The sequence below is a fragment of the Hordeum vulgare genome, chromosome 5H, assembly GCF_904849725.1.
Source record: "Hordeum vulgare subsp. vulgare chromosome 5H, MorexV3_pseudomolecules_assembly, whole genome shotgun sequence".
NCBI lineage: Eukaryota > Viridiplantae > Streptophyta > Magnoliopsida > Poales > Poaceae > Hordeum > Hordeum vulgare.
In genome coordinates this window covers 460,260,157-460,332,081 of record NC_058522.1, presented here as the reverse complement: position 1 = coordinate 460,332,081, position 71,925 = coordinate 460,260,157, and the positions used below count along the sequence as shown (strand labels likewise).

The window sequence follows — 71,925 nt, the reverse complement described above, 5'->3', positions numbered from 1 at the left end:
GGGTTAGGTGTGTTTCCATGGGCTTGCGTCAAGAGGAAGATCTCATACAACCCATGGAGGATGACATCAAGTGGTGGAGGATGGTGGCAATGGACTAGTGAAGATATGCTGAAGAGCGGCTCACCCATAGTGTGTATGGGGGAGCAATCAACTAGTCTTCATCAAGCCAACGCAATCAAGAAAGGTGGTCCATCTTGAGGAAGCAAAGATCATCATCATCTAGATCAAGAGGACGAGGTGCAAGGTATAGGTTTGCCCTTGATAGGTTTTCTGTTTTAGGATAGATTGTCGTACTGTCAAGGGGGGCTCTCAAGTGAGTAGCTTGATCGTATCGTTCGTTGAGACCTCAAACCATTTGCATCCTTGCATCATACATCTTGGTTCTTGTTTGGTGTTTCTCTTTGTGAGTTTTAGAGCTTATGGTCATCTTCATGACACGCTCAAGTTCATCGAAAACGGAGTCCATATGCATCTTCTATGATGTTTTCGATGTTGGGAGTTTTTTCCGGTCTTATTCGAAGAAGGGTTCTCACCATTTTCTTATGGGACTTTTATCACTTGCTTCTTATTGATATTTCTATCAAGATTGTGTTAGACCATGTCGTTAGCTTTCCAACAAACTTGGTTTCGTTGAATTCGGAGTCCGTATGCGAAAGTTACAGCAGTTTCAGTATCCAGCGGTAGTACCGCTCCTGTAGCGGTAGTACCGCCCCCGGAGAGGTAGTAATTTTTTACTACCGCCCCCGGAGCGGCAGTACCGCCCCCGGAGCGTTAGTATTTTTTTACTACCGCTCCAGGAGCGGTAGTACCGCTCCGTCGGACTGTTTTTCGCATCCATTTTGGCCTCAACATGGTTGGTGAACCTACCGAGCGGTAGTACCGCTCCCATGAGCGGTAGTACCGCTCCCATTAGCGGTAGTACCACTCTCTGCGGGCTGTGAGGCTTAACGGTTGCATTTTTCCCCACCTATAAAAGGGGGTCTTCTTCCCCATTGAACCTTATCTCTTTAGCTCGTGTTCTTCCCCCATTGTTGACCTTCTTCGAGCTTGCTAACTCTCAATGCCTCCAATGATTCTTGCTAGTTCTTGAGGGAAAAGAGAGAGGAGATCTAGATCCACATTTCCACCAATCACTTTCTCCTCTAAGTGAGGGGAACCCCTTGGGTCTAGATCTTGGAGTTCTTCGTGTTCTTCTTCGTTCTTCCTCTCATTTTCCTCCCTAGCATTAGTTGCTTTGGTGGGATTTGGGAGAGAAGGACTTGGGCACTCCGTGTGCCCTTGCCATTGCATTAGTTGCATCGTTTGAGTTCTCCACGGTGATACGTAGAAGTGAAGTTTGAGAAGTTTATTACCTTTGGTACTTAGTACCCTAGATATTGTTCTTCGTGGATGCTTTGGCGTCCTATAAGCTTGGTGGTGTCTCGGAGCTCAATCATTGTGGTGTAAAGCTCCGGGCAAGCGTCGGGGTCTCCAATTAGGTTGTGGAGATTGCCCCGAGCAATTTGTACGGGTATCGGTGACTGCCCCCAAGGTTTGCCATTTGTACGGGTTCGGTGACCGCCCTCAAGGGTCCCTTAGTGGAATCACGACATCTTGCATTGTGCGAGAGCGTGAGGAGATTACGGTGGCCTTAGTGGCATCTTGGGGAGCATTGTGCCTCCACACCGCTCCAACGGAGATTAGCATCCGCAAGGGTGTGAACTTCGGGATACATCATCGTCTCCGCGTGCCTTGGTTATCACTTACCCGAACCCTTTAATTATGCACTTTACTTTGTGATAGCCATATTGTTTATTGTCATATATCTTGCTATCACTTAGTTGTCTATCTTGCTTAGCATAAGTTGTTGGTGCACATAGGTGAGCCTAGTTGTTGTAGGTTTTGTGCTTGACAAATTAAACGTTAGTTTTATTCCGCATTTGTTCAAGCCTAAACCGTAATTATTTTAAAGCGCCTATTCACCCCCCTCTAGGCGACATCCACGTCCTTTCAATTGGTACCAGAGCTAGGTCTCTCTTTATTAGGTTTAACCACCTAGAGAGTAAGGATGTCGACTAGGGGTTTAGGATTCACTGACACTCTTAGTTTCGATGGCACAAATTTTGATGTTTGGGTAATTCGCATGCTTAATCACTTTCGGGTCTTGGACCCAAATTTAGAGCGAATTGTAGATATGGGTTTTTCTCCTCCAAAGGATTCTCAAAGTATGTCTTTAGAGGATGAGAAAAACTCTTATCTCAATTCTCAAGCTTCTAATGTTCTTTTTGATGCTTTGAGCAATGTAGTTATATTTCAACTCATGCCATTCTGGGATGCTCATGAGTTGTGGACAAAGCTTCAAGATAAATATGGTATGTCCAAGATTTGTGGGAATGATGGTTCTCCCTCCACCTCCGGTCGTGTGGTCTTCTCAGCTTCATCTATTTCACCTACATGTGGATTGCCACAAGGTAATGATATGGTGAGTGGTGGTGATCATTGCAACGATGATAGTGGTTTATTGTTGATGATCCTTCATCACTATATTATTGCAATGCTTCATCTTTGGGCATTAACACTTCGAGCACTCTAAATGTTTTACATGCTTGTGTTGATAGTCCTTGCATATCATGTAAAAACTGCTTGACTAAATCTCATGATGATATGCTTCCTATATCTTGTTGCCATGATAAAAATGTATATATTTCCTCGAGTTGTTGTGCTAACAATGTAGAGGAAATTCATCACTCCATGGAACAAGATGTGGCCTTGAATGATGCTTCAAGGGATCCTACATCATCATCTATTGTGACTCACTTTTGCCTTATGGCTAAGGCTTCAAAGGTATCTCCTACTTTGAATCCCAATATATCTCATGATGATGATGTTGATGATAATGGGGATGAGAATAATGATGAAGAGAGTGATAATATTGCATCCTTAAAAATTAAGGGTGAAATGATTTTTAAATCTCTTTATAAGAATAAACTTGCTTGTTCCAACTTCTTGGAAATCATGTCTATTGCTACTGAGGGCAAGAAATACATTGAGGAGTTGGAAGCTCATCTCGAGGAGCATGAGGCCACCATTGAGACAATGGAAGGTCATGAGCGTGAATACGCTAACGAGATCGCGGAGCTATCTCAAGATCTTGAAAATTAACAAACCACCAAGGAATCTCTTGAGGAAACCTTTGTTATAGAATTATCTGGATTAAAGGAATCCCATGATAGAGCTCTCGAGGTGGCAAATGATTTTAGAACTAAAAACAATAAGCTTGAAGTTGCACATGCTAAACTCGTTGAGGACTATGAGCACCTCGAAAATGGCTCAAAGGCTGTTAAGAGTTCGCTCATCGAACTCACGAGTCTCATGCTCAACTTGAAGCTTCATATGCTAAAGAGCTTGCCAAGTTGCCTTCTCCTCTTATTGTTAATAATAATGCTTGTGCTACTAATTCTACTTCTTGTGAAGCATCCATTTTAAAGGAGAATGTTGAGCTAAGGGCTCAACTCGAGTTGCTATCTAGCAATTATGGGAAATTGAAAGAAAGTCATGTAATGCTCACAAGCTCTCATGATGATCTTCTAGTATCCCATAATGTGCTAAAATTAGCTCATGAGGCTATTACTACCAAGGTAACATCGAGTGAGCCTCATGTGGACATTAGCACTACTTCTAGTCAAAAAGCTATATTGCCATGCGCTAGTCCTCGTAATTCATCTACTCACAATGTTGCTACATCTTGTGATGAATTACTTTCCATGCCTTGTTGCTCTAACAATGAAGCTTATACTTCCTCTAGTACTTGTGTTGATACTAACCATGCAGAGGAAATCAAAGAGCTCAAGGCCCAAGTCACTTCCTTGAAGAAAGACTTGGAAAAGAGTCATGAAGGAATTTCCACACTCAACAATGTCTTGTGTGGGCAAAAATCCCCAAATGACAAATATGGACTTGGATTCAACTCCAACAAGAAGAATAGGTCCAAAAGCTTCAAGAAGAAGGGCCAAGAACAAGTCAAGAATTCGGCCAAGATTATTTGCTTCAAGTGCAAAATTAAAGGGCACCATGTTAGATCTTTCCCACTAAAGAAGAAGCCCCAAAGTCACAAGCAACAAGGGAAGAGGCCACAAGTGCACTCAGATACTCAACTACAAGTTGAGGAAAGGCCCCTTCCCAAGAAGACCCAAGCCAACACTCCTCATGTTGAGAAATCAATAGGGAAGAAATTAAAGGGTAGATGTTGCTACTTATGTCGTGAGAAGGGTCACTTCGCTTATTCTTGCACGAGAGGTAATTTATCCAACCCAATCATTATTGATGATATCTATTCACTTGGAAAGGATAAGGTTGGCAATGTGTTTTCCAAGTTTGTTGGTACTGAAAGTGGTGTCAAGAAAAGTACCATTTGGGTTGCCAAGCCTATTGTGACTAACCTCTTAGGACCCAACATGGTTGGGGACCAATAAGCTCAAACTTTATCAATAGGTGTTTGTAGAGGACATTAGAGACTTGGATACATAATGAAGAATTAAGGGGTCTTCATCATTCATATTTGCTTAAGCCAAGTCATTTGGATTATCGAGTTTCTATCTTATATCCATTGTGCCTCCTTACGGTAACTTGTACTTAAACTGTTTACATTGTTAGTTGCTTGCCCCTTTGCATGTTGTGTTTTTGTACCTTGCATGTGTTTGTACATGTTGTGCTTCCAACTTGCTTATGTTGAGTAATCGAGTATGTGTATGATGGTTTGCATATCATGTACATGTGAGTCTTGTATTGAGCCTTTTTGCATCTTGTTTGTATCTTTGTTGGCTCTTGTGAGAGATTAATGGATTATCCCATTGTGGGGGAGTGATGTGCTTTGCACACCTCACAATCCTATAAATGTGTATACATGGGGAATACCACTTAGGATTGATATTTTAAGATTATCTAGTTTCTATGTGGTATATCTTACTCATGAGAAATTCAAATTCTATATGGTCCATTAATTATCTCTTGTTGGTTTTAATTTGCCACTTGTTAATATTGTTGGGTTATCACATTATGGGGGATTAATATTCTATGTGCATATTACAAGCCTAGAGAATGTGTACATTTGAGGTATTGCCACTTAGTGTTGATATTGTAAATTATCTTGTTCCTAGGTGGCATGTTTGCTCTACAAGTGTCATTTGCTTGCTTTTATGGGTAAAGATGATCTTGGATATATTTGCGATCTACCAATGAGTATCATATCCAAAATACTTCTTTTCCTTGACAATTGGTATTCCCATCATGTGGTAGGAATTGCTAATCGTCTTTACATTGGATTTTGTGTTTCGTTTGTCTTCCTTGCCTCTTGTGGATCTATTTTAACATGTCTAATGTTTTTATAGATATAGAGAAAGTGATGATCCCATCTTGTGCATTTTGTATTTAAATGCAAATTCTATATAATGCACATCCCTTGGGGGAGCTATCCTATTTTCTTTAGAACACTCTCTTTATTCGCCCATCATAAAATCTTTTGATCCCCATCAAGTGTGTGTTGATGGGAGGCAAGTCTTGCTCTTTATGATGCTTTGTGCCATCATAAAAATTTGTCGAGGGTTTGGTTTGTTGGAACCTAGCTCTCTTTTGGAAACTAGATACCTCGTGTTTGTTTTCCTTCAATTGGTATCTTGTTTCCTTTTATTTGGCATGTGTAAATGGATATCTCATTCCTTGAGGTATATTTTAATTGATATCCTTCAAGTGATAGTTTTTTGTTTGGTATCTTCTTGTCACTTGATACCTTGTCTTTTTGTGTATTATCAACTTTGTGTTGAGTTGATTCTTAAAAGCCTTGAGCATGCATATTTACTATATATAGCTTCTTTTGCTTGCTTTCTTTCTTTGACCCAATATATAGGCGAAACTCCACCTTGTCATAAATTGGCTAAAGTGTGCATTAAATTTAAATTCATATATATGTGCACATAAGTATGTGTAGTTTGTCCTATGTATTGTTGGTTTTCTAACTCTTTGGTCTCAATGAGCCTGGGCACCATTTTGTTTGTTTTTTTGTTCGAGGAACAATTGGAGATGCGTTGGATGCTCGGCTCACCTATAAGGAAGGTGTTGAGACCATGTGGTTATTGGAGCCAAGTTAGGATGATCAACGAACAACTATCTACTACATCAATCCAATGTTGTCTCGGTAAAAAGTATCTACTTCATGCATTCATTTCTTGCAAAGGACCAAACCTGCCTTTTCTTTTCCAGGTTGTATCATGGCATGAACCTCTTGATTCGTTCTTGTAGTACTTGTTTCCTTTCTCAAAGCATCCGAACGATGATGTCTTATTGCTAGTTGGGATGTCTTTGATGTTCGTATGTTGGAAGTTCATATTGTACAATAAGAAAATATTAGGCCATGTGCTATGCTTCCAAGCAAAGATCTTATTGATATATTTATGACTTCCTTTTGGATATCTTGTTTGTTCCTTCTTGTAACCATTTCGTGTGTACATCCTTTTTTGTGTATATATATCATCATGATTGTCTTCTACTTAGAATCTTTTACAGATGAGAGAAGTTACATCTCTAATTGATATCCTCTTTTCTTTCACGTCCACCGTTGCATTTCCTTTTTCAGTTTTTGGTGGCTTCGTGAAAGGATTTTTCTTGGGTGTGTATCTTATTTTCCTACATCTTGATGCACTCTTTGGCCGTGAAGATTATTTTTCCTCATGCTTGTCTTGATGAGGGTTTTGCCATTTCGATTGGTATCCCTCCTCTTGACAAGGTTCTTATTTCCTATCTTCACCATGGGTTGTCACAAGCGTTGGTTCTTATTTTGTTTATTAGTAAGCTTGTGAACCGATTTTCTAGTATGTGTGTGTGGGAATGATATGTCTTGCACTTTGTGTCTCATTTCATCAAGACTATGTTGATGAGTAATGCTCATCCTTATCTTAGTCTTCTCAAGTGCTTTGCCATGACTCACACACATTATTTTGGTTGAGCCTATTCTTAAGTTGCTTCTTTTACATGTTGCTCAACCATTTGTTTTGTGCAAGTGATATGCTTATTGTCTCATTTATCTTCTTGCACTCGTTCTGTGTTTTTATTAATTTTGGGGGAGCAACGATCCTATTTTGTGCACTTGTATCAAATACGAAAATATCTTATTAGTGCACAAATCATGGGGAGCTTCTCTAGTTTTGATAAAACACTCTATTTTGTGCCAACAGAGTGTATGTGTGCGCTTGGTAATTGATATTATGATAAAGGAGTAAGCATTTACATCTTGCACGCATGCATTATTGCTTTGTATGTGTGCGCTTGGTTATGCTTATTTGCTTATATAAACTCTCTTGAAGTGGTTGTCATCAATTACCAAAATGGGGGAGATTGCTAGAGCATATATCTCCATATGTGGTTTTGGTAATTGATGACAATTCCTATGGACTAATGGTTGCCTTAAGTTATATTTATAGGATTTGTCCATAGGCACTTCTTGAAGTCCATCCATTGGGTTCAAGGAGTTTATATGATGACCAAGGTGGTATTCAAGGTATTATCCAAAGAATGTTCATAGAGACACAAGGTTGATCAAGATCGTGAGACAAAGAGTAAATCAAGATGATCAACACACAAAGCGTACAAGATGTACCGAGAAGGATCAAGTGATCCCATGGTATGGTAAGCATTGTCCATTACGTATTTGTGTACTAGCCATGGTCTTCATGATAGTTCTATGTGGGGTTAGGTGTGTTTCCATGGGCTTGCTTCAAGAGGAAGATCTCATACAACCCATGGAGGATGACGTCAAGTCGTGGAGGATGGTGGCAATGGACTTGTGAAGATATGCTGAAGAGCGGCTCACCCATAGTGTGTATGGGGGACCAATCAACTAGTCTTCATCAAGCCAACGCAATCAAGAAAGGTGGTCCATCTTGAGAAAGCCAAGATCATCATCATCTAGCTCAAGAGGACGAGGTGCAAGGTATAGGTTTGCCCTTGATAGGTTTTCTGTTTTAGGATAGATTGTTGTACTGTCAAGGGGGGCTCTCAAGTGAGTAGCTTGATCGTATCGTTCGTTGAGAGCTCAAACCATTTGCATCCTTGCATCATACTTCTTGGTTCTTTTTTGGTGTTTCCTTTGTGAGTTTTAGAGCTTATGGTCACCTTCATGACACGCTCGAGTTCATCGAAAACGGAGTCCATATGCATCTTCTATGATGTTTTTAATGTTGGGAGTTTTTACCGGTCTTATTCAAAGAAGGGTTCTCACCATTTTCTTATGGGACTTTTCTCACTTGCTTATTATTGATATTTCTATCATGATTGTGTTAGCCCATGTTGTTAGCTTTCCAACAAACTTGGTTTCATTGAATTCGGAGTCCGTATGCGAAAGTTACAACAGTTTCAGTATCCAGCGGTAGTACCGCTCCTGGTGCGAGCGGTAGTACCGCTCCTGTAGCGGTAGTACCGTCCCCAGAGCGGTAGTAATTTTTTACTACCGCCCCCTAGCGGTAGTACCGCCCCTGGAGAGGTAGTACCGCCCCCGGAGCGGTAGTAATTTTTTACTACCGCTCCAGGAGCGGTAGTACCGCTTCGTAGGACTGTTTTTCGCATCCGTTTTGGCCTCAGCATGGTTGGTGAACCTACCGAGCGGTAGTACCGCTGTGTGCGGGCTGTGAGGCTTAACGGTTGGATTTTCCCCCACCTATAAAAGGGGTTCTTCTTCCCTATTGAACCTTATCTCTTTAGCTTGTGTTCTTCCCCCATTGTTGACCTTCTTCGAGCTTGCTAACTCTCAATCCCTCCAATGATTCTTGCTAGTTCTTGAGGGAAAAGAGAGAGGAGATCTAGATCCACATTTCCACCAATCACTTTCTCCTCTAAGTGAGGGGAACCCCTTGGGTCTAGATCTTGGAGTTCTTCGTGTTCTTCTTCGTTCTTCCTCTCATTTTCCTCCCAAGCATTAGTTGCTTTGGTGGGATTTGGGAGAGAAGGACTTGGGCACTCTGTGTGCCCTTGCCATTGCATTAGTTGCATGATTTGAGTTCTCCATGGTGATACGTGGAAGTGAAATTTGAGAAGCTTATTACCTTTGGTACTTAGTACCCTAGATATTGTTCTTCGTGGATGCTTTGGCGTCCTAGAAGCTTGGTGGTGTCTCGGAGCTCAATCATTGTGGTGTAAAGCTCCGAGCAAGCGTCGGGGTCTCCAATTAGGTTGTGGAGATTGCCCCGCGCAATTTGTACGGGTATCGGTGACCGCCCCCAAGGTTTGCCATTTGTACGGGTTCGGTGACCGCCCTCAAGGGTCCCTTAGTGGAATCACGGCATCTTGCATTGTGCGAGAGCGTGAGGAGATTAAGGTGGCCTTAGTGGCATATTGGGGAGCATTGTGTCTCCACACCGCTCCAAGGAGATTAGCATCTGCAAGGGTGTGAACTTCGGGATACATCATCGTCTCCGCGTGCCTCGGTTATCTCTTACCCGAACCCTTTACTTATGCACTTTACTTTGTGATAGCCATATTGTTTATTGTCATATATCTTGCTATCACTTAGTTGTCTATCTTGCTTAGCATAAGTTGTTGGTGCACATAGGTGAGCCTAGTTGTTGTAGGTTTTGTGTTTGACAAATTAAACGTTAGTTTTATTCCGCATTTGTTCAAGCCTAAACAGTAATTATTTTAAAGCGCCTATTCACCCCCCCTCTAGGCGACATCCACGTCCTTTCACATCATTAGGAGAATCATGTGATAGACTTGACCCAAACTATGAACGTAGCATATTGATCGTGTTATTTTATTGCTATTGTTTTGTGCGTGTTAAGTATTTATTCCTGTGACCATGAGATCATATAACTCACTCGCACCGGAGGAATACCTTGTGTGTATCAAAGTCGCAACGTAACTGGGTGACTATAAAGGTGCTCTACAGGTATCTCCGAAGGTGTCCGTTGATCAAGACTGGGATTTGTCACTCCGTGTGACGGAGAGGTATCTCGGGGCCCACTCGGTAATACAACATCACACACAAGCCTTGCAAGCAATGTGGCTAAGTGTAAGTCACGGGATCTTGTATTACTGTAACGACCAAGATGCGGTCCTTTCCGATCTGGGGGTCGAGGCCCCAAAAAGGAAAGAAGCGCATCTAAGTGTTTTGCAAGCAAGTAAACATAGCACATAATAATAAATATAGTAGACAATCTGGGATTCAACTGTCTTCTTATTAAAGATACAGAGTACAACGCAGATGCAAACAAGGTAGTTCGGTACGGACTACAAAACAAGGGAAATGCTATGCTACCCGCTGCAGGCCCACGATCACGACCACGGCTCAGTCTTCTGGATAGTTCACGTAAAGGCGATCTGTTTCCTCGTCGTACTGCCGCGCCAGCTGGGTGCCGTCGGGATCGTCTGACTCGGGGGTACCTGTACCTGCTGGAAGTTTCAGAGGAATCCGTGAGTCACGGGGACTCAGCAATCTAAGACCTTGGTGCCAGACCTAGTCATGTTAATGGGTAAGGAAGGGATGAAGTGTTTCAGACTGCTGCATCCTAAGATTGAATAAGTGGCTAACTTACTCAAAGGGAAAAGTGACAGGGATCTATACTAACGGACGTGAATACTTGATCCGAAAGTGATCCTGAACACCTACCTACGGCATTCATAACCCCGCCGTGTTCCCGATCGAAGAGAGACCTTCGAGGGGACAGTCACGGATACGCACACTGTTGACATGTTTTATTAGTTTATGTTTAAGTTTTCTAATACCGGATGTTAACAAAATATTCCAAGTTGCCACATAACCGCGGGCACGACTTTCCGAAAAGATTAAACCCTGCAGGGGTGCTCCAACTAGTCCATCACAAACGAACACAGGCCGCAAAGTCACCCTCTATCACGAATCTCGTGATCTCGTCGGATTCCTTAGAGGAAAACCTCAACTCTGGGGTAAACCAAAGCCTCACCGGGATTCCTATACGCAAGATATACCGCTAAGGTAAGACAAGGCTAGCAGGACCTCCCGGTGTGTCGACGACCCGATAAGAGTCGCGTATCTCCGTCTTAGGACAACACCGTCTATGCAAAGTGGACAAGGACCAAACCTCAAGTTACCCCGGGGTGGTCTTGCCGACTGCTAGGTGGTTGGACCAACACTCAAGAGGAGCACTGGCCCGGGTTGTTGATTAGGATCCTCGGGGTAGCTATTCCCTATGCAGATTATTGTTAGGTGATTAGCAGATAGTACCAAAGTTGGGTCCTGCCGGACAAGCCTTAACACTACGCGATTTATCAAGGGGGTCCCCATAACAACCCCGAACGTGTTAGGAGCGATCATTATGGAATCAAACACCGGTAACCGGTAACTAAGGCGGCAATAACGGAACAAGACACCCGGCAAAAGGCTAGGCCTCCCGTCATTTACCAAATATATAGACACATTAATTAAATAACAGAAAATTAACATAATGATATCAAGCCCATGGCAACTCATGAGTTATAAACACCTGCAACTAGCAATGCTAACATTAGCAGCTGAGCAAGCCTACCTAGCCATGCAAGTTTGCTAGGAAAGGGTAAGGTGTTTAGGCTCATGGCATATGAAGAGGTAATATATTTTCTGTGGTAGGCAGCGAGCAATATGACGTAGAATCGAAACTAACATAACAAGTCTAGATATGGGATCAAGGTCATGTCATCTTGCCTGTGATATCCTCAGCTTGGAATGGTTCTGGATCGTCCTGCAAGTACTCTCCTGACTCCACGTAATCGGTCTCCGCTCCCGGTGCTACCCAACACAAGAATGACAGCCAATGAACAGCAGCACCACAAAATGCAACAATCACATGATGCATGAGATGAAAGTTGAGCATGCACCACTATTTCTAACACTAGCACAAGCAAGATAAACTACAACGAGTTCCTGGACAGAACTTTGCTCTAAACTATTTGGACATGCACGGAAATGATATGGACAGATGCATCTCGTAAAAGCGGTGCAAAACCATATAAAGAACTTTGCAAACGGAGCTACGGATCAACGGGAACCAACCAAACACGATATGAAGCCCTACGTGAAAGATTCATCACCACACACACAATTGGCGCAAATCTGGTGTTTCCAGGTTTTCAAGACATATATTAACCCAACATGAATGAAATGGAGCAAGGTAGAACACCCCAACAACAATTAAACACAAACTTTGAACAAAATGTCAAAACTACGCAATCTGCCAATTTCTGCATCTTAGCTGTTTGTGAGCCACATGCAACATAGCTACAGGTCTTCAAACAAGACAAATAATATATGTGGATGTTGCCAACCAAGAACACTACCATCTCCAGCAAAAATCACAGCAAAAGGAGTTAAACTCTAGAAGATACAAGGCCACAAACTTTCCCAAAACCATCAGTTCTCAGGGACTTAGTGAAAATTTCTGCACCTGAGTTTCTGTTTCTGTTCTGAAGCCTTTTGACAGCAATCAAAACACAAGCTACTGGACTCCAAATGACTTGAAAATTGACAGGAAGCTGCACAAACATACCAGGTCCAAAGCACTAGCACTGAACTAAGTCCAGTTCTCAATATTCTGACCTGCACAACCTTATCTACAGGGGAAGAAAATGTTTTCAGCATTCCAGACTTAGTGAAATTTTCAGAGTTCAAAATTCTGGAATTTTTCCAGCCACATGCCCACTTTGTCTAGGCATAGTTTGCACACACAAGTTCCCAAGAGGTGTTTGACACCACTATGGTATTGAGCACAAACCCCTACAACTAACACTCTAAGATCCATGCCTTTGGGCTCCATCTATATCATGGAAACAAAGCCCAAACTTTCAACAAAGTGCAAATGCAATCCATAAGGTATGCTCCTAAAATGACAAGTACATAGGGGAGTTTCATGTGCACAATGACAAAGTGACATGGGGGTTTGAACCCCATGTTTGTGTCATGCACATCAACAACTCCAACACCACAATTGCTCTCAAGCACTAGCATCAAGCTCCACATAAGAAATCTTTATCTAACAAGAGAGTATGCACACCCCCCCACATATGGGCATGTGATGGTGCACACTCTCACAAGCATCACTAGGATCTTCCTAGTGTTCATGTCACCATCAATATGCAATCTACCACCACAAACCACACCCTCACATGCTAACATAAATAGCTATCTAGAACCTCACTTCACCCCAAAACATGTGATGAGGGGGAGGCATCCACACCCCACTAAACCAATGCAAACATCTAAGACTACAAGATCCCTTAGACCACCTTAAACTCCCAAAGATGGGCTCCACAAGAGTAGCTAGTGCATCTTCTCCTTGAGGCACACACACACAATTACCACACATCACAAGTACCATACCCACCAAGTGTTTACCAAGCTAGCAATACCACCTCTACTTACTTGTAGGTGCACAACACACACACATAGGGCCATGTTCTCAACTACACTAGCAAGGAATAAGAAGATAAAACCCTCTTGCTGCCCAACACAAGGGAGGGAAAGTGCAAAAAAAAACGAATAAAATAAATAGGCAGCAAAGGAAAGAAAGAAAAATAAAAAATAAAAAATAGCAAAACCATTCCAGGGTCCCTGGGATTCGAACTAGGCACCTACTGGATTACCAGTCACCAACAAACCACTGCACTAGCTGCGCTACTGGTGACAGGAACGCGACAGGAAACAGATAACTCCCCTTGCTGGCTACCGTATAGGAAAAGAAACTAAAAATTGTGCCGAGAGGGGGGTTCGAACCCTGGATCTCCCATCAGGCGCACGCATATGACAGAGAGGTACTACCATCAGGCTACGAACTGGAGTCTGGCTAAGACTAGCAAGTAAAGAAGAACTACACACGCCTCACGAGAAGCATCCCGCCGGCGTCCGGAGCCGAGGACGTTGGCGGCGCCACTCCCGGCCACCACCGGCAGGGGAAACCGTCGGCGGGGGCCGCGGGACTCCCGGGGGATCCATTTTTGCCCTAAGCACGGGAGAAGGAGCACCCTTGGCTGCCTTGAACTGCAGCGGCGTTCCTGCTACGCTGCAGTTCGCCTGGGAGCACGGGACAGAGAGCTTGACGGGCAGCCCTGCCTGCGTCGCTACGCTGCACGGCCGGCGTGGAGCTCGTGCATACGGCGCTGAGGGACGCGAGGAGAAGACCCGCACCTGCTGGGTGCCCACCTACGCGGGGAGGAAACCCTGTGCAAACTGCAAGCTCTTCTCTGATGATATACGCCTACCGAGACCTAGGTGACACGACCCCAGCTGCCGGCGGCGAGGAGAGTTCCTCTGATCATGGCGCTGCTGCAGAGAGGGGGAGGAAGCCCTCCTCTGCACAGTACCTCCATAACAACCCTACCCCACCCTGCACCACTCGCGACTACTGCACCCCCCCCACACTGCTATCGGACAGAGAAATGCACACACGCTGGAACGAGCCGGACCGCGGAGGCGGAAGGAAGGAGGACGAGGACGCGGCCTCACCTTGAGGAGAAGAGGGGCGTCGATCGGGGAGGAGGAGCGTCGGAGAGGAAGAAGACGGCCAGACGAAGTCGTCCCGCCGAAGACCGAAGAAGGAGACGGACGCGGATCGCCCGGTTCGTCCCGTTGACGAGGACGAGCTCGACGGGGGGGGGGGCGCTCCTCGGGGTCCTAGCGCCGGGAATGGGACGCGGGGACTCACCCCGAGCCCCCGGACATGGTGCCCAGTGCCGGAGACGACGGATCGGCGGCTTGACGGGGGAGGCGCTGCACCCTCTCTCTCTGCTCACTCTCAGGACTTACCAGGGAAGAACGAGGGCACTAGGGAAACTGGCGGCGCTGGGGAGGAAAGGAGAGGGAACCCTAGGGCGGAGGAGGAGGGCTCGGGCTCCTTTTAACGCCTCGGGAGGCGAGCTCGAGCCGCTGGATCGAGAAGAGGGCGATCGGGAGGTTGAGCGCGCGTCGTACAGGAGGTGACGTCGGGAGGAAGAAGGAGCGCTCGCCAGTGGGCTCTAACGCCAGGGGGGAGTCTAACTGGGCCAGCACGGGAGAAGGCTTACCGGGCCAGGGAAGGAATCAGATGCACAGGAAGTTTAACCAAATAGTCAACAGAGAAAAGAATGCTTTCAGGGAAGAAAAAAAAATATTACCCAAGAAAAATACAGGGATAAAAATTAAAAGGAAAAACCTGCTAGGCACAAGAAATAATAGCCCAATAGGGAAAAATAGGAATGCAATATTTGGAGATGTTCGAAATAAATGCAAAACAGTAATTAACCTACTGTTTTGTATTTATTTGCACCACCAAAATCAAAGAATCAAACCAGAAAAATTGCACCCCTTCATAAGCAATTTTTATCTACCCACTAGACATTTTAGAAACATCTGTGAGAAAAAGGAATTTTGACAAGAATAAAATAGGAGGGGAAAAGGAGTTTGAAAGCAAGAGCTTAAAAGACTAGCACTCCTCTTGCATCACACACCATTATCACATGCTCACAAGGTAGTGCAAAACCACCACTTAATCTTAGCAAGATCACATGCACTCACAACACCACAACACTACTCCTATCAAACTCAAATGCAACATGATCATGGCATGCAATCATAAGTATGGCAAGGAATGATATGTAATTCATGCATGCAAGGGAAGTAAGCACTAGGGAACACACATGAATTCATGGCACAAAATGATATCACCAAGATCTCTGACAAGGTGGCCCCACATGGAAGGTTACAAGAAAGGAAAGTCTACACTTGGGGCATTACAATTACGGAACGAGTAAAGAGACTTTCCGGTAACGAGATTGAAATAGGTATGCGGATACCGACGATCGAATCTCGGGCAAGTAACATACTGAAGGACAAAGGGAATGACACACGGGATTATATGAATCCTTGGCACTGAGGTTCAACCGATAAGATCTTCGGAGAATATGTAGGATCCAATATGGACATCTAGGTCCCGCTATTGGATATTGACCGAGGAGTGTCTCGGGTCATGTCTACATAGTTGTCGAACCCGTAGGGTGTGCACACTTAAGGTTCGATGATGTTTTAGTATAGTTGAGTTATATGTGTGGTTATCGAATGTTGTTCGGAGTCCCGGATGAGATCACGGATGTCACGAGGGTTTCCGGAATGGTTCGGAAACGAAGATTGATATATAGGATGGTTTTATTTGGTCACGGTAAAGTTTCGGGCATTACCGGTAGTGTACCGGGAGTGACGAATGGGTTCCGGGTGTTTACCGGGAGGGGCCCACGCACCTGGGAGTGAGCCCAAGGCCCTAGGATGGCGCACCAAGTCCCTAGTGGGCTGGTGGAGTCAGCCCAAGAGGGCTATGGCGCCACATGTAAAAATACCAAAGGAAAGAAGAAGAAAAAAAGAAAAGAGGGAGGTGGGAAGGAAGAGGAGGACTCCTCCTTCCCAAACCGAATTGGAGGAGGAGTCCTCCTCCTCCCTGGCGGCCGGCGCACCCTTGGGGCCCTTGTGCCCCAAGATTAGCCCCTCCCCTCCTCCTATATATATTGGTGGTTTAGGGCTTTTTGAGACACAACTTTGCCATGTGCAACTCTAGCCTATTCCACATAGTTTTACCTCTAGATCGGATTTCTGCGGAGCTCGGGCGGAGCCCTACAGGAGTAGATCATCACCACCACCGGAGTGCCGTCACGCTGTCGAAGAACTCATCTACTTCTCCATCTTTCTTACCGGATCAAGAAGGCTTAGATCGTCATCGAGTTGTACGTGTACTGAACGCGGAGGTGCCGTCCGTTCGGCGCTAGGTCGGAACCGTTCGTGGGACGAATCGTGGGACGATGGTTATTTGAATCACGAAGTTGTACCACTACATCAACCGCATTTCTTAACGCTTCCCTTTGAGCGATCTACAAGGGTACGTAGATCTAATCTCCTCTCGTAGATGGACATCACCATGATAGGTCTTCGTGTGCGTAGGAATTTTTTTGTTTCCCATGCAATGTTCCCCAACAATTACCAACTTTCTTAAGATGCATCAACAACTTCGATATCAAGAGGTGAATATGCCACTTCTCGATGATCTTTTGAAGCATATGTGTATTAACGCGAGAAATCATTAAACTATGCTTTTTTATGTTTCAATTTTGTACTATGAATACATTTTATGTTTGGACTACGGTTTGGATTATGTGTTTTATGTACTACCTCCGTTCCTAAATATAAGTCTTTTTAGAGGTTTCACTAGAGCCTATATACGGATGTATATAAACATACTTTAGAGCGTATATTCATTCATCTTGCTTTATATGTAGTCTCTTAATAAAATCTCTAAAATGACTTATATTTAGAAACGGAGGGTATTTGAAATAATTTGTATTTATGTACGTTACCCATTTTTTGCATGAAATGGTAGACTTGGATATGTTGGCATGGATTTGATATTTTAAATATAGGAAGTGTAGTTGCAAATGAGGTCATTTATGGACCACACCGACGCAAAAGCGTCCGAACACGTACATGGGCCCCGAATTTACCAACACCAGTTGTAGATGGTCTAAAGAATCGAATCAAAAGGTCTCTTGGATCAAGTTTGAAAAGCAACATGGACTTCTTGTTGCGGTGGAATTTTGGAAACACCTGGCGTTGTTGCGCACAAAGAGAAAATTACCATGAATGATACTATGAGCTTTGGCCTTTTTGAAATTGAGCTTGCTAAAAGTCAATCGACCGAGATTTAATCAAGTCTTAGTCGACTTTGTAGCATTTTGTCTCCTCTTCTGCAACATTTCTTCTGGCTACACTTCCTACATCCATGTTGCTAGTTGTAGCATGTCGTTTCTCCATTGTAATGTGTCAACTGACCTATCGCAACATCCTTCATTGACGGTTGTAGCATTTCTCTCCCTAATAATAAAGCACGTAGTGCTCCTGTTGTTCATCGGTCATTTTGCAGAAAAGCCCTCATAGTTTTAGGTAATCAACCCGCAGTCCAATTTTAAGTCACATCGAACCGTTTTCTGTCATTTTGCAGAAAAGCCCTCACAGTTTTAGGTAATCAACCCGCAGTCCAACTTTATCACAACGAACCGTTTTCTTTCATTTTGCAGAAAATCCCTCACAGTTTTAGGTAATCAACCCGCAGTTCAACTTTAAGTCACAACGAACCGTTTTCTGCATTTTTACATAAAACTCCCTAATATTTGCATTAAATAAGCCGCAGTCCATGTGAAATAGATTTTTTAAAAACAATAATATCTTTTAAACCTTAACTTCAATTTCAACATATTATATATGAAATTTGATTAAAAAATGTGTAGAATCTGAATATGATGTATTTTCTATCTATTAACTATTTAAAAAATAATATATTTAAGGTGCAACCTAAATCAATGATGCATGATTCATTATTTCTTCCACATGGGCCGGCATACATCACTCAAATCACGCAAAAAAATAAATGCATGGTGCAGGAAATCGAACTCGCGGCTCCGCTTCATTATATTGGTATAACAGGAGTAAAGAGGCAACTTTGTGGCAAGGAGATCCGCCTAACCACCCACGATGCATGTACCATAGTATGCAAATGTAGACTAAGAACATCTTTTTTTTTAACGAAAGGGGTTTCCCCCCTACCCCACTTTTATAGATGGAGCAGAAAAACCCATAAACCTGTTGGAATTATGCCCTAGAGGCAATAATAAATGTATAGTTATTATTATAATTCCTGTATCAAGATAATAGTTTATTATCCATGCTATAATTGTATTGAATGAAGACTCATTTACATGTGTGGATACATAGACAAAACACCGTCCCTAGCATGCCTCTAGTTGGCTAGCCAGTTGATCGATGATAGTCAGTGTCTTCTGATTATGAACAAGGTGTTGTTGCTTGATAACTGGATCACGTCATTGGGAGAATCACGTGATGGACTAGACCCAAACTAATAGACATAGCATGTTGATCGTGTCATTTTGTTGCTACTGTTTTCTGCGTGTCAAGTATTTATTCCTATGACCATGAGATCATATAACTCACTGACACCGGAGGAATGCTTTGTGTGTATCAAACGTCGCAACGTAACTGGGTGACTATAAAGATGCTCTACAGGTATCTCCGAAGGTGTTAGTTGAGTTAGTATGGATCAAGACTGGGATTTGTCACTCCGTGTGACGGAGAGGTATCTCGGGGCCCACTCGGTAATACAACATCACACACAAGCCTTGCAAGCAATGTAACTTAGTGTAAGTTGCGGGATCTTGTATCACGGAACGAGTAAAGAGACTTGCCGGTAAACGAGATTGAAATAGGTATGCGGATACTGACGATCGAATGTCGGGCAAGTAACATACCGAAGGACAAAGGGAATGACATACGGGATTATACGAATCCTTGGCACTGAGGTTCAAACGATAAGATCTTCGTAGAATATGTAGGATCCAATATGGGCATCCAGGTCCCGCTATTGGATATTGACCGAGGAGTCTCTCGGGTCATGTCTACATAGTTCTCGAACCCGCAGGGTCTGCACACTTAAGGTTCGACGTTGTTTTATGCGTATTTGAGTTATATGGTTGGTTACCGAATGTTGTTCGGAGTCCCGGATGAGATCACGGACGTCACGAGGGTTTCCGGAATGGTCCGGAAACGAAGATTGATATATAGGATGACCTCATTTGATTACCGGAAGGTTTTCGGAGTTACCGGGAATGTACCGGGAATGACGAATGGGTTCCGCGAGTTCACCGGGGGGGGGGGGGGCAACCCACCCCGGGGAAGCCCATAGGCTTTGGGGAGACACACCAGCCCTTAGTGGGCTGGTGGGACAGCCCCAAGGGGGCCTATGCGCCAAGAGAAGTAAATCAAAGGAAAAGAAAAAAAAAGAGGGAGGAAGTGGGAAGGGAGGGGGACTCCTCCCACCAAACCAAGTCCAACTCGGTTTGGGGGGGGAGTCCTCCCCCCCTTGGCTCGGCCGACCCCTTGAGGGTCCCTTGGACCCCAAGGCAAGGTCCCCCTCCCTCCTCCTATATATATGGAGCTTTTAGGGCAGATTTGAGACGACTTTCTCACGGCTGCCCGACCACATACCTCCATAGTTTTTCCTCTAGATCGCGTTTCTGCAGAGCTCGGGCGGAGCCCTGCTGAGACAAGGTCATCACCAACCTCCGGAGCACCGTCACGCTGCCGGAGAACTCTTCTACCTCTCCGTCTCTCTTGCTGGGTCAAGAAGGCCGAGATCATCTTCGAGTTGTACGTGTGCTGAACGCGGAGGTGCCGTCCGTTCGGTACTAGATCGTGGGACTGATCGCGGGATTGTTCGCGGGGCGGATCGAGGGACGTGAGGACGTTCCACTACATCAACCGCGTTCTCTAACGCTTCTGCTGTACGATCTACAAGGGTACGTAGATCACTCATCCCCTCTCGTAGATGGACATCACCATGATAGGTCTTCGTGCGCGTAGGAAAATTTTTGTTTCCCATGCGACGTTCCCCAACAGTGGCATCATGAGCTAGGTTCATGCGTAGATGTCTTCTCTAGTAGAACACAAAAGTTTTTGTGGGCGGTGATGTGCGTTTTGCTGCCCTCCTTAGTCGTTTCTTGATTCCGCGGTATTGTTGGATTGAAGCGGCTTGGATCGACATTACTCGTACGCTTACGAGAGACTGGTTTCATCGTTACGAGTAACCCCCTTTGCTCAAAGATGACTGGCAAGTGACGGTTTCTCCAACTTTAGTTGAATCGGATTTGACCGAGGAGGTCCTTGGATGAGGTTAAATAGCAACTGATATATCTCCGTTGTGGTGTTTGCGTAAGTAAGATGCGATCCTACTAGATACCCTTGGTCACCACGTAAAACATGCAACAACAAAATTAGAGGACGTCTAACTTGTTTTTGCAGGGTATGATTGTGATGTGATATGGCCAACGATGTGATGTGATATATTGGATGTATGAGATGATCATGTTGTAATAGAAATATCGACTTGCACGTCGATAGTACGACAACCGGCAGGAGCCATAGGGTTGTCTTTATACTAACATATGTGCTTGCAGATGCGTTTACTATTTTTCTAGGATGTAGCTTTAGTAGTAATAGCATAAGTAGCACGACAACCCCGATGGCAACACGTTGATGGATGATCATGGTGTGGCGCCGGTGACAAGAAGATCGTGCCGGTGCTTTGGTGATGGATATCAAGAAGCACGAGATGATGGCCATATCATGTCACTTATGAATTGCATGTGATGTTAATCCTTTTATGCACCTTATTTTGCTTAGAACGACGGTAGCATTATGAGGTGATCTCTCACTAAAATTTCAAGACGAAATTGTGTTCTCCCCGACTGTGCACCGTTGCTACAGTTCGTCGTTTCGAGACACCACGTGATGATCGGGTGTGATAGACTCAACGTTCACATACAACGGGTGCAAAACAGTTGCGCACGCGGAACACTCGGGTTAAGCTTGACGAGCCTAGCATGTGCAGACATGGCCTCGGAACACATGAGACCGAAAGGTCGATCATGAATCATATAGTTGATATGATTAGCATAGGGATGCTTACCACTGAAACTATACTCAACTCACGTGATGATCGGACTTGGGATAGTGTAAGTGGATCATGAACCACTCAAATGACTAGAGAGATGTATTTTTTGAGTGGGAGTTTAGCATATAATTTGATTAAGTTGAACTCTAATTGTCTTGAACATAGTCTAAGTCCACTTTGTATATATTTGTGTTGTAGATCATGGCTCACGCAAGTGTCATCCTGAATTTTAATACGTTCCTAGAGAAAGCTAAGTTGAAAGATGATGGAAGCAACTTTGTAGACTGGGCTCGTAATCTTAAGCTAATCTTACAAGCTGGGAAGAAGGATTAGGTCCTTAATGCTGCGCTAGAAGATGAACCACCCGCTACGGCTGATCAGGATGTTAAGAACGCTTGGTTAGCGCGTAAGGAGGACTACTCAATAGTTCAATGTGCAGTCTTGTATGGCTTAGAACCGGGACTTCAACGTCGCTTTGAGCGTCATGGAGCATTTGAGATGTTCCAGGAGTTGAAGTTTATCTTTCAGAAGAACGCCCGGATCGAGAGGTATGAGACCTCCGATAAATTCTATGCTTGCAAGATGGAGGAAAACTCGTCTGTCAGTGAACATGTGCTCAAAATGTCTGGGTACTCAAACCGTCTGGCTGAACTGGGGATTGAACTCCCGCAAGAAGCTATCACTGACAGAATCCTTCAATCACTGCCGCCAAGCTATAAAGGCTTTGTGTTGAACTACAACATGCAAGGGATGAACAAGTCTCCCGGCGAGTTGTTTGCGATGCTGAAAGTCGCAGAGTGTGAACTCCGTAAAGAGCATCAAGTGTTGATGGTGAGCAAGACCACTAGTTTCAAGAGAAACGGCAAAGGCAAGAAGGGCAATTCGAAGAAGAGCGGCAAGCCTGTTGCCAATCCGTCGAAGAAACCCAAGGCTGGACCTAAGCCTGAAACAGAGTGCTTCTATTGCAAGGGTATGGGTCACTGGAAGCGCAATTGCCCCAAGTATCTGGCAGATAAGAAGGCGGGCATAGAAAAATCAGGTATATTTGATATACATGTTATTGATGTGTACTTAACCGGCTCTCGTAGTAGTGCCTGGGTATTCGATACCGGTTCTGTTGCTCACATTTGCAACTCGAAGCAGGAATTGCGGAATAGACGAAGGCTGGCGAAAGACGAAGTGACGATGCGCGTAGGAAACGGTTCCAAGGTTGATGCAATCGCCGTCGGCACAGTGTCACTTCAGCTACCATCGGGATTAGTGATGAACTTAAATCATTGTTATTTAGTGCCTGCGTTGAGCATGAACATTATATCTGGATCTTGTTTATTGCGAGACGGTTACTCTTTTAAGTCTGAGAATAATGGTTGTTCTATTTCTATGAGTAACATCTTTTATGGTCATGCACCGAATGTGAGAGGATTGTTCATATTGAATCTTGATAGCGATACGCATATACATAACATTGAAACCAAAAGAGTTAGAGTGAACAATGATAGCGCCATATTTTTGTGGCACTGCCGCTTGGGTCATATTGGTGTAAAGCGCATGAAGAAACTCCATGCTGATGGACTTTTGGAGTCACTTGACTTTGATTCACTTGACACGTGCGAACCATGCCTCATGGGCAAGATGACTAAGACTCCGTTCTCCGGAACAATGGAGCGTGCAAGTGACTTGTTGGAAATCATACATACCGATGTGTGTGGTCCAATGAGCGTGGAGGCACGCGGCGGATATCGTTATTTCCTCACCTTCACTGACGATTTAAGTAGATATGGTTATGTCTGCTTGATGAAGCACAAGTCTGAGACATTTGAAAAGTTCAAGCAATTTCAGAGTGAAGTGGAAAATCATCGTAACAAGAAGATCAAGTTCCTACGGTCTGATCGTGGGGGTGAATATCTGAGTTTCGAGTTTGGTACTCACTTAAGACAATGTGGAATTGTTTCGCAGTTAACACCGCCTGGAACACCACAGCGTAATGGTGTGTCCGAACGTCGAAATCGTACTTTGTTAGAGATGGTGCGATCTATGATGTCTCTTACTGATTTGTCGTTGTCATTTTGGGGTTATGCATTAGAAACAGCTGCATTCACTTTAAATAGGGCACCATCGAAATCCGTTGAGACGACACCATACGAACTGTGGTATGGCAAAAGGCCAAAGTTGTCGTTTCTTAAAGTTTGGGGATGTGATGCTTATGTCAAAAAGCTTCAGCCTGAAAAGCTGGAACCCAAAGAGGAAAAGTGTGTCTTCATAGGTTACCCAAAAGAGACAGTTGGGTACACCTTCTATCTCAAATCCGAGGGCAAAGTGCTTGTTGCTAAGAACGGAACTTTTCTCGAGAAGGAGTTTCTCTCGAGAGAATTGAGTGGGAGGAAAATAGAACTTGACGAGGTTGTCGAACCTCTCATCCCTCTGGATGGTGGCGCAGGGCAAGGGGAAACCTCTGTCATTGCGACGCCGGTTGAGGAGGAAGTTAATGATGATGATCATGAAACTCCAGTTCAAGTTTCTGTTGAACCACACAGGTCGACGAGATCACGCGCTGCTCCAGAGTGGTACGGTAATCCCGTCTTATCAATCATGTTGTTAGACAACAATGAACCTGCAAATTATGAAGAAGCAATGGTGGGCCCAGATTCCAACAAATGGCTAGAAGCCATGAAATCCGAGATAGGATCCATGTATGAGAACAAAGTGTGGACTTTGGAGATACTGCCTGAGGGCCGCAAGGCTATTCAGAACAAATGGATCTTTAAGAAGAAGACGGACGCTGACGGTAATGTGACCGTTTATAAAGCTCGACTTGTGGCAAAGGGTTTTTCACAAGTTCCAGGAGTTGACTACGATGATACCTTCTCACCCGTAGCGATGCTTAAGTCCGTCAGAATCATGTTGGCAATAGCTGCATTTTTCGATTATGAAATCTGGCAGATGGATGTCAAAACGGCGTTCCTTAACGGTTTTCTTAAGGAAGAGTTGTATATGATGCAACCCGAAGGTTTTGTCGATCCTAAAAATGTTGACAAGGTGTGCAAGCTCCAGCGATCCATTTATGGACTGGTGCAAGCATCTCGGAGTTGGAACAAACGCTTTGATGAGGTGATCAAGGCATTTGGGTTTATACAAGTGGTTGGAGAATCTTGTATTTACAAGAAAGTGAGTGGAAGCTCTGTGGCGTTTCTAATATTATATGTGGATGACATATTACTGATTGGAAACAACGTAGAGCTTTTGGAGAGCATAAAAGGTTACTTGAATAAAAGTTTCTCTATGAAGGACCTAGGAGAAGCTGCTTACATTCTAGGCATTAAGATCTATAGGGATAGATCAAAACGCCTGATAGGACTTTCACAAAGCACATACCTTGATAAAGTTTTGAAAAGGTTCAAAATGGAACAGTCCAAGAAAGGGTTCTTGCCAGTGTTACAAGGTACGAGATTGAGTAAGACTCAGTGCCCAGCTACTGATGAAGATAGAGAGCATATGCGCTCCGTCCCCTATGCTTCAGCCATAGGTTCTATCATGTATGCAATGCTGTGCACTAGACCGGATGTTAGCCTAGCCATAAGTATGGCAGGTAGGTTCCAGAGTAATCCAGGAGTGGATCACTGGACAGCGGTCAAGAATATCCTGAAGTACCTGAAAAGGACTAAGGAGATGTTTCTCGTGTATGGAGGTGACGAAGAGCTCGCCGTAAAAGGTTACGTCGATTCAAGCTTTGACACAGATCCGGACGACTCTAAGTCGCAAACCGGATACGTATTTATTCTTAATGGGGGTGCAGTAAGCTGGTGCAGTTCCAAGCAAAGCGTCGTAGCAGATTCTACATGTGAAGCAGAGTACATGGCTGCCTCGGAGGCGGCTAAGGAGGGTGTCTGGATGAAGCAGTTCATGACGGATCTTGGAGTGGTGCCAAGTGCACTGGATCCAATAACCTTGTTCTGTGACAACACTGGTGCCATTGCCTTAGCAAAGGAACCAGACACATCAAACGACGCTTCAACCTCATCCACGACTACGTCGAGGAAGAGGACGTAAATATATGCAAGGTGCACACGGATCTGAATGTAGCAGACCCGCTGACTAAACCTCTTCCACGGCCAAAACATGATCGACACCAGAACTGTATGGGTGTTAGATTTATTACAATGTAATTCACATGGTGATGTGAGGGCTAGATTATTGACTCTAGTGCAAGTGGGAGACTGTTGGAATTATGCCCTAGAGGCAATAATAAATGTATAGTTATTATTATAATTCCTGTATCAAGATAATAGTTTATTATCCATGCTATAATTGTATTGAATGAAGACTCATTTACATGTGTGGATACATAGACAAAACACCGTCCCTAGCATGCCTCTAGTTGGCTAGCCAGTTGATCGATGATAGTCAGTGTCTTCTGATTATGAACAAGGTGTTGTTGCTTGATAACTGGATCACGTCATTGGGAGAATCACGTGATGGACTAGACCCAAACTAATAAACGTAGCATGTTGATCGTGTCATTTTGTTGCTACTGTTTTCTGCGTGTCAAGTATTTATTCCTATGACCATGAGATCATATAACTCACTGACACCGGAGGAATGCTTTGTGTGTATCAAACGTCGCAACGTAACTGGGTGACTATAAAGATGCTCTACAGGTATCTCCGAAGGTGTTAGTTGAGTTAGTATGGATCAAGACTGGGATTTGTCACTCCGTGTGACGGAGAGGTATCTCGGGGCCCACTCGGTAATACAACATCACACACAAGCCTTGCAAGCAATGTAACTTAGTGTAAGTTGCGGGATCTTGTATCACGGAACGAGTAAAGAGACTTGCCGGTAAACGAGATTGAAATAGGTATGCGGATACTGACGATCGAATCTCGGGCAAGTAACATACCAAAGGACAAAGGGAATGACATACGGGATTATACGAATCCTTGGCACTGAGGTTCAAACGATAAGATCTTCGTAGAATATGTAGGATCCAATATGGGCATCCAGGTCCTGCTATTGGATATTGACCGAGGAGTCTCTCGGGTCATGTCTACATAGTTCTCGAACCCGCAGGGTCTGCACACTTAAGGTTCGACGTTGTTTTATGCGTATTTGAGTTATATGGTTGGTTACCGAATGTTGTTCGGAGTCCCGGATGAGATCACGGACGTCACGAGGGTTTCCGGAATGGTCCGGAAACGAAGATTGATATATAGGATGACCTCATTTGATTACCGGAAGGTTTTCGGAGTTACCGGGAATGTACCGGGAATGACGAATGGGTTCCGGGAGTTCACCGGGGGGGGGGGGGGGGGCAACCCACCCCGGGGAAGCCCATAGGCTTTGGGGAGACACACCAGCCCTTAGTGGGCTGGTGGGACAGCCCCAAGGGGGCCTATGCGCCAAGAGAAGTAAATCAAAGGAAAAGAAAAAAAAAAGAGGGAGGAAGTGGGACGGGAGGGGGACTCCTCCCACCAAACCAAGTCCAACTCGGTTTGGGGGGGGGAGTCCTCCCCCCCTTGGCTCGGCCGACCCCTTGAGGGTCCCTTGGACCCCAAGGCAAGGCCCCCCTCCCTCCTCCTATATATATGGAGCTTTTAGGGCAGATTTGAGACGACTTTCTCACGGCTGCCCGACCACATACCTCCATAGTTTTTCCTCTAGATCGCGTTTCTGCAGAGCTCGGGCGGAGCCCTGCTGAGACAAGGTCATCACCAACCTCCGGAGCGTCGTCACGCTGCCGGAGAACTCTTCTACCTCTCCGTCTCTCTTGCTGGATCAAGAAGGCCGAGATCATCGTCGAGCTGTACGTGTGCTGAACGCAGAGGTGCCGTCCGTTCGGTACTAGATCGTGGGACTGATCGCGGGATTGTTCGCGGGGCGGATCGAGGGACGTGAGGACGTTCCACTACATCAACCACGTTCTCTAACGCTTCTGCTGTACGATCTACAAGGGTACGTAGATCACTCATCCCCTCTCGTAGATGGACATCACCATGATAGGTCTTCGTGCGCGTAGGAAATTTTTTGTTTCCCATGCGACGTTCCCCAACAAAACCAGCTACACAGCAGTTAACGCACCAACCGAAAATAACCACAGGCAGACCCCAACAAAGGAAGCTATCCTGGAAAGTGCAAAGTAGTCTACTTTTATTACAAGCCAAGATAAACTACCAAGGGAGAAAAGAAACTAAGGATAAGGATAGGTCTTCAGATCATCGCCAAGCAATCCTCAGGATCTCCCCCCGACGCTTGTCCTGCAGTCGAATGAACTGCTTCAGTTCGGTTTGCTGAGCAGCGCCACAAAGAACTTCCCATCGAACAAAAATCCCTCTTAACTTGACAATGTTGCAGTCCAGACTTTTCCATTTGCGCCCCTGGAAACAGAATTCATTTCTTAATTTCCATATACTCCACAAGGAGGCAGCAATTACCAAGTTAAGAATAGGCTTCTGTTTATTAACTTTCCAAAAGGAAGCAACCTCACTAATGCAACTTATTCTGCAAATCTTAAAGAAATCAGATAGAATATCCCAAATCAGGTTAGAGTTCACACACTCAAAAAATAAATGCTGGATGGATTCATCTTCACTACAAAATAGGCAAGATTTATCCTCAATTGTTTTCCTCTTAGCCACATTATCTCTAGTCAAGGATTTGTTATATAAACACAACCACAAAAACACATGTATTTTCTGAGGACACAAAGTTTTCCATAAAGAGTCTCCAAAAGGAGATACCACACCTCCAAAGTTGGTACAATTATAAAAAGACTTAACAGAGTAAATGCCTTTTGATTCCAACTCCCAAACATGAGTATCAAGAGAATCAGATAAAGGATAATTCTTTATATGATTAATAAGCATTCCCCAATCACTTAGCCCACTATGATCAACACACCTTCTAAAAGATAGTCTAAGTGTCACCCCATCCCAAACTTGGGCCACAGCACATTCTTGTTGATTACACATGTCAAACAATTTCCAAAACCTTACTTTAAGGGAACACTCCCCAGCCCAAACATCATGCCAGAAACTTATATTAGCACCATTTCCTATTTTCCAGTGATAAAAATTCCTAGATGCTTGTAAAGCCAAGGAAACACTTTTCCAGAAAGGAGATCCAAATTTTGTTTTGGTCCAAAAATATTTGGACAAGTCACATCATACTTATAAGCAATCACATTTTTCCAGTCCCCAGAATTATTCCTAATTTTTTTCCCCAGGAAGCCAACAGTGCCATATTATAATCTCTAATATTAGGGATCCCTAAACCTCCAAAATCCTTCTTTCTAGACACCAAACCCCATTTGGCCAAATGGAACTTATGTTGATCCCCCATATTGCCCCACAAAAAGTGAGCCATCTGGGAGTTAATGGCATTGATAGCCCATTTAGGGAACTTCACAAATGCCATTAGATAAGCAGGGATGCTTACAATACAAGCACATAACAACACAATTTTCCCCGTGAAAGTAAGATACCTACCCAATCAACCAGAAATGCCCTTGATGATCCTATCAATCAAAGGTTGCAAGTCCTCCCTCCTCAACTTACCATAGTGAAGAGGCACCCCAAGATATTTAATAGGAAAGGATCCTATATTACAGCAAAAAATCTGGGCAAAAGACTTGGCCCTGTACTCATCAACATTAATAGTAATTAGATCACTTTTGTGGAAATTGATTTTCATCCCAGAAAGATTCTCAAAGCAGGACAAAATCCATTTAAAATTCTTAGCTTTTTCAACAGAGTCCTCTAAAAAGAGGAGAGTATCATCTGCATATTGAAGACTAATTACTCCCCCAGGAATGGCATAGTCAAGCAAACCAGAGATCAAACCCTGAGCAGCAGCTTTGAATAACATCTTAGAAAAGACATCAGCAACTAAATTAAAAATAAGAGGAGATATAGGATCCCCTTGCTTAAGACCTTTACCACTCATAAAATAAGGGCATGTAGTATCATTCAATCTGACACTAAAAGTATTTTGAAATAAGAGGCACTTGATCCAAGAAATCCACTTAGGGCAGAAACCCCTAGATTCAAGCATATCAAAGAGGAATCCCCAACTAACTCTATCATATGCTTTTTCATAATCTAATTTGAGCACAAGCCCGGGTCTATTAGATTTTTTAACCTCATGAATCACTTCATGAGCAAGGACCACACTTTCAAGAATATATCTGCCTTTGATGAAAGCAGTTTGATTTGGGGAAATCAGCCTATTGCAAATAGGGGATAATCTATTGGTAAGAATATTTGACAAAATATTAACCACACAATTGCTAAGGCTGATAGGTCTAAAATTTTCATAGTATTAGCTTCTGGTTCCTTAGGGAGAAGAATGATTAAAGCAAAGTTTAATCTATGTAATTCCAAATTGCCTTCCTCAAAATCTTTCACCAGGGCCATAAGATCAGACTTGACCAATTCCCAAAAGGACTGGTAAAAGAGAAAGGAAAAACCATCAGGACCAGGAGAACCACTAGCATAAGAACTAAAAATAGCATTTTTAACCTCTTCCTCACATATATGCTTTTGAAGCTCATCATTTTCACAGTCAGAAATCTTTTCATCCTCCTGCCAAAAGGCAGGGGCCAACTACATGTTATGTCTTTCTTCTTTAGCAAATAAATTCTTGTAAAAAGCAGTAGCAATAGGTAACATCTCATCAGTAGTAAAAACAAGACCATGATCACCCATCAACTCAGACAGATGATTCTTACGATGCCGGTGATCGGCCAAAGCATGAAAATATGCATTATTCTTGTTCCCCTCTTTAATTCTCCTATCTCTAGATCGTTGCCACAAAGCAGACTCTTCTTTTCTCATTATAACTTCTAACTCGGATTTGATCTCTTTCATACGTTTTTGATCATCCTGGGAACCACGGTTAGATTCAGCAAAAACATCAAGTATATCAAATTCCTGAATCAACTCCCTCTTTTTCTTCTTGATAGCAGCTTCTATATTAGCACTCCACCCTTTAATTTTCTTCCTCAGACGTTTGGTTTTAATGATCCAAACATCAATTACTTTATCACCTAAACAGGGAGTATTCCAACTAGTTTCAACCACACCCCAAAAGTCAGGCTGATCCAGCCACCACTTCTCAAACCAAAAAAGTTTAGGAGAGACAACTCTCCGAGCCAAAGTGTCTAATATTAGTGGGGTATGATCACTACCAATCCTAGGCAAAGCCCTCAACACAGATAGTGGAAAGATAGCATCCCAGGAAGGGGATGCAAACACTCTATCAATAGTAACATAAATAGGGTCATTCTGATTGTTGCACCAAGTATATTTCCTGTTAGCAACATGAATCTCCATTAGACCCCATTTATTAACCCAGTCATTGAAAAGAAAAGACGTAGAATGGTTTACAACACCATTACTTTTATCCAAATCAGAGCTAACCAGATTGAAATCACCACCCAGGAGAATGGGATAAGTAGCACAACTCAACACCTCATGCAATTCAGCAATAAAATCCATTTTAAAATCATTATAAGAGGTACCATAGATAGCAGCAAACTGCCACACTTTCCCATCTTGTTTGTTTTTAATAGTAGCAACCACACGGTATTTTTTGTTGACAAAACCAATAGTATCAAATAAATCATTATTAATGCCCACAAGGACACCCCCCGCACTTTTAATTGCAGGTAACTGATGCCAAGAAAAATTCTTACTACCAGCAATTACATTTAAAGTGTTACTATCAATAACCTCTCTCTTGGTTTCAAAGAAACCAACCAAATCTACCAAGTTTTTACAAATAAAGTCCCTCAGACGCTGTATTTTACCAGGTTGACCCAAACCCCTAATATTCCAAAAGGCACCTATCATGATATCTTGAAGGGGTGAGACAGGCTTCAAAGCCTCTTATGTTGTCTTAAATTTGGACAGATATGATCTAGATCATCAGCGTCAACTGATCTAGAAGCATTATCCAAATCTGATTTTTTTTCCACCGCCATAAACAGGTGTGTATAAGTCCACAGGCAAAACAGTTTCAGGGTTTTGATCAGCAAAATCTAAACATCTAATCTGTTCTCTCAGAACAAGATCCTGAATAATTTTGCTCTGTTCTTCTTCATTTTGCCCCATACACAAATCAATACTAGTAATTTGACTAGCCAAAACATTGACAACAGTAGTAGTAAAAGCGTTACCTTGAAAAGAAGAAGGTATCTTCAGATTTTTCTTCTGTAAATAAGTTGTAGCTTTATCCATAATTTTGACATTGCCATGTTGCCTAGTAGTTGGTCTAGAAGAGAGCACAGGCCCCCATTTCTTCATTTTGTTTGATTCACTTTTCCTTTTTTTCTCCATCTCCACCATATCCAAAGATTCCAGTAAAGATCTCTTGGCAGAACCAATACCAACTGCCATTTCCTCATATAGACAGACCATCTCAGGCATAAGAATATCCTCCTCTCCATCAGAATCATTCATTTCAATTTTCCTAAGTTGAGCAGAACAATAATCCATGTGAGAGCCAATGTCCAAGTTTTCTTGATTAAAATCACCAACATCCTCAAGACCTCCCTCTCCATGGCCATTGGGGGTCTTGTTCCCCACCTCCTCAATGAATTGTTCATGAAGGTCATCATTCAGCATCATAGGATGAAACTGAGCTGCAGCCATATACTTGTCCTCTATTTTCCCACCAGAACCAGAAGGCTCTCCATTAGGAAAGTTAGCTTTGTCTAATTCATCAATAGGTTCAGCTCCCTCATCCAGGAAATCCTTATCCTGATCTAGATCCTCCTCCAGCTTATCCTCATCATCAATGTCTAGATCAGGGTCCTCATCATCCCCATCAGATCCTTCCCCAATTTGAGTAAAACCTTCCACAGTAAAATATAAGATGTACAACTTCTTCTTCATCTCCACCAACCTTTCAAATGGAATTTTTGTGGGTTCCCTGCAAGCCACCTTAATTCTGATTTTTTCATAGAAACTCTTGAAAATCCCATTCCAATCAACATCAACTAGTATCCCAAAGCAAGATGCAATTTGAGCAAACACCTTCCAAGCACACCACTTTGGAGGAATCCCTTCCACCTGAATCCATACCTCAGTCAACTCTCCATAGTGCTCCAACATACCAATCCATTCACAAATCTTGATAGAGACACCATCAATGGGGAGATCAAAAGCTGGGAACTCAATTAGGTCTTCAACCTTCTTCCAAGGAGGAAATCTCAGCAGGAATTTGTTCTCCTCAAGCTCTCTGATTTGCCAAGGCCACTCTTTTCCTTTACAGAAAATCCCATTCAATTGAATGATGAGATCAGAGGCAGAAACCTCTCCTTTAAGAACTTTAAGAATAGCACAGTTCTTAAAGTTCATCCAGTTAGATTCTGCAGCCATGGGAATATCAGTATGGTAGAAACCAAGCCCATTAGCAGCACTTCCAAAGAACTCAGCAGAAGGTTGCAGCTTAGCCCAAGCAATGCAATTGTTGACATTGTGATTTCCAGAACAAATAAAACATCTTTTTGGCTCTACACAATTTCCTACATAGTGACCAGGCCAGCTACAATTGAAACAAATCATCTCCTTATACCTTGGATCCAGAGGTTGTACCACAGGTGTAGGATGCTGACCAGGAACAACAACTTGTCCCACAGCAGCATCAGCAGCCTTAGAACCAGCAATTGGTTTATGGAGAGGCCCCCCCTGTCTTCACCACAAGAACTGGAGGTGGAGCAGCAGGAGCAGTAGGAGCAGCAGGAGGATGAGAGGTAGTGTAGTGCCCCAGATGTAAACCTTGCCATATTTGGAACCTATTGTAAGTGGGTCCACCTTGTCAGAGATTATGATGTTATATTTGGTACCATGATTTCATGTGTGTTCCTTACTACTTCCCTCTCATGCATGCATGCATAGCATACCATTGCATGCCCTTGTCTTGTGTTGTTGCCATATGCTCTTAGCATCTCATGTGGTGGTGGTGATCTTGTGGTTAGCTGCCTTGTGATGCCCTGTGATGATGTGCATGTGATGTAAAGCTTATGTGGGGTGTGCATGTGATAGTAAACACTTAGGTTTCAAAACCATCTCCACCCCTCCTCTCTATTTCTCCTAAGTCAAGATTCACTCCTTCCTTCCCTGTTTTAAAAATGTCCAATGTTTAGGGATTAATGTGAGTGTGAGGTTGTGCTAGCTTGGTGATTTTTAAAAGAGTTTTAAGCAGGTGCAATGATAACAAAACAGAGACATTAATTCTGTTTTGTGAAATATTATTTGCTCCTAAAAATCTTGATATCATTTTATTTAAATAGGTCATATTTTTATATGACCAGGGGTATTTCCTTTTGAATTATCCCAGTAGTTTTGTCTGGTATTATTTTTTCCCTTTCTCTGTTGTTTTCTAAATAGAACCCCCCCCCCCAGCGAATTACTTCTCTCCCCCTGCCGTAGCATGGGCCTCCTCCCTTCGGTGTGGCCCATGTCCCTCCCTGTCCAGTGAGAGCCCAGGGCGCGACCCCCCTTCTCCTTTCCTGACGCCGTCCTCTTCCTTTCCTCTTTCCGTCAGCTCGCTGAGAGACAGAGAAAGTTGACGCCGTGCACAAACGTCGAGGGGACCCCCCCCCTATTTAATCTCGGCGTCCGTGCCTCCCTCTCCTAGGGTTCCTCTTCCTCCTCAGCGCCGCCGCCACCTCTCTATATCCCCGTCTCCTCTCTTTCCCCCTCCTGGTAAGTTCTTTAGATAGACCAGTGAAGAAGCCCGTCGTCGATCGCCGCCCTCTCGTCGCCCTCCGGTACCGCGGCCATGTCCAAGGGCAAGAGGGACTCCCCCACGCTCCATTTTTGCCCTCGGTGAGGTCGAGGAGCCTCCTCACCGACGGCAGGGACGACGTCTTCGCCGCGGACCCGAAGCCCCCTTCAACCTGTTCGGTTCTGCTTCCAGGAGATCTTCATCGCCGGCCTGCTTCCTCTCCGTCGCCTCTTCCTCCGAACAGTCCTCCCCTTCGTTCCCCAAGGTGAGGGACGTTTCCCCTTCACCCTTCTCTCCCTTCCCCCTTGTCTAGATCCGACCGAGGAGACGTCGTGCTTCTCTGTCAGAGAAGAGAGCGGCCAGGCGCAGGTGTTGTCAAGCTCCTGTTGCTGTGCTCGGAGTCCTCGTGGCTGAGGGCCTCCCTCCGTGCAAGTGTGTGTGTTGGAGATCATGTAGGATCTCTTGGCAGTGCGGTAGTAGCGGTAGAAGAGCCCAGCGCCGCGAACGTCGCTGTTGTCAACGCAGTCTCTGTGTGCCGAGCCGAGCAGGGCAACTCTGTAGATTACCTTGTTCTTTTCCCCTGTTATGTCAAGCCCCGGTGCGTAGCGTAGCGGTAGGTTGTGTGCTAGATGATCTGGTGGTCGTGGGATCGATTCCCCGCGGCGCCACCCCCCCCCCCCCTTTTATTCTCCTTTGTTTGCATCGTAGCACAGTAGCTACAGGTAGCAACCATACCAGGCATGTTCCCTCTGTTCTGTCGATAAGTTGGCAAGCAACAAGGTGGATTGGGCCTTGGGGTTTATCCAGGGGATCCTGGGTTCGATCCCCCTTCCCCATCATTTTTTTGTTGCTCCTATTTTTCTTCTGTTTTGATGTGGCTTGCTCTATAGCAAGTGAGGTGGTTGTTTTGGCTCAGCAGCAGGTTGTTCTTGATCTTAATGCTTTAACTTGTATAGGAAAGCATGCATATGTATTTGAGAGCACATATGTTGTGTGTGTGTAAGAAGCAATGTGTATGTGTGTCTAAATGTGAGTGTGTAGATATTTGCAAGGTAGTGTGTGATGCATGTGTGTGCAAGTATCATGTTGTGTGTGCAACCTTGTGAGTGATTGGCACCATGAGATGATGCATATGTAGGTGCATGTGCTAGTATAATCTTGTGCTTGCAAGAATAGTGGAGTGCATGCATGTGTTGTTTCCAAGTTTACTTGTTTAGAAGATTTTTACCTTCATGTTATGCTTTGGTTCAAGTACTTGTGCACCTCCTCATGTTAATATGAGAGAGGGCATGATGATGTGTGTGTGTGTGTGGGTGATCTAGTGAGAGGAGTGGTTGTGAAGTTGATGTGCATGACACAAACATGGGGTTCAAACCCCCATGTCACTTTCTCATTGTGCACATGAGCTCAACCATGTAGTTGTTGATATAGTGGAACTACATGGAATGATGCCCTATTCACTAGGCATGGTTTGGAGTAGTTCATCTTCCTTAATTTGTGGTCACTTGTTCCAAGTAAGTGCACACATATTATATATGATTTTGGGGTAGAATCTCCCAAGGAATCCAGTGGTGAAGTTGGTTTTGCCATTAGGATACTTTATGGAGTTGACATATTCAGATTTGTTGCAAGTTTTCTCTTTGGTTCCATGGAATAGGTGGAGCCCAAGGGCATGAGCTTTTGTGTGATAGTAGTAGGGGTTTTGCTCTACACCATAGTGGTGTCATTTATCACATGGTGTTATTTGTGTCCAAGCTATGCCTAGACAAATTGGGCATGTGGCTGGAAAAAAAAAGTCCAGTTTAGTGAAATCTGGAATTTCACTAAGACTGGGAATCTGGAAACATTTTCTTCTCCTATAGATGAGGTTGTGCTGGTCATTATGTTGTGATCTAGCCTTAGTTCAGTGCTAGGATTTTGGACCTGATATGTTTGTAAAGCTCCCTGTCAAATTTCATCTCATTTGGAGTCCTATAGGTTATGTTTTGCTTGCTGTCAAAAAGCTTCAGAACTAAGACAGAAAGTCAGGTGCAGGAATTTTCACGAAGTCCCTGAGATCTAATGGTTTTGGGAAAGTTTGCAGCCTTGTATCTTCTTGTGTTTAATTCCTTTTTCTGTGATTCTTGCTGGTGCTTGTAGTGTTCTTGGTTGGCTACAGCCACATATATTATTTGTCATATTTGGAGGGCTGTAGCTATGTTGCATGTAGCTCACAAAGAGCTAAGATGCAGATTATGGCAGATTGTGTAGTATAGTCACTTTGAGGATTGTGGGTGATTAGTTGATGTTGTGGTGTTCTTCCTTGCTCCAATCCATTCATGTTGGGTTGTTAGATGTCTTGGAAACCTGGGAATACCAGAATTATGCCATTTGAGAGTGTGGTGTTGATTCTGACACGTAGGGCTTCTTATCTTGTTTCGTTGATTCCCGTTGATCCGTAGCTCCGATTGTAATGTTCTTTATATGGTTTTGCATAGTTTTCACGAGACGCATCTGATCATATCATTCTCATGCATGTTAAAATAGCCTAGTGTAAAGTTCTGTCCAGAAACTTATAGTAGTTTCTTTTGCTTGTGCTAGTGATAGAAATAGTGATGCATGCTCATTTTTTCATCTCATGCATCATGTGCTTGTTGAATCTTGTGGTGTTGTTGTTCATTAGTTGTTATTCTTATGTTGGGTAGCACCGGGATCGGAGAACGAATACGTGGAGTCAGGAGAGTACGTGCAGGACGAACCAGAACCATTCCAAGCTGAGGATATCACAGGCAAGATGATATGACCTTGATTCCATCTCTAGACTTGTTATGCTAGTTTGCGTTTCCATATCATATTGCTCGCTGCCTACCACTGAATTAAATTGCCTCTTGCTATGCCATGAACCCAAACACTGACCCCTTCCTAGCTAAACTTGTATGGCTAAGTAGGCTTTGCTCAGCTACTAATGTTAGCGTTGCTAGATGCAGGTGCTTTGACTCATGTGATAACATGAGCTTGTTATCATTATCTTAAATGCTGTTATTTAATTAATGCACCTATATACTTGGTAAATGACGGAAGGCCTAGCCTTTTGCCGGGTGCTTTGTTCCGTTATTGCCGCCTTAGTTACCGGCCACCGGTGTTTGATTCCATAATGATCGCTCCTAACACGTTTGGGGTTGTTATGGGGACCCCCTCGATAAATCGCGTAGTGCTAAGGCTTGTCCGGCAGGACCCAACATTGGTGTTAATTTGCTAATCACTAAATAATAAAATGCATAGGGAATAGCTACCCCGAGGAATTTAATCAACAACCCGGGCCAGTGCTCCTCATGAGTGTTGGTCCAAACTAGAGCACTGTGCGGGGCCAACTCAGGGCAACTTGAGAGATTTCTATCAGGCCACTGTATGCGTCGCTCATCCGTCGTGTCCTGAGACTGAGATACGCGGCTCTTATCGGGGTCGTCGACACGACGGGAGGTCCTGCTAGCCTTGCCTTACCTTAGCGGTATATCTTGCGTATAGGAATCCTAGTGAAACTTTGGTTTCCCCCAGAGTTGAGGTTTTCCTCTAAGGAATACGACGAGATCATGAGATTCGTGATAGAGGATGCCTTTGCGGCCTGTGTACGTTTGGGATGGTCTAGTTGGAGCACCCCTGCAGGGTTTAATCTTTCGAAAAGCCGTGCCCGCGGTTATGTGGCAACTTGGAATATTTTGTTAACATCCGGTATTAGAGAACTTTAACATAAGCTAATAAAATTGCCAACTGTGTGCGTAACCGTGACTGTCCCCCTCGAAGATCTCTCTTCGATCGGGAACACGGTGGGGTTATGAATGCCGTAGGTAGGTGTTCAGGGTCACTTAGTGATCAAGTAATCTCGACCGCTAGTGTAGACCACCTTCATAATTGATTTACGTAAGTTAGCCACTAAATCAAGCTTAGGATGCTGCAACCTTATACACTTCACACTAACCCACCTAATAACTTGGCTAGTTCTGGCACCAAGGTCTTAGATTGCTGAGTCCCCGTGGCTCACGGATTCCTCCAAAACTCCCAACAGGTACAGGTACCCAGAGACAGATGATCCCGACAGCACTCAGCTGGCGTGGCAGTACGACAAGGAGACAGACCGCCTCTACGTGAACTATCCAGAGGACTGAGGCATGGTCGTGATCATGGGCCTGTAGGCAGGGTAGCATAGCATTTCTATGTTTTGTAGTCCGTAGCGGAACTACCTTGATTGTATCTGTGATGTACTCTGAGTTATTAATGAGAAGACAATTGAATCCCGAATTGTCTACTTTTATTATTATTTGTGTTGTGTTACTTGCTTGTGAAACGCTTAGATGCGCTTCTTTCCTATTCGGGGCTTCGATCTCCAGATTGGAAAGGACCGCATCTTGGACGTTACAGGTAGCCCCCTGATCCCCTTTTTTTGGAGGCTGTCTCCTAGCTCGATGTCCCCCTCTTTGATCCATCTTCTTCTTCACAGCACCTCAAAAGATAGCTTGCCAGGGCACAAATCCCCACTATCGATCTGGAATTCAGTTGGGATGGGGTCAAATCTACCAGGATGAACTACAGGATAGCAGTCTTCTACAGAGAAGCAGCCAGATCTGAACTTGTCTTTCCTGATCCAGAACAGCCGACTACCTAGAGGGAAACTAGGGTTTGGAGGGGGCAGACAAGGTTTGGGTCTATTCTGGCGGCGGCTGGGGGAAGGGATAACCCAGAGCTGTCCATAAAAATCAGCCACCTCCTCCTCAAAACTGTAATGTGGCCCAGAAGGCGTATTTTTCTTTCCTGCTTTCCTGGGCACCACAGATCCTCTGATCAACGGCTTAGAAGCTGCCATTGTCCACAGAGGAGGCCAGTCTTTTGTCTTCTTATCCAACTCAGCTCCCACTGTTGCAGAAACAACCTGCTTACTTTCGTGTTTACTTTCCTTAAACTCCACTTTTTCACAATCTACCACTGACCCGCGCATTATATCATTTTCTTTCTCATTTAGCTCGTCTCTACTCAAATCCACGGAAACAGAGTCACCAGATTTGTGTTCACCATCTGCAGAAGCAGGAATATCTATCTTCTGACATGAATTCACAGAAGGTTCTATCATCTCTTGAGTTTTGTCCTCGGGTATAAACCTAGTTATTAGCGCCATACAACTACCGAACTCCTCTTCAATCCTTGGAGGAACAATCCTACAACTACAATCCCCAGCATCATTCGCAGAAGCAGAGGAGGAATTTCCTGATTTAACATCAGAACATTGCCTCAACTCATACAAACCTCCAGGCTTGTTTGATCCTGATGTATGGATATTGGGTGGGATACAAATCCCCCTAGAAATCTTATCTGAACCCAAACCGGAAGTAAGACTACTACCCCCAGCAATAACCAAAAGGTCGCACGGGGCCTTCTTCTGATCCCTCTCACCCACATCAGTGATCAGAAGATCACAGCAACCAGTCATCGAAAATACATGACGGAAAGGAAAAGGGACAGATCGACTAACCCGATTGCGATGATGAAGAACCAAACCTCGATCTCCTGGCCATGGCGGTGGTTCGAAGCGATGAAGCTCCTTCCCCGCCCGGCGTCCTCGTCGCGAAGTGGTCCGCCGCGAAGCACGCCCGCCAGGAGCCCGCGAGATCAACTGGCTTGAGGAGGATCGACCCCCGGCGGCAGCTCCTCGCGAGGAATCTGAGATAGCTCCAGCACCGACGGCGGATTGATGTTGAGGAGGAACGGAATCGACGATTTGAATCGGCTCCACTTCCTCGCCACTCCTGGATCCGTGGCCTCTGCCTCCCGCATCGCCCAATACACGAACTCGTAGTCCATGCCTCCATCGTCGCCGCAGAAACGAGCTCGTTCCGCAAAGGTTGCCATGCGGATTATCTCCACCATCACCCCTCGCCAACTTGCTCGATCCGGGAATTTCCCCCGAACCACCCGCATCATCTCCGCACGGGCCTCCGCCGACTGAAGTTCTGCTGATGGCAGCAGCATCATCGGAGTTGGAGCGCCGAGAGCCCGCGGCGGCGACACCATCTCCGTGCGGAGTCGCCGCACCCGGATCCTTCTTCTCTCGCCCGACATCGAGATGGGGAGAGGCCGAGGGAGAGGAAGCGCACCCGATGCAGTCGCGGCCCTCTGACGGATAGGAATGGGACTCGCCATGCGTCGAAGGCTGGGAGTGGAGGGGAGGCTCGAGGCCAAGTGGAGACGGGCGGTGGGGCAGCTCGAGGGTGAGCGGTGGGCGGCAGTAATTGCCATTAATGGCGGTGGGTGAAACCTCGCCCGTCGCCATGCCCGAGCGGGTCGGTGTTGGTTCGCTCATCCACTTCCGTCCCCAACTATTTAGAAACCACTAAGAACATCTTTGTAGACTATAAAAGCGTTTGATATTTTTTCTAAACCATCAATTGTAGATTATAAAAGCATGTGATATTTTTTTCTCCGGATCTTTTTGCTAGTTAGTTAAAAGGATTGCAGCACATGTTGTAGCTGCTTACAGTACCGCCGCAATATTTTCATCACCGTTTGCAGCAAGTTGTGTCGATCGTAGCACCATAACTATGTTGTTCGTGAAGTCTAGCAACCGCGTGTGACACGACACTGGCTCGATGTTCACAGTGTACACCGACCACTCAGCCCGAGGCGCGCTAAATTCACTACGAAGCAGCCGAGAAAACAGAATACGAGTGTCATCTTCCACGCATAAACAACGCAAGTTTGCATCTCACACAACGTCCTACGTCGTTACTTCGAGCGGCAAAAAGGTGAAAATCCCCAAATCTGAATTCTCCGTCAACTTTACTCGGTTGAGCTACTGAGTTCCAGACATACTCGGTTGAGCTCGTGCATAAGGCCCTGGGGGCGAAGGAAGAAATCCATGGAGAGCAAGCTGGCGACGCGGGCGTCCCGCCGGCCACCGCCGCCGCCGCAGCAGCCGCCACCAGCAGCCATGCGGAGCGCCGTGTGGCTCGTCGGGCTGCTCGTGGCGCTCTGCTTCTTCTCCCTGCCGCTCTTCCTCGCGCTTTCCCGCAGCCGGCCCAAGCTCTCCGACGTGTGGCATCTGGGGATCACGGTCACCGCGCGCCACGGTACGCACGCGCTTCGCCCGCCGTAGCACCCGACAACGCGATAGCATTTCCACGCAGGCAGGACTATGGAGGCATATAAATGTCCGCTCACACCTTGACGGTCGATGGTTTCAGAGAATGCGGCGGCGGTTCAGCCAGAGCCTCCAGAGGCGCCGCCGGCGAGCCGGGACAGGCTTCTCGGCGGGCTCCTCTCGCCGGACGTCAGCGAGAGCTCCTGCCTGAGCCGGTACGCGTCGTCCCTCCACCGGAGGGCGTCGCGGCACTCGCCGTCGCCGTACCTGGCGTCCCGGCTGCGCAAGTACGAGGCGCTCCACCGCAAGTGCGGGCCGGGCACGCTCTTCTACAAGAAGTCCCTGATGCAGCTCCCCTCCGCGCACAGCATGGGCCTCGTCGAGTGCCGCTACCTCGTGTGGGCGGCGCCCACCTCCGGCCACATCGGCGACCGCGTGCTCTCCATCGCGTCCGCATTCCTCTACGCGCTGCTCACCCGCCGCGTCCTCCTCCTGCAGCTCGCCGACGACATGGCCGGCCTCTTCTGCGAGCCCTTCCCGGGCGCGACGTGGGAGCTCCCCGCCGGGGGCTTCCTCCCCGAACACGTCGAAGGGCTCCGCCGCGGCAGCGACCGCAGCTACGGGAACTTCATCCGGGCCGCCAAGAAGGACCGGAGCGACGACGACGGCGACCCCGCCGGCGTGCGGGCCGAGACGCTGCCGTCATACGCGTACGTGCACCTGGAGCACGACTACCGGCAGCCGGAGCAGCTCTTCTTCTGCGACGAAGACCAAACCGTGCTCGGCAAGGTGAACTGGCTGATCCTGCGCTCCAACCTCTACTTCGCGCCGGGGCTGTTCCTGGTGCCGCAGTTCGAGGAGGAGCTCCGGTGGATGTTGCCGGAGAGCGACACGGTGTTCCACCACATCGGGAGGTACCTCTTCCACCCGTCCAACGAGGTGTGGGAGCTCATCACGAGGTACTACACGTCGTCCATGGCCAGCTTCGGAGAAACGATCGGACTGCAGATCACCACCTTCGCCTGGAACCCCGTGCCGTTCGAGGAGTACTTCAAACAGGTCACGGCCTGCACGAGTCAGGAGAAGATCCTGCCGGAGGTCGACACGGCCTCAGCCGTCCTCCATGAGGCGACGGCGGAGGCGGCGACGTCGAAGGCGGTGCTCGTAAGCTCGGAGCACCCGGAGTACGCCGATAAGCTCAAGTCCATGTACCACGAGCACGCGACGGTGACTGGAGACACCGTCAGCGTGCTGCAGCCCGGCGGCGCCGGGAACCACTCGCACAACCAGAAGGCGGTGGTGGAGATGTTCCTGCAGAGCTACTGCGACGTGTCCGTGGTGAGCGGCTGGTCCACCGTGGGGTACGTCGGGCACGGCCTCGCCGGGGTGAAGCCGTGGCTGCTGCTGGCGCCGAGGAACAAGACGGCGGCCAACCCGCCCTGCGTCCAGGCGACGTCCATGGAGCCGTGCTTCCACGCGCCGCCGAGCTACGACTGCAGGGCCAACAAGAAGGGGGACCTAGGCGCCGTTCTCCGGCACGTCAGGCACTGCGAAGATGTTGACGATGGCCTCAAACTGTTTGACTGATTTTGATCGGGTAGCTTTCGAATGACCCCATAAAGTTAGAAGCAGGAAAGGGTCGCAGGTGTGTTGTAGCATGAACTTCTCTTGTTCAAACAAAAGTAATACTCTGATTGTTTTGCCAAATGTACTTACCTTAAGCAAAAGGAATATATACCCAACAAATTTCATTTTATTTCTATATAAACTAGGGTGTTTTCTCAATTCTCAATTCCCAATTCTGTGAGCAGTAGAGCTTTCCATGCCTCTGAGAAATTGTCAACAAGTTCAGAGGAATGCTTTTATTGACAAAGAAAGAAGACTGCAAGTTGACAGCTCAGACCGAAACCAGATTTCATTTCTGAACAATAAGTACAATTAGGGTGAGAAATCGTGTAACAACCTACTTGATACATGTACAGAGGAATCATACATACCATAGGAGGAAATTAGCAAACTACGGAGGGAGGCTCACTTGGAATGTGTCTTCTTCCTAGTCATGAACATGGTCACTATGGAGCGAGGGAAGTACGACTTCCGCGCCTTTGGCTCTCCGGCTGCTGCAGTTACCGGGCCTCCTCCTCCTTGCATATGAGAAGCAGACGATCCCGCTGCATCGAAAGAGCATGCCCCGTTCCTCAGGAGGCAGACTTCAGGAATTGCAAGCTCGGCCTCGCCCGCAGTGTAATGTTGGCCATGCTTCACTCTTCGTTTCCTCAGCTCGTTCTCCATCGTTAGCTTGTGGTCTTGCGCTGCGATGGCTTTCTCCTGCGCCTCCCTCAGCGCGACCCTCCGCTCGTCAATCTGTGTAGTCAGCTGATACAACTTATCCAAGCTCCTCACCTCCCCCTCCTTCGCCTCCTTGATCTTCTCGACCGCCTCGATAACCCGCTTCTTAGCTAGGTCCTCGGCTTCCTTTGCTCTCTTGTTCAACGCATCATATTCTTCAAGTGATACCATCATGCTTTTGTCACTTCTTCGATCGGCTTCGGGTTCCGTTTCTCCTTCCTCTTTGTATTCTTGCAGCGCATTTACTGAGGCCATCGCAATCTCTTCGGATGCTTTAACCGCAAGTATCTCCCTTGACACTGCTTCTTGCCTCAACTGGACAACGTTGACCTCTGCCTTAGCTCGGTCAGCCTCCTCCCCAGCCTTTGTAACCTCATCGCAGGCCGACCGAGCCTTGGCCTTTGCTCGTTGTGTTTCTTGAGTGGCCTGCCGTAGCTCTGCCGGCATTTTAGCCGCTTCTATTCTCTCTTGTACCACGATGAGCTCACGCGTCGTCTTTCTCAGTTCTTCCTGGAAAGACGAGGCAGAAACTGTTGCACGATGCACTTTATCTTTCAATGCTGTGAGGTCTGCCTTCTCCTTCTCTAGATCAGCTCGTAATGCAGCGGCAGTATTCCACAGCCCTTTCACCTCATCCTTGGCCGTTTCGATGTTTGTCCTCATATCCTCAAGCTCTTTCCTAGTCTTCGCCAGCTTCATCTGAACGTCAACCATGGATCGCATTTCCTCTCCAACCTCATTTTCCTTCTCAAGCAGCGTCCCTTCCATATAAGCAGTAAAGTCACTTTGCAGATTTGCCAGCAACGCGGAAGCAGCTTCTAGCTTAGACTCAAGATCTTTATTGGCCAAGATCTCATCATTCAGCTTTTGAATCTCCCCATCAACTTGCTTCAGCTCATTCTTCGAATCCATCTTTTCTTGCTCATACGCCAAAGCCACATTTATTCTTCGCTCCTCTGCTATAATGTGGGTAGCGTGCGAAGAGGTAAGTGACTCCTTCAGTGAGATGAGCTCAAGAGTAAGGTCCTCGACGATCTTCTCAATCTCCTGAGACGCGGCAGTGGATTCATGTGCTCTAATCTCGGCAATCTCCCTATGTGTAATTAAAGACGTGTGTTCCTTCTCAAGCTGCTCTAGCTCCTCTTTAACGGACTGCAAGTCTGCTACGGCAGTCGCATGGCGTTCTTTGGCAAGATCAATCTCTGCCTTCACTGCAGCACTCTCTTTGCGAGCAATACCTTGTTGTATCTCTTTGTATCGTATCTCAGCGAGCTCTGCATCTTGCTGTGCTTGCAATGCTTCAGTTTGTGCTTTCTCCAGGCTTAATTTCAGCCCTTCTATGATCCGCCTGGTGCTACACAGCTCCTGTAGAACTTTGCTTTTCTCGAGTTCTTCAGCGTTGACTCTCCTCTGGTACTCAGGACCTTCTTCCCGCACCTTGTCAAGTGCGAGTTGAACATTTTTACGCCTCTGAAAAAGGTTTTAAAATCATAAGCCTATAAAGCCAAGACAAGGCAATAAGATGTATAATAAACATTTGAGAAAAAGAGCCATCACCTCTTTCCAGTCAAGAATCCCTCCAAATTTGCTGACAGCATCTTTGACAGATTCAATCGGTGCTGCAGTTTCAACAAGAACTCTATTATCTAGAGCCTGAATGAAACGTTCGGCAATCTCTGCTGCCTTAAAAATGTTTCTTTCAGCTGAGTTATGGCGACTAATTTGTTGTTCCTTCTCTTCATGCTGGCTATGACAATCTTCCTCTACTTTGCTTGCACGTAATTCATTAATTGTAAGGGAACCTATATCTTCACTGAAATTTCTATTGTGACCATGGAAACTGATTCCATTCCCTTTAGATTGGTTGTCGCAACTTTCCTCCCCATTCACACGTATATTATTAATTGTAAGCGAACTTAAATCTTCACTTAAATGTCTGTTATGACCATCTGGGGAACTTTCAGTAAAACCAACGGAAACAAGAGGCATTGAATCAGTCAAGTTTTCCAGTAAGTCGACAGTGTTTGGAACAACGGCTACTTGCTGCACCCCTTCAACATTCAGTTCCTGCACTTGCTGCGCCCCTTTAACATTCAGTTCCTCCACTTGCTGCACCCCTTCGACATTCAGTTCCTCCACTTGCTGCACCCCTTCAGCATTCAGTTCCTCCATCCCACGGCATGCAGGAATTACGCGATGGCGAGTTCAAATAATTATCATGGATAGCATTACTATTGGGTACCTGAAAAGTAACTAGCGAGTTAATAAATAAAACAGCATTGCTTGACTGACAACCAGAAAGGAGGCATACAGTTATAAATCTTAATAGTTTCATATGAGTTCAACCCTTTTCATCTATCAAACCAATGTATGTCAATTCTCATAAGAGGACAAGAGCAGTAGAGCTCTACCAGAAAACTCCATGTGCACTTTTAAAATTTACATCCATAGAATTGATCAAATTTGATGTTTTTTGTTATTGATTTGCCCTTTGTGCTGGCAAAAATACACATCTAGCCAAATTGCCAGGTCAATTGCGTGTTGGCCATCTGATCTCCAAGCAGACAGACATAAGCTATGCATCTCCATGAACTCCGGATAAGGCATATAGTTTGCAAATACTTTAGTTTCAAAGACGATAGCTGCCATGAATTTTTTTTTAGGGCTACTCTGGTGTATCTAGCTTGCACATCCACTTAGGTAAGATTGTGTAATACCACGTAAAGAGCTTATAGTTTGAAAAGCACCAACCCGTACAATGTAGTATCGTGTGCAATCCTCATCTATCATTTCACATTCTTCCTTGCACTTAAAGTTGCTACCGAGATCTTTAAAATTTCCCCCCTTTTTTTTGCAAAGGACTAACCACGGGTCCTAGACCCACTTGAACAATTCCCATTAGGCCAGTGAAACGGACAAAGTTAGCAACAAAGAAAAGCAATTAGCGACAAAAAAGAGGCCAGATTGTTAATTTCTCATGGGTCTTGCAACAATTTGACAATTTCCAGCAAGGGCATGTAGTGAATTTTCCAACATGGTTCTTTCGCACAAATGCAGATCATGCAGTGACACGGAACCAAATAACACGAGCAAACAAATCAACCTGAAACAGAGAAAAGCGCATACCTCACTTGAATCCCTTTTCATTCGTCCCCATCTTGTCAAGAAGTCCCTCAACGGATGGGGAAAGAACTGACTCCGGCCGGACTAGAATCCGGGTTGGGAGAGGATGGGCGGAGAAGGGAGAGGGGGTGGTGAGGAGGCAATGCCGCGCGCCAAGCATGGAGGCCCCCCGAATCCACCAAAGATAAGCGTTGGGCTATTTTTGGGGGCATGGCGTTGCCGCTGCTCTACGATTTAGCCATGCGATTAGGGGCAGGAAGCTGGCCTAACACAGAATAAAAAAAGCGAACCGAGAGCTTGAGGAGCGCCGCCACTTCCCTGACCTTCGCCGCCGTCACCACTCCCCTTTACATTACTCCGGGCTCAAGTGCTCTTCGCCGCTGCTGCTGCCGGCCCTCATCGCCACCGCTGCTGCTGCCGCCTGCCGTCGCCGCCCTGCTGCTTCTGGGTGTGGTGGCGTCTATGTTCGGCATCGGCGTCGAGAGCGTCGGCGAGGGGATGTGACGGGTGGGCGGGGAGAGTTGGGTTTGGGGAGGCAGCAGGCAAGCGTCGGGGGACGGCACATCGGCGGCGGCGGCGGCCATCTTCGCGATTGGGCGATTTGGAGAAAAGCAACGGGCCTGGTAGGCTGCATTCAGCCCAACCATGTTTTCAAGATTTGGCCTCTTTAATTTTCTGGGCTGCATCCGGTTATTGGCCCGCACGAACATCAAAGTATTATTGGCCTTGGCTCAATGAAAACGGATGAATTGAAGAGCAACTGGTTAACAAGTGTTTCTTCAGGAGCCTTCCAGCAAGCACTCCGGTGCTGTCATTTGGCACGTTTTCAGCCGTCGCTATGTGTTGCATTTTGAGCGTTTTCTTCAGATTTTTTTTATTATTTTTCCGCATGCGTTTTCGCCTTTTTAGACTGTTTTTTATGATTTTTTTAGTGTTTCGGTTTTTCATCGATGTTTTTTAGTTTTTTGACGAATTTTTCTTTAAAAAAACAGAAAAAATTGTGTGTTTTTGTTTTTTCACGAGAGACACGTTTTTGCTTCTGAGGCACCGCTTTGCCTTCACTAGGGGAATGATCGTGCCTCACGGAAATGAAAAAAAACACATTTTTTCACGAGTGGCACTGTTTTGCTTCCGCGACAGACATGGTCTTGCCTTCGCGAGAGCCACGGCCATGCCTCTCGGAAAGGAAACAAACACGTTTTCTAAAAAAAATCGCGAGAGGCACGATTTTATTTTCGTGAGAGGCACAATTTTACCTTCGTGAGAGGTACGTCCGTGCCTATCGGAAAGGAAAAAAAACATTTCTTTTCGTGAGAGACACGATTTTACTTTCACAAAAGGCATGACCTTTTTTTATAGCGAGAGGCACGTTTTTTTGGTTTGATTTTTTTTGAAAAAAATTCGTTAAAACCTATCAACATGCGATCTAGTTTTGAAGATCTTGACGCGAGAAACACAACGGTGAAAACGATTTGAGATTTGGACGCACGTTTAGGAGATAAAACGTTTTGAAAATACGAATCTACGAAAAAAGGAAAATTCTAAGGTTGCGACAAATGACATGCATGCAGTGCGCCACTTGTTGCAACATAGTGAGGTGGAAGCGATCCTTGAAAGGTGTACTTTTTAATTAGTGATTTTGGATGAATTGACCTTTTTTCCGAGACACTAGCCATTCGTGTGTCTTACCTACACGCATGCGGGATCCTTTTCATTGCCTTGGCTAGGGTTACTTTTCTCACGGAGGTGACTTATTGTCATTGTGACTTTTTTTCCTTCCCTGCCACGGCCTCCACCAGGGGACTGGACTCAGAGTGATTGAGGGTGATTCGCATGGTCGTCGCCCAGCCTTGGTCCGTTGTCTATGGATGGGAAGGCGGGCTAGACTACAACTCATAATGTAGCGAAGGTGATGGAAGAATTGGGTCTTCGCGAGGAGGACCTTAACTACGTCATCTTCGAGGAGGAGACCGCGTCACCAAATGTTGCTTGATGGCTGGTGATTGTAGGGTTCATATGGACAAACCATATAGTAAATTCTGGTTTTTCAAGAACATGCGAGCGACGTAGAACTGCCATGGCAACGTGAGGAAGCGGTGGCGACGTGAGAGTCATGTGAGATTGCCGCTAGAACTTCCATGACAATGCGAGGAAGCGGTGGCAACCATGGTCGCGGTGAACCCAAATTTTGTCGTCGAGCAACGGGGTTCTATGAGGCCTCATGCGCTCAGGCCACCGCTCACAATGTTGTCCCGACGTATTTGGACTCGGTAGAGGACGACACAGAGGAGGTGCTGGCAGTGCAGGCGATCACAGAAGAGAACGCCGCCAGCTATGCGTGCTACGTGCCGCCAAGGAACTTTCGTGGGCACTGGTGGGACGATGAGCATGACGTCTTGTCCATGCCGATCGTGGACTTCCCATCCACCAGTGATATACATGTTGTCGACTTCGATGAGGACGAGTAGGGTATGAGAGGCGGCGGGGCCTCGAGTCCCAAGTGGGTTGGTCCGTCTTCTATGTTATACTCTTCCTCGCCGGTTACTACACTTTCACTTCACGGGTCTCATCTTCGCCACTCATGGAGACGATCAGATGGACCCGATGATCTCTCGAAGGGAACAACAAGGACGTGAAGGATGGACGCCGCCGTAGGCTAGGTTTAGGTTTCGCATTTTTAATGATTTTTTTTAAATATGTTATGATGATGCTCCGGTTTATATGAAAATCATCTGATTTGCATGAAATTTGCTTGGTTTGTTGAAATTCTCTTTGATTCGTATGTTTCTACGGTTGGATAGTCGGCTCTCGCGTAAGTGTTTGTGGACTGGTCCCCACCGGTCCCCAGACGGATGCGATGTCCGTTTTGAGGGTCGGTGTTACAGATGTCCTTACAATCTTCATACAAGGAGGGAGTGCATTAAGCCAACACGCCGTGCTATCCCCAAATCAATCAAAAATTGCTAAACAATGTGCAACTATGTTTGTACACGAGAGATTTTAACAGAATAACTACCTTATCTTTATTCTCGACGGAATTACAAATGAGTGTCTTAAAAGCAACTACGCAATTGGGCCGAAGTTTTACCAGAAGATTGTAACGTTTAGAAGCCAAGGTAAGCCCTTCCAATATTGCTTGTAATCTGGCCTCAAGGGCCTCATTGCAGTGGAAGAGCCTTCGGTAGGCAGCAAAAATTACCCCTCCCTTCTCGTCTCTTAATATCATGCCGAAACACGTCGTGTCGTCTACAGTGTAGAAAGAACCATCGACAGAAAGGGAAACCCAACTTGTCGGTGGACCCAACCATGGCTCATTTTGAGGCTCTGGGGTTTCAGTTTATCTTGCTTTGCGACCAGGTCCAACACCATAGGAGATTTTACTTTGATTTGGTCTTCTACCTTCAATGAAATATAGCTAAATGAGTTATATTAGCCGTTCAAAAAGGAACACGACACCTAGAGAAGTGGGATTATCATGTCATGTGAGAGTTCGTTATAGAGGTGCCAAATTCTCTAGAGCACCATTATGACCATGTTTGTGATCTGTTCATGTGAGCCCGCGAGAAGGTGGAACAACCACTCATCGTCGTCAATGATTATCTCATCAATGTTTTGGTAGCCATTGCTCTTGGATTGCAGTCCAATGATAAGTTGCATAGGGACGAGTAATTAGTCTCTTGCAGTTTTCCGATGGACTGCTTTGCACAAATTATTTCATCATGATTTGGTATTGTCCATTGCTCTCATCATTTTTGTCAAATCACCACGGACCGAAAAATCTCACTTGAATATGCTCATGACGTAGGTAGGAATGGCTTGGGATACACACACCAAGGAGGAATATCTATCACTCCAGTCAACGAGTCGCTTACTCAGTCTGAATTGAGGGATTCAAACCTTCCTTTATCCATTCTGCCAGCTGGAACATACAAGCAATGATATTTTGGATCAAATTCTTCTTGAGTAACAACCCAAGTATTTTTCATTTCCTCACAAACCGGACCATGACAACTTTTAGGGAATAGGATGGAGCACTTCAAAGGGTTTATAAGTTGTCCAATAGCTGAAGCATAAGTGTTTAAAACATCCTTGAAAATCACCGCTTGGTCCGATGCCGCCCGGAAGGAAAGGATGGATTGATCAGTAAATAGTATATTTCATTATTTCATTTCATATTGTGAGTGCCCTCTCCCAAATCTTAATGGCATCTAAACCTCTTTATTGTACAACATTATGCAATAAAGCATGCAATTTGTCAACAATAAAAATGAATTAAAAAGGCAATAATGGATCACCTTGGCTCAACTTGTTGTTGGGAATCGTTGCATGGGAAACAAAAAATTTCCTACGCACACGAAGATCTATCATGGTGATGATCATCTTCGAGAGGGAGATTGGATCTACATACCCTTGTAGATCGCTAAGCGGGAAGCGTTAAGAAACGCGGTTGATGTAGTGGAACGTCTTCCCGATCCAAATCGCCATCGTCCCACGATCCGTCCCGATCTAGTACCAAACGGACGGCACCTCCGTGTTCAGCACACGTACAACTCGATGACGATCTTTACCTTCTTGATCCAGCAAGAGAGACGGGGAATTAGATGAGTTCTTCGATAGCGTGACGGCAAGCCGATGGTGCTGTTGATCTTATTCCTGTAGGGCTTCGCCTAAGCACATCAGAAATCCGATCTAGAGGGAGAACTACGAAGTAGAGGTTTAGGGTTGCACATGGCAAAGTTGTGCCTCAAAAACCCTAAAACCTCTAGTATATATAGGAGGAACCAAGGGGTGGGGCTTGCCTCCTACTCCAAGTAGGAGTGCTTCGGCCGAGGAAGGAGAGGAGGGATCCTCCTCCAATTCGGTTTGGACGGAGGAGTCCCTTCCTTCCTTCCCAACTCCTCTTTTTTTTCCTTTTACCTTGTTTTTTTCTCCTTGGCCGAAATAGCCCTATTGGGCTGGCTTCACCAGCCCACTAAGGGCTGGTGTGCCGCCCATGGGCCTATTAGGTTTTCTCCCGGGTGGGTGGCCCCTCCCGGTAAAATCCCGGAACCCATTCGTCACTCCCGGTACACTACCGACAATGCCCGAAATCTTTCTGGAAGCCAAATGCAACAATCCTATATATCAATCTTCATTTCCGGACCATTCCGAAAACCCTCGTGACGTCCAGGATCTCATCCGGGACTCCGAACAAAACTTCGGTCACCAGCACCTATAACTCAACTATACCGAAATGTCACCGAACCTTAAGTGTGCAGACCCTGCGGGTTCGAGAACTATGCAGACATGACCTGAGACACTCCCCGGTCAATATCCAATAGCGGGACTTGGATGTCCATATTGGATCCTACATATTCTACGAAGATCTTATCGGTTGAGCCTCTATGTCAAGGATTCAAACAATCCCGTATATCATTCCCTTTGTCCTTCGGTATGTTACTTGCCTGAGATTTGATCGTCGGTATCCCCATAACTATTTCAATCTCATTACTAGCAAGTCTCTTTACTCGTTCCGTAATACAAGATCCCGTGACTAACTCTTTAGTCACTCTGCTTGCAAGGCTTGTATGTGATGTTGTATTACCGAGTGGGCCCCGAGATACCTATCCGTCACACGGAGTGACAAATCCTAGTCTTGATCCATGCTAACTCAACGGACACCTTCAGAGATACCTGTAGAGTATCTTTATAGTCACCCAATAACGTTGCGACGTTTGATATACACAAGGCATTCATCCGGTGTCACTGAGTTACATGATCTCATGGTCATAGGAATGAATACTTGACATGCAGAAAACAATAGCAACAAAATGACACGATCACATGCTACATTTATAGTTTGGGTCTTGTCCATCACATTATTCTCCCAATGATGTGATCCCGTCATCAAGTGACAACACTTGTCTATGGTTAGGAAACCTTAACCATCCTTGATCAACTAGCTAGTCAACTAGAGACTTACTAGGGACATAGCTTTGTCTATATATCCACACATGCATTTATATTTCCATTCAATATAATTATAGCATGGATAATAAACGATTATCTTGAAACAGGAAATATAATAATAACTATTTTATTATTGCCTCTAGGACATATTTCCAACAGTCTCCCACTTGGACTAGAGTCAATAATCTAGTCTCACATCGCTATGTGATTTACATTGGAATGAATCTAACACCCATAAAGTTCTGGTGTTGATCATGCTTTGCTCGTGGAAGAAGTTTAGTCAGCGGATCTGCAACATTCAGATTCGTGTGCACTTTGCAAATATTTACGTCCTCTCCTTCGACACAGTTGCGGATGAGGTTGAAGCGTCGTTTGATGTGTCTGGTCTTCTTGTGAAACCTTGGTTCCTTGGCCAGAGCAATGACACCAGTGTTGTCACAGAACAGAGTTATTAGATTTAGTGCGCTTGGCATAACTCCAAGATCTGTCATGAACTGCTTCATCGAGACACCCTCCTTAGCTGCCTCCGAGGCAGCCATGTACCCCGCTTCACATGTAGAATCTGCTACGACGCTTTGCTTGGAACTGCACCAGCTTACCGCACCCCCATTGAGAATAAATATGTATCCGGTTTGTGACTTGGAGTCATCCCGATCAGTGTCAAAGCTTGCATCGACGTAACCCTTTACGAAGAGCTCTTCGCACCTCCATAAACAAGAAACATTTCCTTAGTCCTTTTCAGGTATTTCAGAATATTCTTGACCGCCGCCTAGTGTTCCACTCCTGGATCACTTTGAAATCTGCTTGCCATGCTTATGGTCAGGCTGATGTCCGGTCTTGTGCATAGCATTGCATACATGATAGACCCTATGACTGAAGCATAGGGGACGGTACTCATCTTTTCTCCATCTTCTGCAGTTACTAGACACTGAGTCTTACTCAACTTTATACCTTGTAACACACGCAAGAACCCTTTCTTGGATTGTTCCATTTTGAACTTCTTCAAAACTTTATCAAGGTATGTGCTTTGTGAAAGTCCTATTAGCCGCCTCGATCTATCTCTATAGATCTTAATGCCTAATATGTAAGCAACTTCTCCTAGGTCTTTCATTGAAAAACTTTTGTTCAAGTAATCCTTTACGCTCTCCAAAAACTCCACATTGTTTCCAATCAGCAATATGTCATCCACATATAATATTAGAAACGCTACAGAGCTCCCACTCACTTTCTTGTAAATACAAGCTTCTCCTACAACTTGTATAAACCCAAACGCCTTGATCACCTCATCAAAGCGCTTATTCCAACTCCGAGATGCTTGCACCAGTCCATAAATGGATGTTTGGAGCTTGCATAATTTGTCAGCATTCTCTGGATCGACAAAACATTTGGGTTGCATCATATACAACTCTTCCTTAAGAAACCCATTAAGGAACGTTGTTTTGACATCCATCAGCCAGATTTCATAATCAAAAAATGCAGCTATCGGTAACATGATTCGGACGGACTTAAGCATCGCTATGAGTGAGAATGTCTCATCGTAGTCAACTCCTTGAACTTGTGAAAAAACCCTTTGCCACAAGTTGAGCTTTATAAACGGTCACATTACCGTCCGCGTCCGTCTTCTTCTTAAAGATCCATTTGTTCTGAATAGCCTTGCGACCTTCAGGTAATACTTCCAAAGTCCACACTTTGTTTTCATACATAGATCCTATCTCGGATTTCATGGCCTCTAACCATCTGTTGGAATCTGGGCCCACCATTGCTTCTCCATAATTCGCAGGCTCATTGTTGTCTAACAACATGATAGATAAGACATGATTCCCGTACCACTCAGGAGCAGTACGTGCTCTTGTCGACCTACGAGGTCCGACAATAACTTGATCCGAAGCTTCATGGTCATCATCATTAGCTTCCTCTTCAACTGGTGTCACCTCGACAGAAATTTCTTTCTTCCCTGCGCCACCATCTTGTTGAAGCAGAGGTTCCACAACCTCATAAAGTTCTATCTTCCTCCCACTCAATTCTTTCGAGAAAACTCTTTCTCAAGAAAAGCTCCGTTTTTAGTGACAAACACTTTGCCCTCGGATCTAAGATAGAAGGTGTACCCAACTGTCTCTTTTGGGTAACCTATGAAGACACACTTTTCCGCTTTGGGTTCCAGCTTTTCAGGCTGAAGCTTTTTGACATAAGCATCGCATCCCCAAACTTTAAGAAACACAACTTTGGCTTCTTGCCATACCATAGCTCATATGGTGTTGTATGAACGGATTTTGATGGTGCCCTATTTAAAATGAATGCAGCTGTCTCTAATGCATAGCCCCAAAACGATAATGGCAACTCGGTAAGAGACATCATAGATCGCACCATATCTAATTAAGTACGATTACGACGTTCGGACACACCATTACATTGTGGTGTTCTAGGTGGTATCAAGTGTGAAACAATTCCACATTGTCTTAAGTGAGCACCAAACTCGTAACTCAGATATTCACCCCCTTGATCAGATCGTAGGAACTTGATCTTCTTGCTACGATGATTTTCAACTTCACACTGAAATTGTTTGAACTTTTCAAATGTTTCAGACTTGTGCTTCATCAAGTAGATATAGCCATACCTACTCAAATCGTCGGTGAAGGTGAGAAAACAACGATATCCGCCGCGCGCCTCCACACTCATTGGTCCGCACACATCAGTATGTATGATTTCCAACAAGTCACTTGCACGCTCCATTGTTCCAGAGAACGGAGTCTTAATCATCTTGCCCATGAGGCATGGCTTGCATGTGTCAAGTGATTCAAAATCAAGTGACTCCAAAAGCCCATCAGCATGGAGTTTCTTCATGCGCTTAACACCAATATGACCTAAGCGGCAGTGCCACAAGAAAGTGGCGTTATCATTGTTAACTCTACATCTTTTGGTCTCAATGTTATGGATATGAGTGTCATCACAATCGAGATTCAATATGAACAAACCCCTCACATTGGGTGCATGACCATAAAAGATATTACTCATATAAATAGAACAACCATTATTTTCTGACTTAAATGAGTAACCGTCTCGCAATAAACAGGATCCAGATATAATGTTCATGCTTAACGCATGCACTAAATAACAATTATTTAAGTTCATAACTAATCTCGATGGTAACTGAAGTGATACCGTGCCGATGGAGATCGCATCAACCTTGGAACCATTTCCCACGCGCATCGTCACTTCATCCTTCGACAGCCTTCGTTTATTCCACAGTTCCTGCTTTGAGTTGCAAATGTGAGCAACAGAAGTGCAAATACCCAGGCACTACTACGAGAGCTGGTTAGGTACAATCAATAACATGTATATCACATATACCTTGTTTGGCGTCGGCCGCATTCTTATCGGCCAAATACTTGGGGAAATTGCGCTTCCAGTGACCAGTCCCCTTGCAATAATAGCACTCACTTTCCGACTTAGGTCCAGCCTTGGGTTTCTTCGTCGGAGTGGCAACAGTTTTGCCGCTCTTCTTGGAGTTACCCTTCTTGCCTTTGCCGTTTTTCTTGAAACTAGTGGTCTTATTGACCATCAACACTTGATGTTCTTTCCCGATTTCTGACTCTGCGACTTTCAGCATCGCAAACAGCTCACCGGTTGACTTATTCATCCCTTGCATGTTATAGTTCAACACGAAGCCTTTATAGCTAAGCGGCAGTGATTGAAGAATTCTGTCAGTGATAGCTTCTTGCGGGAGTTCAATCGCTAGCTCAGCTAGATAGTTTGAGTACCCAGACATTCTAAACACATGTTCACTGACAGACGAATTCTCCTCCATCTTGCAAGCATAGAACTTATCAGAGGTCTCATACCTCTCGATCTGGGCGTTCTTCTCAGAGATAAACTTCAACTCCTGGAACATCTCATATGCTCCATGACGTTCAAAACGTCTTTGAAGTCCCGGTTCTAAGCCATACAAGACTACACATTGAACTAGTGAGTAGTCATCCTTACGCGCTTGCCAAGCGTTCAAAACGTCTTGGTCAGCCGTGGTGGGTGGTGCATCTCCTAGCGCAACATCAAGGACATAATTTTTTGGCCTGCAGCGCGGATAAGCCTCAGATTACGAGCCCAGTCAACAAAGTTGCTTCCATAACCTTTCAATTTAGCTTTCTCTAGGAACGTATTGAAATTCAGGGTTGCTATTGAGCGAGCCATTGATCTACAACATAAAATATTGCAAAGTTTACTTAGACTATGTTCAAGACAATTAGAGTTTAGCTAATCATATTGCTAATAAACTCCCACTCAAATAGACACCCCTCTAGTTATTTGAGTGTGGCATGATCCAAATTCACTAACTCAAGTCCGATCATCACGTGAGTTGAGTATAGTTTCAGTGGTGAACATCCCCATGTTGATCATATCTACCATATGATTCATGCTCGACCATTCAGTCTCTTGCGTTTCGAGGCCATGTCTGTACATGCTAGGCTCGTCAAGTTTAACCCAAGTGTTCCGCGTGTTCAACTGTTTTGCACCCGTTGTATGTGAACGTTGAGTCTATAACACCCGATCATCACGTGGTGTCTCGAAATGACGAACTGTCGCAATGGTGCATAGTCGGGGAGAACACAATTATATCTTGAAATTTTAGTGAGGGATCACCTTATAATGCTACCGTCGTTCTAAGCAAGATAAGGTGCATAAAAGGATTAACATCACATGCAAATCATAAGTGACATGATATGGACATGATCTTGTGCTTCTTGATCTTCATCATCAAAGCACCATCATGATCTTCATCATCACCGGCGCCACACCATGATCTCCATCATCATGACGCCATTGAGGTTGTCGTGCTATCTATGCTATTACTACTAAAGCTACAACCTAACAATGTAGTAAACGCATCTGCAAGCACAAACGTTAGTTTAAAGACAACCCTATGGCTCATGCCGGTTGCCGTAGCATCGACGTGCAAGTTGATATTTAACTATTACAACATGATCATCTCATACATCCAATATATCACATCATGTCTTTGGCCATAACACATCACATGCATACCCTGCAAAAACAAGTTAGATGTCCTCTAATTTGTTGTTGCGTGTTTTACGTGGCTGCTATGGGTATCTAGCATGATCGCATCTTACTTACGCAAAGCCACAACGGTGATATGCAAATTGCTATTTAACCTTCTCCAAGGACCGCCTCAGTCAAATCCGATTCAACTAAAATTTAAGAAACAGACACCCGCCAGTCATCTTTATGCAATAAGTTGCATGTTAGTCGATGAACCAGTCTCTCGTAAGCGTACGAGTAAGGTTGGTCCGGGCCGCTTCAATCCAACAATACCGCGGAATAGAAAAAAGACTAAGGAGGGCAGCAAATTGAACATCAACTCCCACAAACTCTTTTGTCTTCTACTCGAGATATCATCTACGCATGAACCTAGCTCTGATACCACTGTTGGAAATCGTTGCATGGGAAACAAAAAAATTCCTACGCACACGAAGATCTATCATGGTGATGATCATCTACGAGAGGGAGATTGGATCTACATACCCTTGTAAATCGCTAAGCGGGAAGCGTTAAGAAACGTGGTTGATGTAGTGGAACGTCTTCGCGATCCAAATCGCCGTTGTCTCACGATCCGTCCTGATCTAGTACCGAATGGACGACAGCTCCGCGTTCAGCACACGTACAGCTCGATGACGATCTCCGCCTTCTTGATCCAGCAAGAGAGACGGGGAAGTAGATGAGTTCTCCGGCAGCGTGACGGCACGCCGGTGGTGGTGATGATCTTATTCCTGCATGGCTTCGCCTAAGCACCGCAGAAATCTGATCTAGAGGAAGAACTATGAAGTAGAGGTTTAGGGTTGCATGTGGCAAAGTTGTGCCTCAAAAACCCTAAAAGCTCTAGTATATATAGAGGAACCAAGGGGTGGGGCTTTCCTCCTACTCCAAGTAGGAGGGCTTCGGCCGAGGGTGGAGAGGAGGGATCCTCCTCCAATTCGGTTTGGAGGGAGGAGTCCCTTCCTTCCTTCCCACCTCCTCTTTTTTTCCTTTTACCTTGTTTTTTTTCTCCTTGGCCGAAATAGCCCTATTGGGTTGGCTTCACCAGCCCACTAAGGGCTGGTGTGCCACCCATGGGCCTATTAGGTTCTCTCCCGGGTGGGTGGCCCCTCCCGGTAAAACCACGTAACCCATTTGTCACTCCCGGTACAGTACCGACAATGCCCAAAATCTTTCCGGAAGCCAAATGCAACAATCCTATATATCAATCTTCGTTTCCATACCATTCCGGAAACCCTTGTGACGTCCAGGATCTCATCCGGGAGTCCGAACAAAACTTCGGTCACCAGCACCTATAACTCAACTATACCGAAACGTCACCGAACCTTAAGTGTGCAGACCCTGTGGGTTCGAGAACTATGCAGACATGACCTGAGACACTCCCTGGTCTATATCCAATAGTGGGACCTGGATGTCCACATTGGATTCTACATATTCTACGAAGATTTTATCGGTTGAACCTCTATGTCAAGGATTCAAACAATCATGTATATCATTCCCTTTGTGCCTTCGGTATGTTACTTGCCCGAGATTTGATCGTCTGTATCCCCATACCTATTTCAATCTCGTTACTCGCAAGTCTCTTTACTCGTTACGTAATACAAGATCCCGTGACTAACTCTTTAGTCACTCTGCTTGCAAGGCTTGTATGTAATGTTGTATTACCGAGTGGGCCCCGAGATACCTCTCCGTCACATGGAGTGACAAATCCCAGTCTTGATCCATGCTAACTCAACGGACAACTTCGGAGATACCTGTAGAGCATCTTTATAGTCACCTAGTAACGTTGCGGCGTTTTATACACACAAGGCATTCCTCCGGTGTCAGTGAGTTACATGATCTCATGGTCATAGGAATGAATACTTGACATGCAGAAAACAATAACAACAAAATGGCATGATCACATGCTACGTTTATAGTTTGGGTCTTGTCCATCACATTATTCTCCCAATGATGTGATCCCGTCATCAAGTGACAACACTTGTCTATGGTTAGGAAACCTTAACCATCCTTGATCAACTAGCTAGTCAACTAGAGGCTTACTAGGGACATAGTTTTGTCTATATATCCACACATGCATTTATGTTTCCATTCAATACAATTATAACATGGATAATAAACGATTATCTTGAAATAGGAAATATAATAATAACTATTTTATTATTGCCTCTAGGACATATTTCCAACACTTTTGAGATGGGAAATATTGTTCCAACAGACACCCATTGAATTTCACAGAGTACTTCACGGAGCGAACACATTCCATGACCAAGATATCTAGGGGGTGGAAGAATCCCCAACCTATAAAGCTCACTCTAGAAAGTCCTAGTCAGCATGATAATAGGCCTTGATAAATCCCACTTGTAAGCGCAAAAAGAAATACCCCAATTATTTGAATTTTGTATATGGTGGAAGCGATAACGGAGTTATGCAAAATAAGGCTTCGACGAATAGACGTTTTTTGACTCCCCGAAATTAGCTCAGTAAGATGTGACTACAAATGATTAACCATACATTTATAAACTATCTTGTAAATCACATTACATACAGAAATAGGTTGGAACACCTTCAAGGAAGAAGGGCGTTGAACTTTAGGGATCAACACAACAGAGGTGACATTTACCTCATGGGGCATGTGTCAGTGTCTCAAAGAAATTCCGAACCGCCACAAAAATTTCCTCCTTTAAACAACGCTAGTTCCTTTTGTAAAATCGAGAAGGATAGTTGTCCAATTTGGGCTTTTTCAAAGGTCTAATTTGAAATAAAGCATTGGAAATCTCTTCATCAGAAAAGGAGCCATCTTGTGAAGGAACCATACGAGTATTTGATACAGAAAAAGACGCTTGTGAAGTTCCATAGTTGTAGTTTTTTAAACCACATTGCCATCGTGTGTAGTACTCATATGGCAAATACTAGAAGAAATAATCTACAATTTAATGGCAGATTTAAAGATAACAACATTATCATTAATCTTGTAATCATAAAATTGCCAATTTTATGATTGCACTGGCAAACACTTACAAACGCCATGTCGAATGAGATTTTTCTCCAATTTCCCATCAAATAGTACAATGTTTTTCCTACATTTGCCATGGCCTATAGATAAGTTTTCTTCTTCAGTTTTTTGTCATACCTATGTTTTCTTATATTGCCATCAAGTGTTCTACGCACGTGGGGAAACTATGGCAATTTTATGATTACAATGGCAAACATTTATACACGTCATCTTCAATGAGATTTTCTCTCCCAAATCTCCTATCAAATCGAACATTTTTTCCTACACTTGCCATGATCTATAGAGCAATCTTTCAAGTTTCTTTCATATCATTTTGTACTATGTTTTTTAAAGGTTTTGGTAAAACACGTCTAGATATGAGATAAGTATTTCACATCTAAGTCCTATATCATTGATCTTATGTGGAGATTCGTGTGGGCATTTTCTTTTCCTTCTCATACTTGATTTAGTCATTTATATGTGCAACACCTATGTCAAATCTAGATGTGCCCTAGACACACCCTTTTTCAATATTGACATCATTTGTTCTACTCAAGTGGCAAAACTTAGATTTTTATCTCTCTACAAAAAACATGGAAAATGTATGAGAATAATTTTATTACCTTTGGTGTTTTGTACTACCATGATTGGAGATGAGTAGATTGAAAGTTTCTCATGAAAAAAAAAGTTTTATGTTGCCCATGCATGTGCTCATTTTTTCAAAATGCATACATTTGCCATGTCGCCAATAACCCCCCCCCCCCTTCCCCCAAATTTTTTTGCCATGACCTATACAACATTTTTTCTAAAGTTACGTTTGTATTTTTTTGTTTCCTAAATTTGCCATCATGTGAGAGGACAAAATTATAAAGCTCAATTTTTTGTTTTAATTATAAACCTTAAAGGCTCACAAAGCTGCATATCAGTGATGGAGCCGCGCCGCGCTTGGGTGTAGAGGTGATTCATCATTTTTTTGTCTTTACTGACTGTTGTGGTAGTGTCAGAGACAGGTGACAGACGTTGGTATCGAGTAAAGATTTTCTCACTGTTGTTTGTAATTTACTTCTTGGCTGGTGTTCTTTTGTGCAAAGTCTATTGTTTTGGTTATGTATTCAGTTTTGTCAGGTCGACGTATACGTGACTTATACTATGATTCTTATGATATAAATGAGACACGTATTATGAGTGAGAGGCTTTCCCTAGGCGATAAATAGTACTCGTAGTAGTACAATGTAAGTAAAACAGAGACAACTTCCTGATGCTTAACAAATGTAACGAAGAAAAAATGTAACGACTCTGTGCTTTGTCTCAAGAAATTGAACGAATAAATCACTACGGTTCTCAGTTAGTCTATTCTATCAGCTTGTTTCTATCACTACCAGTAGTAATCACCATTATACACAAGATCCCAAATACACTTATGCTGGACTCGAAAATGGCGCGAAGCATGGGTCCTCTCCATCTATCGTCATGAGATCCTGCAAGCCTTCCCACAGCTGGTCGCCGGCTCGGTCGTCCGCACCCAGCTGCCATTCCCCCGGCGTCCTCTGGCCGGCGTCCATGCTGCACGGGGACGGCGTTGTCAGAGTCTCGTTCTCCGGCGCGGCGCCAGCATCACCGCCGCCATTGTCGCTCCCGTGCTCAGGCAGAGGCTCGTCGGAGCACGGGAAGTTGAGCCTGGCGCGCGGGCCGCGGAACTCGAGCGCGGCGAGGTCGTACGCCCGCGCGGCCTCCTCGGCGGTGTCGAACGTCCCGAGCCACTTGCGCACCGCGCGGCGCGGGTCGCGGATCTCCGCGGCCCACTTCCCCCACGGCCGCTGCCGCACGCCGCGGTAGACGTTCTTCTTCCTCCGCCGCTTCCTCTGCCCCGCTCCTGAGGCTCCCACGGTCACCGCGTCCGCCTCGGTGGCCCCGAAGAAGTCGCACCCGAGGCAGCCGTCGATGCCGCAGCGGCCGCACGCCACGGCGACGACGACCTCCGGCGGCGCCGTGGTGTACCCGGAGACGACGTGCCGCAGCGCGGCCACGATGATGCCGTGCTCCTGCTCCGTTGACATCATCCGGCCGTGGAGCTCCGCCGCCGCCGTGTCGTCGCCTCCGCGACGGCCATGGAACGTCGCGGCGCAGTCTTGGTCCGCAGCAGCCATGGCTATGTGTCCTGGTCCTGGGCGTAGAGAGAGAGTGAGAGAGAGACCTGAGAGCTTGGAGGGAGTGGGCGTACGTGGTTGGAGTGAGGCATGGCAATGGAGGCGCTTATATAGGACCCTGGAAACGTCGACAGCAACGCGGCGCGGATGTCGTTGACAGAGCGGCGCCAGGAGGATGGATATGCGTCGTTGATCTTCCCATTTTGTAGCACAGGAGGAAAACGTGTGGACGCGGAGGCTCGCTGCTAGCTTCTCGATGGTCTTGGGCAGTGGATCGCGACGCGCGCCCTGACGTGCGCGCGGCTGAGGTAGGGGCTGACTTCGCTGTGGGGTCAGGCTGTCAGAGAGAGGCCGGACGGGGGAGAGCGCCCGGTGTGTGACTCTGACTGTGACAGCCAGAATAGTCTGACCCGGAAAAGTCAAATGTCAACTGGCTCGTCCGATTAAGCATGCTGCGTGTAGCTAATAACCGTGCACGCTAAAAAAAAAAAAGTACACGCTCCAATTGAATAAGGTCAGGATTTCAGCTTAAGCAAACCATATTAATTATTCCAATGTCTGCTATTCACTACTACCTGCGTTTCTAAATATAAGTCTTTTTAAACATTTCAATAGAGAACTATATTAAGATGTATATAGACATATTTTAAAGTGTAAGTTCATTCATTTTCCTCCGTATGTATTTCCCTATTAAAATGTCTAAAAAAACTTATATTTAAAAACGGTGGGAGTACTTTCCCGTCTCAAAATATGAGAACACTTTTACACACGTTTATATACATCGAAAAAGCTTGAGAGCGGCTTATTTTGAAAGATGGCTCTCAAAAATTTCTTTCATAAGATTTGAGAGACAAGGGATAACCTCAATTTAGTTATCCATATTCTTTTACCGTATTGCTGGTGTGCAGAGCTTATTTAGGTCAGCCTTTCACCTGGTAATGCTAAAAACCCTTGCCGAGTTGTGCTTCAATGGCCACTTTTTCGTTTAATGAAGCTGGTGGTCAATACATGTTTACAACTTGTAGCTTTACAGTTGACATCACAATTTCGTCCTTGCCATACATTAATTATTACTTCCTTCGTTTTAAATATAAGTCTTTTTAAATATTTTATCAGGAGACTACATACAAAGTAAAATGAGTGAATCTATATTCTAAAATATATCTATATACATCCGTATATAGTCCGTTAGTGAAATATCTAAAAAGACTTATATTTAGAAACGAAGAGGGTATGACTTTGTGACCACCTATCATATGGACTGTTCCTCGCAAAAGGAAGTCTTATCTTTTGAACCGTAGCAATAGCTTTACAAGTGTTGTTTACCATGATTATAATATTGTTTAATAAGTACAAGTATTCTTTTGTTGGTACTTTTTACTTATTTTTTTTGATCCGTGAGTAACTGCCAAGTAAGGGTCCACCAATATTTTAAAAAAACTTGGGGTTTATTTCTCTTGAACAAACAACGACTTTCATCTGGCAACTTGATCAAAATTAACGGCACTACATCAATTAGCAATTTTATATGCCTGCTCGTCATTTTTAACTCTAAAGACAATGGTTGGTGTTCCCTCGCTATGCGTGTTGCAGTGTTTTTATACCAAAAACTCACATTTTTAAGGCCACACTGGTGTGATATTTATGTCCTCATGCCCGCACGCAATTGGCTGTCTAGACTCTTTTTTTTTGAAATGACGAGCCTCCTCATCGATTTCCATTAAAGAAACCTCCAACGCTTACAAGACACAAAAAAAGTAAAACAAAAGAGCAAAAATAAAATGAGGAAGAGTACAAACAACACCAAGCTAAATTGATCACTACTACTCCAAGATCAGGTGACTCCAAGCTCAAACTTAGCAGGACATAAGTGTCGTATACCCCTCAATAACCGACATCTTAAGTAACAAAACAACAAATAAGCGTCAAAGATAGAACAAGAACAAAAGCTAGAATACAAAGATTCAAGCTCAATAAAACGATGCTCAACCACTCATAACCCTAGGAACCATAAGCGCCCCGAGGTCTTATCCTGTAGATCTCTTGCATCACCATCTTGATCTTCACAACTCCGGATTCAATGGTTCATGCCCCCTTGTTTTGTCTACACCATTTTTTTTACTTGTGAGATGACGACACATGCTAAATATGACACTCGCAGGATCGTCGGCCATTTTCTTATTTAAACAGCCACATTTATGGTTTTCGAGAGCATCCAACAGAGAGCACTACCTCGCAAGACTCTCAGTTTTCGATGGGTGATCTAGCCAGCCAACGATGGGTCCATGTACATAATTTGAAGGTTTGACTAGATCAAAAGCACAAAGAATAATCCACTATAAGAATTTAGCAAGGTTCCACTGGGAAAGTAGGTGCTTTACACTTTTTGACTGGCAACAAAAATAACATTGGTAATTCCAAGTCCACCATCTATTGAACATGTTGTCTTTAGTTAAAATGGTGTTTCTTATCATTAGCCACAGGATTTAAATCTACAAAGTAATTTTGATTTTCCAGATACTTCTATAACCCACAATTGCAGCCAATTTTAGTTGGAGACTTTTTTGGCACCAATTTTCCATCTAACTCTATCTTGTTCGCCTAAGATTTGAACTGGGTCCACAAGCATTCCATCTCATTCCATTGCATAGCGGTCTCACCACAAAGTGTAGTTCTAAATACCAAACTATCCCAGCCTCTCATCTTCACAAAGTTCATAGTAACTATCTTAGTAAAGCAAATGGAATATAGTCTAGACGGATTAAACATGCATTACAACGAGTTTACCTTTGAGGGACCTGTTTCAACTGGTCAAGTCAACACAAAGATAGAGTGTCCACTAGACAAAGTTGAGAAATTCAAAATGGTTATAAGTGACATGGACAGTAAAACACCACCATTGTTTGTTTATACCGGGGGCTCATTTGGAGGGTTTCTTTGCTTGTTGGAGCAAACATTGACTTTTAATGTTGGATCAAGCATAACCTTGCAGACAGTGGGCAAACAATTTGGTGCTTCTTTTGTTCAATTGGTTCCTATTTTGGATTTGGTAGAGACATAAAGACGTCTCGAGAAGAAAAAACATACATGGAATTCTTCATAAAGTTTCTAGATAGTGAGAGGTACATGCCTTCATTCTAGGAAATGATTCTAGCTAATTGTTGCTGGATGTCCTTATCGCTCTTTTTCCTCTACCAACAAGACTTGTACCAGCTCATGCACATGAGACATGAAATCCCCATTTTGGCCATTTTATGTTTGAAATAGAGGTAATAACTTTATCTCGTCGATTAATGAAGAAGAAGAGAGTAGTCTAGCTAATTTACATTCAAAAAAGATACAAACTGACCATAAGAGGACTAACAAATTAAGCCTGAAACCCCACGATCGCACCTGCAACGTGCCCAATGCTCTGCACACGCAACAACCTCGAACACTTTATAATGCAATGAAACCCCGGTAAAAGAACACCTCAACCAAAGGCAATATGCAACACGAAAACCACGGTAACGACCCAAACCATGAGGGCGTGCCAAAATACCGAAGATCATCCATCTAGCACCTGGGGGGGGGGGGCTTTCTTATTGTACCGCTCTTCTTACCTTTGCACCTGAGTGGCTTCGCCTTCAGGATGTCGGTCCGAGGGCAAACACTCACCTTCTTACTTTTGCCTCTCATTGTTGTCCCTGTTAGGAGGCAAGAAATTGCCCTTCCGAATCCAAATCTAGGAGTCTCCAAGCTTACAAGCACGTCGCAAAGCTCTTTTGTGAAGAGAGCATCGACAATATTTGTCGATGGGGGTAGAGTTGGCGCGAAAGCCACAACCGAGCGCAAATGCGAGTTTACCTCCAGCCGCTTCCTTGACAAAGGCGAATCTTGGCCCTCACTCAACGTTGCTTGCAAGTCCCCATTCATATGATCCACTATAGGGATAAAAATGGAGCAAAAAAGAATGAAACTGAGCCACGTTTTCTTTTAGATTTTATTAAAGAAGGGAAAAATAAAAAAATAAAAAATGAATACAAAAACAAATTTTCATGAAAACGAAAATAGAGAGAATACCGAGCGGACACGAAGACATAAACGAGTGTACAACACGACTAATAGACCCCTTGAGCCATAGAAACAAACACAAGAAAACCAATAAAATATTCAACTTTGGCAACAAAAGAAGGCATCAAACAACCAAAAACATTTGCATAATAGTGCAGCTCAAACCATAGTGCTCCACTGACATGCTCACATTAGTAGTACTACTTGGGCCACACATGGGTCATTCTACTCATTTGGTGTTCGTTTCGCTATAAACTAGCTATGTGCCCATGTTTAAAACAAAAAGTTTCATGTTCATGAAAATGAAAAGTTCCGTTTCTATGTTTTTTTCATCGGAGAACGCCGCTTCGTTCTGTTTTGTTTCCATGTAAAAGAATGCTCTTCCATTTCTATTTTTCCTCTTGTTTCCTTTTTCCTGCCGGAAAAAGCAGAAACTTTGTGCTTCATTTTCAACCCTGCTTCACCAGTGGAGGCAAAGGAAGGTTGACACATAGCTCCTCAAGCTCGGGCATGATTTGCACCATCAGAGCCTAAGACCATAGACATGGCCTCGCCCTCAGCGGTAGACATTGAAAGCCATATTAATTATCACGTGTCTTGGAATGTTTGTATGATCGATGTGTCATTGATTACACTTGAGTTGTCTTTCCATTTGGAATCATTTCTTAGAACTGCGGGAGTGGTTCATGTACTATCATTGCTACAGAACAGAGTGATACACTTTCCCCAGGTGTTTTCCAGGTGCAAGTGTAGAGCTGTTTTTGGCAATGATTTGAGATTGATATATGTTTGTTTGTTTGACACTATCCCGTGATTGATCATACTTAAGATGATTGGAGGCAGAATCTTCATGATAGGGAATCATGCAGAGGATGATAAACAAAATAGGAGTAGCGTAGTTACTTTATTATTTTTATTGACTACTCGAGCGAATTAAAAGGACAGATACTCTGCTTATTCAGCAATTTTTATTGCGCACGGATGCTACTGGCACACTAAGATAGAGAAAAATAGTAGGGCAATGGATCATGGCATTGCGGCGGCGTCCATGGCGAGGATGGTGGAGAGGTTGAGCGGGTGCATGTAGTCCGGCGAGCCGGCCATGAACTGGCTGACGATGATGCGGTTGGCCCTCTCGGTGGGGTGGAAGTTGTCCCAGAAGGCGTAGAGGGAGCGGTCGGGGCAGACGCTGGACATGGCGGTGCACAGCCCCACGCCGTTGTACGGGCCCTGGCCGCAGCACGCGACCTTGGACGTGACGAAGCCGTACGCCGCCGGGGCGGAGATGAAGTCCATGTGCATCCGGTAGGCGTTGACGGCGACGAAGACGTCGGCGCCGAACTGGGCGTTGAGCTCCTTGGTCATCTGCACCAGCTGCGGGTTGTAGAGCGCGGCGGCGCGCTGCAGCTCCAGGTCGCACTCGCCGTTGGCGCTCCGCGTGGCGAGCTCCGCCGGCGCGCAGCCGATCGGGCCCGAGCCGGTGACGAGGACGCGGCGGGCGCCGAGGCCGTGGAGCTGCTGGAGGATGGTCTTGTACTCGGCGATGAGGTAGCGGACGTAGTCCGGGAGCGCGAACTGGCGGGACCTGGCGGAGAAGGGCAGCAGGTAGTAGTTGTTGACGAAGTCGTTGCCGCCGAGCGTGATGAGCACCAGCGCGCTCCGCACCAGCCGCTGCGTCGCCGGCTCGCCGATCAGCCGCCGCACCCTGCCCTGGTACTGCTCGAAGTAGCGCAGCTGCTTCTGGATACGGATGATGTTCACCTGCAGGTGGCAGAAATGCAACTCGTTCGTGTGTTCGTTCCTTCGTCTGCTCCTTGCGTTTGCAAATTTCAGGCATGTGCAAGCAGGTAGGTAGTAGCTGAGCAGCTTACAAACTGGATGCCGGTGTCGTTGAGGATGCCGACGCCGGCGGACGCGAAGTTGGCGCCGACGAGCAGCTTGTGGCCGTCGAGGTGGGGGCTGAGGTAGGGCAGCACGGGCTCGGCCCCGAGGTGCTCGCTGATGATGTCGGGGACGTTGAGGCCGTTGGAGAAGCGGCCGGTGGCGCGGTGGGTCGGGTAGTCGAGGCCGTAGGGCGCCGAGTCGGCGCGCGCCGTGGTGGCCAGGTAATTGTTGTTGCCGCTGTCCACCAGGGAGTCGCCGAACACGAAGAAGGGACGAGGACCGCTCGCCGTTGCTGCAGCAGCTGCTGCCGCCGCCGCTGCTGCTACCATGGCTGCTACCATCACGATCACGAGGAGGACGCCAAGCGCACCCATATCCTCGTCGTGGCTAAGCTTAGCTTGGCTTGATCGCTGCTCGATCGACTGCGCCTTGCACTGCATGGTATGTCCATTGGATGGCTGTATTTATAGCCTGTGCAGTGCTCACTGCCCAGCATACGTCGCTGCCGATCGATGCATTGTCCATGTTGAGTACTAGTTTTCATGGCAACTTTTTGAGGACCCTCGAGAGGTCAGTACGCAGGGTTGCTTCGGATTATGGCCTTAGAGCATTCCAACAGCAACGCAAAACAAGCGCCGCATTTAAAAATATGTCTTTTTAGCATGCGCGACGCGGCGGGATGGTTCAACGGGCCGCGCGCGCGTTAAAACAAGTTGGACGCGCCGTCCATAGCCTTATCCCGCGCTGGTAATTTGGAGCGCTCACTTCCGCGCGCGGCAGACTCGAGCGCGCGCGCGAACTCTCTCTCTTTCTTCCTCCTTCACACCGCGCGCGGCGGCGCCAGCGTCCCTGCCACCATGGACGCGCAGACCGGCACCCCGCTCACCCGCTGTACAGCCGCGAGCCCCCCCCCCCCCCCCCCGCCACTGCCGAAAACCCTAGCGCGGCGAGCGTTGGTGCCGCCACCGCCGGAGCTCCGCCGACCGCCGGCCTCGGGCGCAGCCTCTTCTTGTCGCCGCGGATGACCACGCCGACGGGTGGCGTCGCGCCGGCGCCGTCCCGTGCCGCCGCCGCACCGTCGAAGCTCCCCAATGCGGCGGGGTCGAAGAAAGGAAAAACATCCGCGAAGAAGAAGGCGGCGGACGGTTCCGGGAGCTCGAAGGCAAAGAAGAAGCTTGCAGGGCGGCGGACCGGCGCGGCGTCTACCGAAGCACCGGCGAGCTCACTCGTTGAGCCGGCGGCCGACGCGCACCACGTGTTCGACGAAATGCCCCCAAGGTGAAAAAAATTCCAACTTTTATTTTCTTGTTATTTTTTCAATGCATCATCATATAGATAGCTTATATTTGCATTGTTCAAAAACTTTGTAGTCTCAACGATGATGCATACATGTCAACTATGGGTGTTGGGTCCAACAATTCGCATTGGTCTCAAACCAATGACATCCATTTGGACGACCATGAGTTTGAGGTGGACGAGGAGGGTGAGGGCATTGTCGCGGCGCCGAAAGGAAAAGCGGGCAATTACACCACCAACGATGACAAATTACTATGCAATATTTGGTTGCAAGTGTCGAGGGATCCATCCATTGGAGGTGATCAAAGTAAAGATGCTTATTGGGGGCGAATGAAAGAATACTTTGATGCTCAGAACGTGAGTGGAATTGACCGCTCGGAGAGATCACTTCGGCCCCGATGACCGACAATCAACTCGGATTGTCAAAAGTGGGCGGCCACACAAAAGGCAGTTGACAAGCTTAACCCAAGTGGCACAAATGAGGATGATAGAGTAAGTGGGATCTCATACATGTTCATCATACTTGTTTTTGGTGTCCGAAGTGCTAACTTGTTTTGTTTTTATTGTAGTACAACATTGCACAAAACTTGTTCAAAGAAGAGACGAGGACAACCAAGAAGGGGAAGATCAAGAAAGGAAAGATCTTTACCTTGCCTCATTGCTATGAAGTGTTGAAGGATGATGAGAAATGGAAGAAGCGTGAAGATTTGGATGATTTGCATTTGAGCAACAAACGCAAGCGAACAATTGAGTTGAATGATGATGATGAGGAGGATGATGCATCAAGTGATGACGGCAAGAGAAGCCCCACACCCAACTCGGTTTCATACTCGAAACCAAAACGACCGGATGGGTGCAAGGAGGACAAAACCGAAAAGAAGAAGAGGAAAGGAGATGATGAGCTCACAAATGCTATGGAAGCTATTGTGAAGGCAAGAAAAGAAGCCAACGAGGTGAGGAAAATGGCAAGGAACCAAGATGCCGCGGCCGAGGAGAGGAGGGTGGCCGCCGAGGAGAGGAAAGTGGCATTGGAGGAGAGGAAGGTGGGCATGGAGGAGCGAGCTAAGTTGTTGGAATGGGAGAAGCACTTGTTCTTCTTGGACACATCTTTGTTCAATGATGCGCAAAAGGAATATGTCAACCTTGCCCGTGAGGAAGTCTTGATCCAAAAAAGAGCCATGATCCGCGGCATGGGTGGCGGTGGCCTTGGTGCCATGGGTGGCGGTGGTCTCGGCGCCATATGGGTGGCTTTGGAGCCATGGGATGCATGGGTGCACCTCCGGCCGCCATGGGAGGCATGGGTGGCTTTGGAGCACCCTCCGACGCTATGGCCGCCATGGGAGGCATGAGTTTTGCTTCTCTCATGGAAGGCATGGGTGCACCTCCGACCGCCGTTGAAGATCTTGCCAACACCGTCGGAGCTTCACGTGATGCGGTGCGTGATGAGGTTAGGGAGGAAGATTCATCTACGGAGGCGGAAGAATCGTCTTCGAAAGATGAGGACGAAGACGAGGAAGATGATGATTGATGTGTCTTTCATTTATATGTCTTGAACTTGTTTGCATTTTGAACTTGGTTGGATGAACTTGTGGGCATGAACTTTTATGCATCAACTTGTTTGTGTCAAATTCACATGTTTGCATTTTTCCGCGCTGCTGGAGCGGCGCGCGCGCTCTGCATTTTAACGCTGCTGCTGGAGCCAGCGCTGCGCGACGCGTCAAACCAGCCGAAGCGCGCGCGGCAAAT

The 71,925-nt window shown here is 45.5% G+C and overlaps 4 protein-coding genes across 4 annotated transcripts; 1 reads left to right on the top strand and 3 right to left on the bottom strand.

Annotated features, from left to right (window-relative positions):
• Positions 1-41,429: 41,429 nt before the first annotated feature.
• LOC123398671 (galactoside 2-alpha-L-fucosyltransferase-like) lies at positions 41,430-43,093 on the top strand. The gene has a single exon (XM_045093121.1). It carries the CDS (start codon positions 41,431-41,433, stop codon positions 42,922-42,924), a length of 1,494 nt encoding a protein of 497 aa, XP_044949056.1. The 5' UTR covers position 41,430; the 3' UTR covers positions 42,925-43,093.
• Positions 43,094-43,234: 141 nt separating this feature from the next.
• LOC123398670 (protein WEAK CHLOROPLAST MOVEMENT UNDER BLUE LIGHT 1-like) lies at positions 43,235-47,362 on the bottom strand. The gene is made up of 3 exons (XM_045093120.1): positions 46,813-47,362; positions 45,244-45,928; positions 43,235-45,156 (listed from the first exon to the last, which is right to left on the bottom strand). The coding sequence occupies exons 2-3, from the start codon at positions 45,856-45,858 to the stop codon at positions 43,369-43,371; spliced, it is 2,403 nt and encodes an 800-aa protein (XP_044949055.1). The 5' UTR covers positions 45,859-45,928; positions 46,813-47,362; the 3' UTR covers positions 43,235-43,368.
• Positions 47,363-62,055: 14,693 nt separating this feature from the next.
• Positions 62,056-63,085, bottom strand: LOC123397811 (ethylene-responsive transcription factor ERF109-like). The gene has a single exon (XM_045092345.1). The coding sequence runs from the start codon at positions 62,944-62,946 to the stop codon at positions 62,218-62,220; it is 729 nt and encodes a 242-aa protein (XP_044948280.1). The 5' UTR covers positions 62,947-63,085; the 3' UTR covers positions 62,056-62,217.
• A 4,776-nt stretch (positions 63,086-67,861) lies between these two features.
• LOC123399455 (GDSL esterase/lipase LTL1-like) lies at positions 67,862-69,315 on the bottom strand. Its single transcript, XM_045093864.1, has 2 exons — positions 68,871-69,315; positions 67,862-68,760 (listed from the first exon to the last, which is right to left on the bottom strand). The coding sequence occupies exons 1-2, from the start codon at positions 69,255-69,257 to the stop codon at positions 68,026-68,028; spliced, it is 1,122 nt and encodes a 373-aa protein (XP_044949799.1). The 5' UTR covers positions 69,258-69,315; the 3' UTR covers positions 67,862-68,025.
• Between the last annotated feature and the right edge of the window lie 2,610 nt (positions 69,316-71,925).

Excerpts from the sequence above, each read along its gene's own strand:
- LOC123398671 (XM_045093121.1), top strand. The coding sequence starts at position 41,431 with ATGGTTTCAGAGAATGCGGCGGCGGTTCAGCCAGAGCCTCCAGAGGCG.
- LOC123398670 (XM_045093120.1), bottom strand. The coding sequence starts at position 45,858 with ATGGAGGAACTGAATGCTGAAGGGGTGCAGCAAGTGGAGGAACTGAAT. Across the intron at positions 45,157-45,243 it reads GGATTCTTGACTGGAAAGAG|AGGCGTAAAAATGTTCAACT; the intron begins GTGATGGCTCTT and ends AACCTTTTTCAG.
- LOC123397811 (XM_045092345.1), bottom strand. The coding sequence starts at position 62,946 with ATGGCTGCTGCGGACCAAGACTGCGCCGCGACGTTCCATGGCCGTCGC.
- LOC123399455 (XM_045093864.1), bottom strand. The coding sequence starts at position 69,257 with ATGGGTGCGCTTGGCGTCCTCCTCGTGATCGTGATGGTAGCAGCCATG. Across the intron at positions 68,761-68,870 it reads ACGACACCGGCATCCAGTTT|GTGAACATCATCCGTATCCA; the intron begins GTAAGCTGCTCA and ends TGCCACCTGCAG.